Below are 72,089 nucleotides of genomic sequence, written 5' to 3'. Positions count from 1 at the left end.
TGTCGCTTTTATGGAGAGGAGGGCCCGCGGCTGTCGCTTTTATGGAGAGGAGGGCCCGCGGCTGTCGCTTTTATGGGGAGGAGGGCCCGCGGCTGTCGCTTTTATGGGGAGGAGGGCCCGCGGCTGTCGCTTTTATGGGGAGGAGGGCCCGCGGCTGTCGCTCTTGTAGGGGAGGAGGGCCCGCGGCCGTCGCTGTTACCCCGCGGCTGATTTGTGAAACTCAATCTCAAAACAAATGGACAAACACCTGAGCTGACAGACTGCTGGAGTTGTGGAGACCAAGATGGTGATAATGTGGTGAAAGAGACGGACGTAACTCATTTCTATAGAGATCAGTATAAAGGCATAAACTACTGATAACCCATCCTCAATACCGGATCAGCGGGGGGGCGCTGCTTGGGACCCTCTACAAACTGCTGCTACGGATGGCTACAATACACCGAAACCCATCTGTAATGCAGTGGCCTGATTCACTTCAGTTAGGGAGAGCTGCAATACCAAACCAGACCTCTGCGCTGCCGCTGATGCTGCTGAGCACCCTGGCAGTCCATAGTCGCTTCTCAGCAGCTGATTGGTGGGGATCCTGAGCAGCGGACCCCAGCTGAGCTGGCATTGATGGGATTAATGAGTTCTGATGCTTGTGCTTCTTCGGCGGTTCGTTAATGTATATTTATAACTTGGTTTTGTTTTGCAGGGCTTCTACTATTCATCCCGACCGATCATCCAAAAGACAAGCGTTTGGTTATTTTTTGGCCATTCCCATAAGATAATATACGCCGATCATCCATAACATTAAAACTACTTAGAAGGTGACGAGGGTGCCTGTCGGCGTCAGATATCTTAGTGACTAGTCAGTTCTTGGATGTGTCGGAAGGATGGGCAAGGGCAAGGATCTGAGCGACTTTGACAAGGGCCAAATTGTGATGGCTAGACGGCTGGGCCAGAGCATCTCCAAAACGGCGGGTCTTGTCGGGTGTTCCCGGTATGCAGTGGTGAGTACCTACCAGAAGTGGACCAAGGAAGGACAACCGGTGAACCGGCGACAGGGTCATGGGCGCCCAAGGCTCATTGATGTACGTGGGGAGGAAAGGCTAGCTCACCTGGTCGAATCCCATAAAGGAGCTACTGTGGCACAAATTGCTGAAAAAGTCAATGCTGGCTACGGCTGTAAAAAGGTGTCCGAACACACGGTGCACCGCAGCCTGCTGAGGATGGGGATGCGGAAGCGCAGACCGGGCACAGTGTCCATGCCAAAAGCCCCAACGATGGGCACATGAGCCTCAGAACTGGACCATGAACAGTGGCATACCTCCAATGGAGCAAACAGCTGCTATTGGGCCCGGGGCGTTATGCCACCACCTCATGCCCCACCCCATCAATTACATGCAGTGCCCAGGAAGACTTAATGGAGGGATGTCCTCTTTGGCTCATCTGAAATGTCACAAAACTCAGCTGGCCAACAGACAGAGGCTGTGCTCATTGGCAACTAAGTCTATGACATTTGTCGCACAACCCACCGGTGCCCCAGCTCCTCCTCTTCCTCTTGATGCTGCGGCCTGCAGGATACAAGACGCATGATCTGTGCCGCTCTGCTTCAGGCCGAAGAGTTAAGTGCACGGCCTGGGAGGCACTCTAGGCTTAGGAGGTCAATCTATCTTATTTTCTAAAAGGGTATTCTAATACCCAGATATTAAATTGGTGTAGGTCCGCTGCTGGAGACCCCCACTGATCAACTGTCTGAAAAAGCTGCGGCCTCTTCACTGTATACCAGGCACAGCACTGTACACTTCTTAGTGGTGGTGTCTGGTATAGCAGCTCAATCCCATTCAGTTGAGTGGGACTGAGCTGCTCTCAGCCACGTAACGTCAAAGGCCTGAGAGGAGACCACGGTGCTAACCCAAGCCTAGTGGTCTCTTCAAGCAGGGTGTCCGGAGCAGTGGACCCCAACTGTTCAGATATTGATGACCTATCCTTATGATCACTCATCAATATTGGAGTCCCAGAAAACCCCTTTATTTCTTGGGCTCTTTGTGTGCACAGGGGGAGTGGGATTGAGGAGATTGGGGTCCTAGGATCAGAATTTATTTAGGGGTCTTCTCTGAATTAAGGGGGTTGTACTATCCATAGAATAGGTGATAAAAGTCTGATTGGTGCAGATCTCAACTCTGAGATCCTAATTAATTCTGAGGGGATCCCAAGTCCCCCCTCCTCCTCCTGCAGACTCTCAGCAGTGAGGGGCAGATTGAACAGAGCAGCGGTCACACATTCACGGTGCAACTCCATTCACCTTGAATGGGACTGCCGGAGGTAGCTGAGCGCTTGTACTCCATTTCCATCAACCCCACTGAAATGGAGTGACGCCACGCATGTGCAACCACCACTGCATTTAATCTTCATGTCACCCCCCTATGGGGAAGGCGGGGTATAGTGACCCCATAGTGATGAGAAGATCCGGACACAAGACCCCTCTTCTCTGGTTTGGTGGGGTCTCAGGGGTAACACCCTCAATGGTCATACTTTTATCACCTATCCTGTGGATTGCTAATAAAGGTCAATTTTGGGAATACCCCTGTAAAGGGAACCTGTCCCGTCCCTGTTCACAGAGTCATGTACAGTAAATAAAACATACTGGCTGCCCATTACCAGTACGCCTAGTGGCTTTAATTATACTCAAACCGTTCCCGTGGTGTATGTCAGTTAGCACTAAGGAGTCTCCTGGGCGTTCCTGGCACAAGAGGAGCATATTCATAAGTTTGGGCATCAGTGCCACCTACGCATGTGCCATGCTGGAGTGTACCCCCCCACGGCATCATACTGGAGCATACCCCCCTCCCACCCATGGCGTCATCCTGGAGTGTACCCCCATGGCGTCCTACTCCTACCGCTTATCATCTTGTTGGCTTTGGCCTCCAGGCTTATAACTAGGAAGCTCTAGGACCCAAAGTTTGCTAACGCTTACTAATTGCCCCCCGATCGTGAAGCAATGGAGGAAGACGGCCTGGTCTGATGAATCATGTGGCCCCCGGGTGAAGAGATGGCACCAGGATTCATCTAAAGAAGACGACCATCCGGCAAAGGCAGCGTGATGAGCAATGCTCTCTGGTGAAGCCTTGTGTCCCAGCACCATGTGGATGCTACTTGCAGATGGCATCGTAGTGCTGGATGCCACCTTCAGGGGTCTCGTGGGGTCTGGGCCTCCAGGGGTCCGAGGACTTATACAATATCACACAGGTGGTTCTAATGTTACAGCTGATTGGTATCCATGAGATCCGCCATGGTGTTGTGCCGATCGCCATCCACTGTAATTATAACGGAAGGAGATGAGGGGATCCACTGGATGTGATATGCGACGTAATACAACCTGGAGCGATGCCAACGGGAATGAAGACGGACGGTTGGAGTCGGGGTTGGGGTTCCGGTACGTGAGGATTAATATCATTGGGGTCATTTGGCGAATGAAGCCGTAAGTACGGAGATATGTGACTGAAGAACAAAGAGCTCTACTATTGGCCGCTGAAGCATTGGCTGATCGCGGCCGTACATAGCAGTGAGCATACATGTCGAAGTAGCGTTAAAAAATGTTTCGCAAGCGGCAGCGCCATGTGGTTCTGTGGTCGCCATTCCGAACCCCTTGATAGAGCCATGTGACGCTGCCGCCTGTGAGACATTTTGAGCGCTATTTCGAGGGGATTTGCGCCATGTTTGTTCAATGCGATAAGGAGGTAAGGTAACCGTATACCGGACTGGAGGTTAGATAGCGATGGAGTAACAACGTACAAGCGCACAGACTCACCCTTATAGTTAGAGCGTTCACTGCTGCGAATGTTCCCTGGGAGAAGCGGACGGGACATTTTAAGGCATCCCATTGAAATCCTCCTCCTGGCGATAAGCAGTACCCCTTGAAATAGCGAATATAACCATTAGCATCATGTGGCGCTCTACAGGCGATCGGAATGGTGAACGATTTCTGTGGCACACATCCGATCATATGATGCTTCAACAGCCAATAGAAAGGCACTTTGTGGGCGTGTTTAAAATCCATTTTTGTTCTGTGGCAGCCTATCGCATTTCGTGGCGCACAATACTACACGCTGACATAGCGAATTATCATTCATCGTTCATTATTGCTTGTTTAACTATTTTTTGAACGATAATTGTTGCGTGTAAAGGGGCCTTGCGGAATGTTGCATTGCATGTGAAAGTGCCCTCAGTGCCCAATATGCAAGCGGGTGCGGCTCTTCAGCTTAGGCCATATTTACACGGGCGACTTCTTTGTGCGAGTTCCATCCGAATGTTTTCACTTGGGCGAGTACTCCATGCGCCGTGTGCAGCCCGCCGGAATATCCCCCCGCCGTCTCATCCAAGTTACGCCCAAGCATCTCAGACGCAAATTTTTTTAATGCCAGTCTGCATATGGAAAAGGGATGTCCAGGTGGGGTAACCCCAACTGTCATGGCGGGATAGGTCCGCATGGTTTCATACCTATAAAATATTTTGGCGCTTGGTTATAATATCTTTATTTGTATTGCGCCAACGTACTGCTCAGCCGTTCACGGTCTTTTTACACACGAGGGCCAGTTTATAATGGCAGGTAAATCTTCTTTAACCCTTTCCAATCCACTGTCTGACGTCTAAAGACATTCTGATTGAAGGCTGTACATCTCCGATGTCAGAAGCCGTCCGGCAGGGTATCCTTACTGTATATTACTGGCTGCTCTGTTGTCGGGGGCCTCTCCAGCATGTCACGTACTGCAGTACTGGCTCTAGCCAGCAGATGGTGCCATTGTATAATGGCAGAAAGAGAAAGCCCCCTAGGAAACCCTGGATCCAAAATTGGATTGCAAAGGGTTAACGCCGTTTCCTCAGTCGTTGACATTCACTGGACTAACGAGATGAATGAGCAAACAATTATTTTTAGGCCTGTATAAAGTGGAGGAATCATAAGAGAATGAATGATCGTTCACCGTTCCATCGCCGGCCGTGTTCACACTGAACCATTATTGGTCAAATTCACACCGTCCACACCCATTCCGTATAAAAAGGAGCTAAGACTGTGAAGATGTGTTTACCATCCGGCAAGTTATCCCCGATTCACAGGAATACCCTGACTGCTGGGACCCCCATCAAGAAATCGCCCCGGCGTGTGCCGGAATCTTGGCAGTGTTACTCCAGCGGGACCAGAGATTGCTGAGCGCCTGAACTGGACCATCTATGGTGCAAACACTGCTGCCACACTCTTTAGGACACTCCGGGGGAGGGGGGAGTTGTCTCTGGATCAGTGGGGGTCCCAGTGTGGGATAAGTAATGTGAATCCACACAGTGACTCCACCAGCAGAATAGTGAGTGCAGCTCTGGGGTATAATACGGAATGCAGTTCAGGGTCAGTAACAGGTCTATACGGTATATTCACCATGTATGAGAGTGTTTCTCTTCACAGGACTTGATACAGTTTCTCAAACCTGGGCTAAAGCTGTAGTGTTCCACTAGCCTAAGAATGTATTACTACAGTGCATTATAGAGTTGTCTCCTTCCGTCTGTTCACTGCTGCACTTCATTACATTATCAAGCCATTGCATCACTCGTACATGATGAAACACTTATATTATTTACCATGTTTACTATCATTTACCCCCTACATCCAATCTCTGGCCCGAACATGTCAGCTGCACCTCAAGAACATCGCAAGAATCCGCTCTTTTCTCACTGCAGACACGCTAAAAACGCTCACTGTCGCCTCATCCACTCCCGGCTCAATTATTGCAACTCGTTGCTGATCGACCTCCCCCGCACCAGACTCTACCCCCTCCAATCCATCCTGAATGCGGCAGCCAGGCTCATCTTCCTGTCCAGCCGCTACTCGGACGCCTCTGCCCTGTGCCGGTCACTGCACTGGCTGCCCGTTAAATACAGAATTCAATTTAAACTCACTACCTTCATCCACAAAGCCCTCCACAGCGCAGCGCCCCCTATATTGTATCCCTCATCCACAGTGCAGCGCCCCCTATATTGTATCCCTCATCCACAGTGCAGCGCCCCCTATATTGTATCCCTCATCTCAATCCATCACCCAGCCCGGGCTCTCCGCTCGGCTAACGAAACCAGACTGAGCGCCCCTCTAACTCGATCTTCTCATTTCCACCTCCAAGACTTCTCCAGAGCAGCACCAGTCCTCTGGAACGCACTACCAAAGGCTACCCGAGCAATCCAGGACTCGCAGAACTTCAGGCGTGCTCTAAAAACGCACCTCTTCAGGGAGGCATACCGCATTCCCTAAACAAACCCCTCTGTACTCCGCCTGATAACATGCTCCCTGACCTACTGACTGCAATCCCTGCTAGCCATCATAAACCGCTCCTGCAGTCACACCGTTCCTGCCATCACACAGCTTGATGTCTGACCATTGTCTATGTGTATAGAATCCCTCACTCTCCACCTCTCCATACCGTGCACATCTCCACCTCGCCATACCTGCACATCTCCACCCCACCATACAGTGCGCATCTCCACCCCACCATACCGTGCGCATCTCCACCCCACCATACCGTGCGCATCTCCACCCCACCATACCGTGCGCATCTCCACCCCACCATACCGTGCACATCTCCACCCCACCATACCGTGCGCATCTCCACCCCACCATACCGTGCGCATCTCCACCCCACCATACCGTGCGCATCTCCACCCCACCATACCGTGCGCATCTCCACCCCACCATACCGTGCACATCTCCACCCCGCCATACTGTGTCCATCTCCACCCCCCCATACCGTGCACATCTCTATCTCTCCATACCTGCACATCTCCAGCCCACCATACCGTGCACATCTCCACCTCGCCATACCTGCACATCTCCAGCCCCTTTACCTCCTGTATCACCCCATTACTTGTAGTATGTAAGCTGGTTGGAGCAGGACCCTCACCCCTATTGTCTCCATCAGCTGATTACTATGTAACCGCGGTTCTGTAATGTTTGTACTTTTGTCTTTCTGTATTCCCCCTGTCTATGTAAGCGCTGCGGAATATGTTGGTGCTATACAAATAAAGATTATTATTATATTATGGATGTTATCATAAATTGGTTTAACTTTATATTATTTTTAATATTCTGCTTTTTTGTTCTTTTTGCAGTACAAGAAAAAAAGTCCTGAAATGGCTTGTAGTCCTAAAAACAAGGCGGAGGAGATGCCTAGATGACTGCACTCTGCTGAGGGGTTCGGCTGAGGAGATCGTGTCAGCAGGTTTCTCCATAAGCCGTTGGCACAGTAGCCCATGATGTGATCGCTGGACCTTTGGAGACGCCTACGGCACAGATTTAGGACGGTTTTGCTCTGAGAGGCGCTATAATGACCAACGACTGATATCAATCTGCAGAATATTATGGCATTTAGAGTTAGAACTGGGAGGGAGTCTGGTTAATCGTCCACGAGACGGACGTATGACTGCTCCATGCCCAACCTGCTGCCGGCCCACCCCAATGTACTGAGCTTATCGGCAGTACCAAGAACACTGCTTGGTCCCAGCATGCAAAATGGGCTCTCTTCTCCACTAACAACCCGCTATATGGAGCCTGACGCCCGCCCTACCACCTCCCGAAAAGACAAGCCTACGTCGCCTCTTCATATGCAAACCAGCCCGGACCAACAACTGCCATTGACTCCAATCTTCCCAACTCATCATGGGAGCAAACCCACACAAAAATGGGGATATTGTAGTAACTGCCTGCAGATATTGCCTGGACCCCAAGGCAACAGTGCTAACCACTGATCCTCCATGCTCACCGAGCCAGCCAGTGTCGTCACAAGAGTCCTCCATGCCTTCACAATGGACATGACTAACTGAATTATCTGAGATCAGTCCCCGAACTCATCTCATAAGGCTTCAAGTTTTCCTAATGAAAATTGGGCGTGCGCCTTGAACATTGGCGCAGGCGTGTCTGTGTACTTTTGGGTGTGCCTCATAAAAATCAGTGGTGTTCACTCATTACATAACTATTCCCTTTATTTGTGGTGAGGGGTGTGGTGCTGTGTGGGGCAGCGCGGTCTATTAGACGGGAGGTAATCACGCCTGGCATCACGTGAGAGCGTACATCTCTACAGAGTTAGGGTGCGTTCACACGAGCGCATAAACGGGGCGTTTTTGCGCCCAATCGTATAAACGTGACCATCTGAGGCATTGGTTTCCAATGTATTCGTTCGCACGGGCGATTTTACGGCGCGTAAAAACGGCAACCTGAAAAAAAAACGGAACATATGCGACCAAAATACGCGCCAACGCATATTCGATGGCCGAAAAGATAGTTTGCAAAGTAGGAACAAACGATAATACGCTTTCTAGCTCTGGTCATGATCGCCGAAAAACGTTCTTTCCGGTGATTAAACGCTGCGCACGTGCGAACGTAAATACGCCTACGCTCGTGTGACCGCGCCCTCAGTATGTACCATGCTTTGTCCTTTCGGGAGGAGGATAGAGATTAGCCGCTTATTACAAGTGCGGCTCAGATGTGGTGCAGCTTTACGGTACAACATATGTGGACGGGATGTCTAAAACCCAATCCACGCGCAGTGGAAAAAAATCAGCATCTGTGCAAAGCATTGGACTTCACTGTTGCAAAGCAAAAGGTCTGCGGGATGAGGTTCCTACTTGTGGAGAACACCGTAAGGAGTCTTACAAGCCATGCAGTGTTCTCTGGGAAAATAATTATGCAAATGAGTGATAGAATAATCCTCCACAGTGCCACCTATTGGACGGTAGCTACCCTAAGTGGCTGGCCCATATGAGACTCCCTACACTCTCCACAAGGAGAAACATTACACCCCCGGACTCTAGACTCACACCCAGCCAACCAGGACTCTCTGCTCATGAGGAGGAGAACCCCAAAGCAGCCTCCATAGGGTATTTCAGTTTGACTTACATTCCTAGTCATGTTGCAAGACCCCCTGAAAGGTCAGATATTGACTCATAGGGAGCGTAACTTCCAATAGGTGGCGCTGTGCAGGAATTATTTCATCCCTGGTTTACAATATCAAGGGGGTATTTTGCATGTTTTAGCATTGAAGACCACTCCCCCTGCATCTGAATGTATCCTGATTGGCTGCTAGGAATCCTAAACTTACCATGCCACAATAGTCGTTGACACACAGTCGGTAGACGCTGCTTGTAGCCACCTCTTACAGTAACTACCGGTGACTGGTACATGGCAGCAAAGATGGTCCTCACCCGCCTCAGAGGATCGCTGGCACTATGGAAATGTCAGTCCAACCCTGAGGAATAATTTTTTACTTAGACGGCCTGAGCCGCAGTTTCCCGGGTCTTCCCTGTTATGTCACATTTACAGGCGGCCCCAGATTGGTAGGGGGCAGTCATGGTTGAGCAGGCAGCAGACTGTGATCTCTTACTCTCCTGCCTGTCTTAAGTTGTAGTTCAGCGTAACGTGGACTTATGTTCATGTTATTATCACCTTATCAATGACAGAACATTTGCTCTCCGATTGTCACATATGGGTTTTTTTTCGCAGAGAAGGAGTGAGAAGATGAGCGCCGCCTCATATCATAATTCATCTGCTTAACAATGAAGATGCTGCGGTCAACATCCGAATGTTTCTACAGAGTGAAATAAACAATAAAGAATAACATTTCCCTTTCGACAATGCATCCTTATTGAAAAAGACAAAAAGAACAAAAAAACTAAACTGGAAACCAGTGAGGCCCCTTCACTCTTACCGGATCCGATGTGGAATCACCACCGCAATCACAGTACAAACATGTGGAGCGATTTACAACATCTCACATGGGAGAAACATTTTCCATGAAGAATTTATAGTGTTTTTGAAAAACGCGCAGATCCTACATCCACAGCTGCGGAATTCAACCCATTGAGATGCAAGGATTAAATTCTGCAAGTAAAAATGTGTCACGCCAGCGCCATCTAGGGGCAGGTTTGACCACCGTGGAATCCCTGCAGCGGTTCCATCATATGAGAAGGCGGCCTTATGGTCCCTGGAACACAAAAGGGAAAACGACTTATTGATTCTTAAGGCTTAATGCCATTAACCCTTTCCTGGCCGAGGGTCATTGAGGCTCCTATTCACATTCTGCAGTCTCAGTATTCCTAACTCTTGTGTTTGTTTGCTGCCGTATCGATACGAGGGCTTGTTGTCTGCGGGACAAGTTCTATTTTGCACCGGTACCATTTAACATGCTGTATGAGTGGGGGCAAGTTTTCTGACCCCCTTAACTTTTTATTTTTCCGTAGATGGGCTTTGTGGGGCGACCTGTAGTTTTTATTGGTACCATATTTGGGAACATGTGGCTTTTTTCATAGCTTTTTATTCTATTTTTTTCTTGGAGACAGAGACTAAAAAATTGGCGCAATTCTGCCACAATCATGTGGGGATAATAATGTGATAAATAAACTAGATCTTTACGGTCCCGTTTATTTTTTTTAGGGTGCATTCACACGACCGTATATCGGCCGGGTATTCACGCTGGCCGATATACGGGGTCCTTCTCTGCAGTTGGAGGAGGCTGGAAGAGGCGGGAGCAGTGCTCTGAGCTCCCGCCCCCTCTCTGCCTCCTCTCCACCCCTCTGCACTATTTGCAATGAGAGGAGGCGGGATGGGGCGGGGCTAAGTTATGGGAATTAGCTCTGCCCCCATCCCACCTCTCCTCATTGAAAATAGTGCAGGGGGCTGGAGAGCAGGCAGAGAGGGGGCGGGAGCTCAGAGCACTGCTCCCGGCTCTTCCAGCCTCCTCCCCCCTGCAGAGAGAGATGCCGTATATCGGCCGGCGTGAATACCCGGCCGATATACGGTCGTCTGAATGCGCCCTTAGATTGTGTTTTTAAATTTTTTTTCTTGCAACATCGCAGGCGTGAAAACATCACAAATGGGAACGACACCATTGCAAATCACTGGTTTCATAATTCTGCTTTTTTATTCACTTTTGCATCATGCGAAAATCGTGCTATTTTAGTGCCCGTGTGAAGGCACCCTCAGGTATTGCAATATATGGTGCAAGCGATCAGATGATTGCAAGTTTAAGTCCCACGGGGGGGGGGCTAAATAAAAAATTAATGTAAAAAAAGATTTAATTAATGTAAAAAAAAATATTACAAGCTCAATTGCCCATCTTTTGCCATTTTACCCCCCGAGTTACGGGTCTCAGAATACGGTGACGGAAGGCAATTTTTTGTTTTAGAAAAAATGTGATTTACTTATTAAAAATAGAAAAACATTAAAAAATGATATAAACTTAGTATCCTGGTCACTGATCCACAGAACTGTAAAAACTATACCCCTTAAAAAAAAATGGCGTCATGGCAATTTGTGGTACTTGTCGGTTATCTGTCACCGCATTATTAATTAATGTGCACCCCCCCACCCCCCACACACATTTTATTTTTCCAAAACATAAATATTCCTAATATTATTCCGTTTGTATAAACACGGCCGCAGCCTGCAAGATGGCGTCGAATGGGTATATTAGAAAGAGTGGCGCCAGCCCACAAGTACACATTTTGTCTCTGATTTCTCCCCACTTTACCCGCACATGGTGCATTAAATGGTAACATAAAAAATACCGCTTGTTCCGTAAACAACGAGCCCTCACACGGTTTGGTCAATGGAAGAATAAAAAAGTTACGGCTCTTGGAAGGGGGGGGGGGGGACAAAAAACAGAAATTAGAAATCTCTAGTCCTCAAGGGGTTAATAGTTATGATCAGAGTTCTGTTTTTCTGGATTTCTTCAGTGTTGCACAGGTGATGTATCATTGTCAGTCCTTAGACATTGCCACAGGTGTTCTTACTATAGGAGATCCTGAACATGACCTGTTGGGGGCGCTGAGGGCTGGAGGTGGGAAACAGTGACTTAGTTTATGGAGCTCATAGCGGGTTGCAGGTTCCCTCTAAACCGCGTTAATCCTTGCAGGATGCCTTTACAATGTTTGTCCTTGCAGCGACCACTAGGGGGAGCTAAATGCACATGTACTGTGTATTGACAGCTGCCTTTGCTTTCCATTGAAGCTGTACGCTGGGTGCAGACATGGCTGACAGGCTGCTGATTTGCAGTGCAGCAGCGACATTTTACAGCACCATACTGGTGGTGTTTCCAAAACCCAATCTACACGTACCGGGAAGCCGTTATAGGGTATCCCTCAACAACTCGCTGCACAGTTTTTGCCCCGACCTTCTTGCTATTATCTTACCACAACACAATTGGTAATGCAGCTAATAAAGGTGATCTTCCTGCATGTTGGAGTTGCTGGGATGACTGGACCGCGGATCCTTATTACCATCTGGGTCCTGATTTGGTGCATTAGATGGAACACTATCCCTGCAGCGCCACCTACTGGATGGCAGCATTCCTGGAAGTCAGTGTCAGACTTTTTAAACAAGTCTTGTAACAAGGCCTGGGAATTGTAAGCCAAAGCCAACATCCATCCACAGGCTGCTGTTTTGGGGTTTTTGCCCCCCGTCACTGTGCAGTAAGCTTCTGGCCTGGCTACTGAGAGGCATATAGATGTGGGTTGGGAAGGATATTGTTTCTTCTTAACACTACATGGCGTACCGTTATGTCCTGCAGGTTCGGGGTATGAATGGAGGGAGATCACAAGTCGATCTCATAAAATCGTAGACTGGTAGAGTTGGAAGGGACCTCCAGGGTCATCGGGTCCTCCGAGGTCATCGGGTCCAACCCCCTGCTCAGTGCAGGATCACTAAATCATCCCAGGCAGATGTCTGTCTGGCCTCTGAAGACTTCCATTGAAGGAGAACTCCCCACCTCCCATGGCACCTGTTCCATTCATTGATCCCCCTCACTGTCTAATATGTAATCTGTGTCTCCTCCCTTTTAGTTTCATCCCATTGCTTCTAGTCTTTCCTTGTACAGATGAGAATAGGGCTGATCCCTCTGCACTGACAGCCCTTCAGATATTTGTAGACCGCTATTAATTGGGTTTTCCAGGGAAATACTATTGATGGCCTATTATCGGGATAGGCCATGAATAGTAAGCACTGGGCCCAGTGGTGACCCAGAAGGATTGTGAACACCAGGTGAACTACCACAGATCAGCACCTCTACCTATCTTCTACTAGGGTAAGTGACACTGACCTACCTGAGCGGGTAGGTCGGCCCAGCGGTCTTTGGGAACTGGGCCATAGCTTTTTCTAGGAACCCATGTGCCCTAGATAGGACACATGAACATGCCACCACCAACAGGGAATCTTGGACAAAGAAAGAAGGCACACAGAGCCATAATCACACCATACAGCAGCCAATACACAAACACTGGTAGCAGATGTTAACGCTGTAAATGCCAGCTATTAGTTGACTTTTTAATCAAAATATGGAAACTAGCGGGCTACGGCACGGCTCCTGGCTATACTGCTGGTCCCTACACTAACCAGAAGTCCAGCGGCAACCAAACAAAACCACAGGACACAAACCTTTCTTGGAGCAATCACACATAGAACCTGCTGACACCACACAGAGAGCGAGAATGAGAACAGAGAGAGCTGACCACCCCCACACCTGGGAAGACAGCCGACCATACTTATATTTCAAGCCCTTCCCCGAAAATCATGACTGCAAACCCACTGCTTTCAATGGGGCCGCAGCCGTGCCGTTCCTATTGAAACAAATGGGTAAGCATCACGGACTTCTGCCCCAGGTATGTCAGGGGAGCGCACTGCTCTTCCTATTGTTTTCAATGGGGCTAGCACTGCTGCCGCCGGCCCTATTAAGAACAATAGGCGATATCGCCCATTCTCTTTTGCGATGTGAGATTACAGTGAAAACATCGCAAATAAAATGGAACCATTGAAAATCATTGGTTTCATTATCCTACGTTTTCACTCACTCTGGCATCGCAAAACTATCGCATAGCAAGTGGGTGTCCACCCCTAAGACAGAGCATAATCAGAGATACATACAATGACTGACCAGCCATCTCTCACAAGAGTTGCTGGTATTTATCTGCCACGGACCAGGGGGATTGGCTGGTGGACAATACCACAGCTAGCCAGCTCAATCACCCCCTACCTGTGAAGGTGTGCACAAGGAAACCTGTAGAACCACAGGTCCCAGGCGCACCACCTTCACAGCTACCTTCCAATAGTGATTGTTCCCAGTAAGAGAAACCAAGTAATCTTGTAGATATGAGACCTTTTACTGGATAACAAAAATACATGATATTACAGCGAGCTTTCAGAACTTCTTAGAACCCTTCCTCAAAGGTTCTGCTAGCTCGTTATAACATCATGTATTTGTTAGCTATTAAAAGGTCTCATATCTACAAGATTGCTTGGTTTCTCTTACTGGGAACAATCACATTTTGCTCTACTAGTGACACTGAACTAAACCTTTTTTTGCTTTACCTTCCAATAGGTGGCGCTGCAGAGTCATTGTTCCATCTTCCCATTTCGAGAAAAGTATTTTTTTTTTTTTCTTTTAGTTACTCAAAATGACCACTAGGTGGCGTATGAGAGCAACCAGATCACTACAGACAAACAACATGTACATGATCAGCAGCACAAACAGCGTGAGACATGCGACCTGGGAGGATATAATGTGATCACTGATCGTGCAGCGAGATACATATGTATTACGGACTAATCACTCTAATAAACATCTTTCTGCTATCCCTCACCCGATCGCTACTTGTATCTTACAGATAAGAGGTCTCATGTTGGGGGCTGCTGGGGTTGATTATGATTTGATGACTTTTCTCTCCATATGTCTATATACTATTAGATCCCTAGTGAATGTTTTTACATGTTTTGCGATGGGGATCTTTGGATTCCCCCCCCCCCTCCCCCCACACGCGTCACCCGATTAAGATGAATGGTCCCCAACACCAATGTTTTAGGCGGCTTCATACGGACATATTTGTGTGCACAAAATCTGCACGCGCCGTATGTAGAGAATAGAGGCCTTTGATTTCAATGGGTTCGTTCAAATTTCCGTAATTTGGTGCACGCATTTTGGTCGCAACAAAAAATAGACCATGTTCTGTTCTTTTGCGTATTTGCACACCAAAGATCCACATATAAGTTAATGGTGGTGCGCAAATGATCGCACAATAGCTGAGGAGATGCGTGAAACACTGCGTACTCCCGCTGGAAAAAGAACACATCTGCAACTCATTAGACCAATTTCAATCCGTTCATCCTTGAGTCTAGCGGACATAAGAATAAGCCCTGTGGGTAGGAAATGTGCAGTGAAATACGCCGACAGGTGCGCAAAAAAGCCTCGTTCATAGCTCAAAAAAGTTGCACAAGACGTGCGCATTTGTGCAAACACCCGTGCGAAGCCATAAGAGCCTCTCCTACAAGGTGTGTTGGTGGGTAGATCGGTAACAACACCCGTTAAGAAAATTGTAGATCAATGTATCAGCTAATTGTTCCTTTAATGCATTGTAGACTAGAAAGATATAGCATGATGCTAATATAAGTAGTGAAGGGGTTAAACAAAAGCTTTCTATAACTGTGCATGGTACTGGGACAGACAGGAGATAAGACAGTCTCTCAGACCCCCCTTGCATTCCTTTTCATTGAATTCATAACGGTTTCATTGTATGTTATAGTTACAAGGTTAGAAGGTGTAACTTATGTTAATCATTTTAGAAATACCCCATCATGTATTCTTAATAATCTTAGAGGTATGTACTTTTCCTGTGATGTCATTTATGGTATATAAGCCACACACACCTTAGAATAAATTAGAAATCATTTGATACTGCAACAGGCTTGTGTGATTTGTATTTCTCCTGGGTCCCAGACATCTACCGTATTTTTCGCTCTATAAGACGCACTTTTTTGCCCTCCGCAGTGGGTGGAAAAAGTCAGTGCGTCCTATAGAGCGAACATGCTGAGATCTGACCTGACCGGCAGCTGAAACAGATCGTAAATCCTTCTCACTGAGCTGCCGGCCCTTGGTATACAAACAGTAGAGCAGAGCGGCCAACAACAGCTGATTGCTGGGGGTGGGGGAGTAGTGGGGAGCCTTTGTCCTGCTATGGAGCTGACAGTCTGATACACATTGCAGGTCCGATCCGTAGCAGCGCCCGATGCTCATTAATGAGAGGGAACTTCTGCTCCCCCTCATCAGTCAGCTGTAGCGGAATCATGCCATCTCGGTTGCACCCCTTAGGCTGGTATTTTCCTGCGCTCTCTGGTGAGGTTGGGAAGGACATAAAGCAGAGATCAGAGGACCTGTAGCCTGTAGCCGGGGTCATTGCTGCTGGACACCAGGACATCTGAGCACATGGACAACACTTATCTGCTGGCCACATAGCAGAGGTGGGAGAGAGCTGCATGTATGGTGTATATGTTTGTGCCTAGTTATGCACACATTTATACACCATACATAACCATAATGAGAAATGCCATGCAGGATCCTGGAAAGTTGAGTGACAACTAATGGAATCCTCATTACATTGTCATTCAGCTCTTTCAGAATCCTGAATGCCAACTGCAGAGTTATGCAAGCATGTATACAACATGCATTGCTATAACTAGTCAAACATGACATTCAGGGCTCCTGGAAAGCTGAGTGATATGTAATAAGATCACCATTACATTTACACACAGCTTTCCTGGATTCTGAATGGCAGGTTGACAAGTTTTATATACTTCATTCTGAGTTGGTACTACTGCTCTTTATTCCTCGTGTATTACCTGACTAACTGCCTGGTCTGGGGAGCTCCAAATATTTTTTTCCTATTTTCCTCCTCTAAAACCCGGGTGCGTCTTATAAAGCGAAAAATACGGTATATGAAATCCGGGAGTGTCTTCTCTTTGATAAGCACATAAATTCTCCTTACAGCACCCCCCCCCCCACCCCCGCTAGGGTTTATTAATATATAACTTTTATTACACAGATTGTAAATGGAAAAACTGAGCAAATAAACAGAAAATCAACGACATCAATTCCGAAAACTACTATCAGCGAGACAATAAGGCCTCCTGCACACGGCCGCGGCGATAGTGGCCCATGAGACTCATACGATATCGCGGTCCTGCACGCGCGATGTACCGCCAGGTGCGAGGTGTTTGTCTGTACAAAAACCCCTCCCATCACTTCGGTGAAGTTGCGATGCTCTGCGTAGGATCGGTCGGTGTTTACGATTGTTTGGGGGAAACCTCCCGTCGCTCTCGTGTACGTCGCACGCCATGCAATGTGCTTTCCCCTCCCCTTATAAACAATGGGCGATGCGTTCCGAGGGAACGCCCAAAGACAGGACATGACGCGATTTTTTTTCCAGCATCGCATCACTTATGTATATGAAATTGGGGTTCATATTGGTGCAAAATGTGTCCGTCTCACGACACACAAGTCTCCCGGGATTTTCATGGCCGTGTGAAAGAGGCCTACCCTTCAACACCGGTAGCCAGAGACAACCCCGACCAGGGGTTCAGAGAATGAGCGTCAACATATCAGCCACACAGACACTGGGGGCGCTTTGGTTCCCCCCTCTTTCAGGGTATAGAAGCCCGCAATAAGGTGAGACCGCCATAGAAAGCAGGGAGAACATACATGGCATCAGACAATGCCGGCGTACGACTCCATGCATGAACTACCCCAACAATACCGGACTGATAACCAGAGGGAAAACTCCGCCAAGAACCGCAGAGATAAAGAACGTACGGGAAAATAATCCGCAAATATCCGTCTAGCAGAGATAATGGAGAATATCAATCCAAACAGCCAGGAGTATTAGAGGTTAACTAGTAGTCAGCACTTCCATCTGCGGCGGAGCTTCCCCTGTAAATGGCCATAAACTGTGTGCTTAGTTATATATAACAGAGTGTCTGCAGCGAACACTATCACACTTAACCACACAATGCAAGTAATTCTCCCCGCAGTCAGTAACATTCACACGATTTACAGTACGGTGTTGGGGCCCACGCTGCGTCGCGGGATATCGTACGGCTATGTCATTTGTAATTTTAAGAAAATGGAAAAGGATAAGGAACAAATCGCGGTGGTGTGAGGTAGAGAAGGGGTTAATAGGCAGGGTTTTGTTGGTCTTGGGCAGTAAAGAGGTTCCTGTGTGGGCTATGGCAGTGAAGGGTTAATAGGCGGTTATGTGAGGGAGAGGTGATGGGGGCATCAATGCCCCTCTGGCTAAGCAGAGATGATGAGCTTGTGCAGCTGCACGGATTGCCCGTCCGCTATACGTGACCACCCGGGGTGTTGGTTTCCAATGCATTCGTTCATATGGACAAATTTATGGTGTGAAAGATGTTGGACCATAAAAAATGGAACATAAACAACGAAATCCGTGCCGGCGATTATACGGTGGGTAGAAAGAAAATTGTGGTTCTAGCTTTCAACCGATATACGGTGGCGGCTCCCATAGCTGGAAAAAAGGGAGGGGGAGGGAGCTTAGCCCCGCCCAACACTGTGAAACGCTTACTGGTGCCTCTATTTAGGCTTTTGAGGTCATTTCGAGGATTAAAGCTGAGCAAGGGATTACCAGGCATTCATGCGTATTTACGGCGCAAATGAGCGAACATAAAGATGCATACGGTCGTGTGAAGGAGCCCTGATGCTGATCACTGCTTGTCTTGGTGCTAAGACCCCCCTTAGTAATGAGCTGTAATCTGTCGGGAACCAAGCAGTAGAGGCCGGCCTCACTGTCCTCTGCACTATCCGTTGCATGTACGGAGGGCAGCAGTGCGTCCCGGCACACCGCAGGTCTCCGGACCCGAACTTGGAGCATCATACTTGAGTAAATTCGAGTATAAAGGGGGTACTGGTGTATCTTGTCTCCACCACAATAATGGGTGGAGACAGGGTTTGGCAGTCCTCAAATGAAGGCAACGCCCCCAGCGACTGATTAGCTGCCACGGTGCGGCCGGGTCACACTGCTGCACTCCTTCCATGCAACGGATAGTGCAGAGGACAGTGAGGCCAGCCTCTTACTGCTTGGTGCCCTACAGATTACAGCTCAGCACTGTGATCGGCTTCAGGGACGGCCTTAGACTGGTTCCACATGGGGACTGATTTGAAGCAGAAATCCCCCATCAAAACCCCCACTTGGTGCATAATTTGAAGTGGGTTTTATCACATACTCCTGGGCATAATTCACCCCCTCTACAATTTGGCCTACATTATTTATTAAAGGGCCAACACTCGGTATTAATCTTTTTACTATTTATATAATTGAAGAACAGTTTAGGGTTTGTTCTACTCTTAGTTTTCTCCTCTTTCTAAGTCTTGTGTTCCTGTAATGTGTGAGCCGCTCACAGTAAGTAATTAGGATGTTTTTAAACGTTTCCCATTTATTGTTTGTACTCTCATTTTGAGGACATTGTACCGGTCAATAAGGTTTAGGGCATCATTAGGATGATGGAACTTGGCCTTCCTAAAGTTCAGTATTTTTGTAGCTCCCCAACAAACGTCTCTCTTAAAGGACAAATTGAAATGTATTACATTATAGTCACTACTTCCCAGGTGCCCCCAACCTGCACCCCTGTTATTCTGTCAGGCCTGTTGCTTAATATTAAGCCCAAAATGACTATCCCTCTAGTCGGGCCCAGTACAAGTTGGATAAGGTAATTATCTTTAGTAATTGGCAGAAAGTTGCTACCCTTATGAGATCAGCAGGTTTTGGTTCCCCAGTTTGTATCCAGATAGTTAAAGTCCCCCCCAAAAAATGACCTCATTGTGATTTGCTGCTTCATCTATTTGCTTCAATAATACATTTTCAGTAGCTTCTATTATATTTGGTGAAAAGCCCTATGAGGATTTTAGTGATGTTTTTCCTTCCATGTTTTGCCACCATAGAGACGCCACATGTTCATCTCCCTCCCTTATATCTTCCCATTTAGTGGGCTTTATACAGGCAAAACAGCTCCCTCTTTCCAGTTTTTACAATCCCTTTGGAACAGACTATAACCCTGTAAATTCACTGCCCAGTCACTGTTTTCATCATACCAGGTCTCTGGTATTCCCACTATGTTGTCGTTTTCCTCAGACATTATTACTTCTAGTTCGTCTACTTTATTGGTCAAACTTTTAGCATTAGGATGTGCCACACAGAAATAGAAAATAGCTCCTGCTCTCCTATGTGTGTAGTGTATGGAGACATCATAGCATCAGTCTACACCCACCAGCTCAGAGATAGAGAAGAGATCCTGCTCTCCTATGTGTACAGTGTATGGAGACATCATAGCAGCAGTCTACACCCACCAGCTCAGAGATAGAGAAGAGATCCTGCTCTCCTATGTGTACAGTGTATGGAGACATCATAGCAACAGTCTACACCCACCAGCTCAGAGAGAGAAGAGATCCTACTCTCCTATGTGTACAGTATATGGAGACATCATAGTAGCAGACTACACCCACCAGCTCAGAGATAGAGAAGAGATCCTGCTCTCCTATGTGTGCAGTGTATGGAGACATCATAGCATCAGTCTACACCCACCAGCTCAGAGATAGAGAAGAGATCCTGCTCTCCTATGTGTACAGTGTATGGAGACATCATAGCAGCAGTCTACACCCACCAGCTCAGAGAGAGAAGAGATCCTACTCTCCTATGTGTACAGTATATGGAGACATCATAGCAGCAGACTACACCCACCAGCTCAGAGATAGATAAGAGATCCTGCTCCCCTATGTGTGTAGTGTATGGAGACATCATAGCATCAGTCTACACCCACCAGCTCAGAGATAGAGAAGAGATCCTGCTGTCATATGTGTGTAGTGTATGGAAACATCTTTGCTGCAGTCTGCACCCACCAGCTCAGAGATAGAGAAGAGATCCTGCTCTCCTATGTGTATAGTGTATGGGGACATCATAGCAGCAGTGTACACCCACCAGTTCAGAGATAGAGAAGAGATCCTGCTCTCTTATGTGTACAGTGTATGGAGACATCATAGCAGCAGTCTACACCCACCAGCTCAGAGAGAGAAGAGATCCTACTCTCCTATGTGTACAGTATATGGAGACATCATAGTAGCAGACTACACCCACCAGCTCAGAGATAGAGAAGAGATCCTGCTCTCCTATGTGTGCAGTGTATGGAGACATCATAGCATCAGTCTACACCCACCAGCTCAGAGATAGAGAAGAGATCCTGCTCTCCTATGTGTACAGTGTATGGAGACATCATAGCAGCAGTCTACACCCACCAGCTCAGAGAGAGAAGAGATCCTACTCTCCTATGTGTACAGTATATGGAGACATCATAGCAGCAGACTACACCCACCAGCTCAGAGATAGATAAGAGATCCTGCTCCCCTATGTGTGTAGTGTATGGAGACATCATAGCATCAGTCTACACCCACCAGCTCAGAGATAGAGAAGAGATCCTGCTGTCATATGTGTGTAGTGTATGGAAACATCTTTGCTGCAGTCTGCACCCACCAGCTCAGAGATAGAGAAGAGATCCTGCTCTCCTATGTGTATAGTGTATGGGGACATCATAGCAGCAGTGTACACCCACCAGTTCAGAGATAGAGAAGAGATCCTGCTCTCTTATGTGTACAGTGTATGGAGACATCATAGCAGCAGTCTACACCCACCAGCTCAGAGAGAGAAGAGATCCTGCTCTCCTATGTGTATAGTGTATGGAGACATCATAGCAGCAGACTACACCCACCAGCTCAGAGATAGAGAAGAGATCCTGCTCTCCTATGTGTACAGTGTATGGAGACATCATAGCAGCAGTCTACACCCACCAGCTCAGAGATAGAGAAGAGATCCTGCTCTCCTATGTGTACAGTGTATGCAGACATCATAGCATCAGTCTACACCCACCATCTCAGAGATACATAAGAGACCCTGCTCTCCTATGTGTACAGTGTATGGAAACATCTTTGCTGCAGTCTACACCCACCAGCACAGAGATGGAGAAGAGATCCTGCTCTCCTATGTGTACAGTGTATGGAGACATCATAGCAGCAGTATACACCCACCAGCTCGGAGAGAGAAGAGATCCTGCTCTCCTATGTGTACAGTGTATGGAGACATCATAGCTGCAGTCTACACCCACCAGCTCAGAGAGAGAAGAGATCCTGCTCTCCTATGTGTATAGTGTATCATAGCAGCAGACTACACCCACCAGCTCAGAGATAGAGAAGAGATCCTGCTCTCCTATGTGTACAGTGTATGAAGACATCATAGCAGCAGTCTACACCCACCAGCTCAGAGAGAGAAGAGATCCTGCTCTCCTATGTGTATAGTGTATGGAGACATCATAGCAGCAGACTACACCCACCAGCTCAGAGAGAGAAGAGATCCTGCTCTCCTATGTGTGCAGTGTATGGAGACATCATAGCAGCAGTCTACACCCACCAGCTCAGAGATAGAGAAGAGATCCTGCTCTCCTATGTGTACAGTGTATGGAAACATCATAGCAGCAGTCTACACCCACCATCTCAGAGAGAGAAGAGATCCTGCTCTCCTATGTGTGCAGTGTATGGAGACATCATAGCAGCAGTCTACACCCAGCAGCTCAGAGATAGAGAAGAGATCCTGCTCTCCTATGTGTACAGTGTATGGAAACATCTTTGCTGCAGTCTACACCCACCAGCTCAGAGATGGAGAAGAGATCCTGCTCTCCTATGTGTACAGTGTATGGAGACATCATAGCAGCAGTCTACACCCACCAGCTCAGAGAGAGAAGAGATCCTGCTCTCCTATGTGTATAGTGTATGTAGACATCATAGCAGCAGTCTACACCCACCAGCTCAGAGATAGAGAAGAGATCCTGCTGTCATATGTGTGTAGTGTATGGAGACATCATAGCATCAGTCTACACCCACCAGCTCAGAGATGGAGAAGAGATCCTGCTCTCCTATGTGTACAGTGTATGGAGACATCATAGCAGTAGTCTGCACCCACCAGCTCAGAGATAGAGAAGAGATCCTGCTGTCATATGTGTGTAGTGTATGTAGACATCATAGAGGCAGTCTACACCCACCAGCTCAGAGATAGAGAAGAGATCCTGCTGTCATATGTGTACAGTGTATGGAGACATCATAGCAGCAGTCTACACCCACCAGCTCATAGATAGAGAAGAGATCCTGCTCTCCTATGTGTACAGTGTATGGAGATATCATAGCAGCAGTCATCTACACCCACCAGCTCAGAGATAGAGAAGAGATCCTGCTCTCCTATGTATATAGTGTATGTAGACATCATAGCAGCAGTCTACAACCACCAACTCAGGGAAGACTGAGAAATCTAGATACAGCCTGCAAAGGCGAAAAACTGCTGATAAATACAGGATACAGGTCACCTAATGGCCCAAAATAGTTTTATATGCCATAGGCATGGACACAGCAGCTTATTCTTAGTCACCTGAAAGGAAAGTGAATGGGATAAAGCTTCATAACTGGGCACAGCTGCTACGCAATGTACCTGGTAAATAACCGAGGCTGCAGCGCTCACTGGGGCCCCTGCAGTGCAGGGAGACGGTCCTGGAATAATCTTTGGAAAGACTTCAAGTGTACAGAGCATCTTGAAAACTTACATGTGAGGTGTCAGAGTAAAATAATGAAGGGCTGTATTGATGTGAGATGTTTTTTGTCCCCTAGTGAGGGGTTCTCCACTTATAATGATGTTTCAGGGCTTCTGAATACCAATTAACCCCTAACATATACTGAGAGTGCAGCTGCTGAAGCTCCTCTTATAAAAGTATGTGACTGGAAGTTGTAGGAGGGGGAGGGGTTCTGAGTGGGGGAGGGGCTCTGAGTGTTTGACTTCTGACTCTGTTATTCAGACTCTCAGTTCCGCCTAGTAGAGGACAGCGCCTCTTCTCTGTATTTCGGATAGTACACTGTAGAAGATGTCCAGAGAGGTAAGAAACTGTAGAAATAACCCCGCGCTGATCGCTGGGAGACGCTCAGAGTCTTCTGCACTTCAGCTTCCCTCCACTCTCTTCTCTACTTACATGTATCTGAGTCTTAGAACTTTTTGGCTTAATGCCTAACTGCCTCCCCACCCCCATAGCTAGATGAGTCACTGCATCTCCTGTTTGTTCTGCTACAAGCACATTGCCAACTTTCTTTTAACCCCTTAGGATCGGAGACTTTTTTCATTTTCCTTTTTTTCATCTCGTCTTCCAAGACTTCTTGTTTCCATTGGCCGTATGAGGGCTTGTTTTCTTGCAGGATGAGTTGTATTTATTAATGGTGCCATTTATTGTGACCTGCAGAAAGACTTCTATGGGGCAGTGCGACTTAAAGTAAATACATTGTCTTTAATTGCTTGGCGTCGCCGTATCCTGAGACCTGTAACGTTTCTTCTTCTTACAGCGATTTGGCTGTGTGAGGGCTCATTGTTTATGGAGCTGTAGTTTTATTTTTGTATCAGTTTGGGAAACATATGTCTTTTTTATCACTTTTTATCCCATTTTTTGGGGAGGCAGAGTGGCAAAAAAACAAGAACTTTTTTTTTTTTTTTTTTTTACCCGCCTTCAATGTGCGGGATAAATATTGTGATAGTTACATCCATGTCAAATATGTAAGCTTTCTTTTAATTATTTCAACTTTTTTTTTACATCAAGGAAATGAGAAAAGTTTTTCTTAACTTAAGTAACTAAAATACTTTTACATTTTTTTTCTTACACTTTTTTTTCTAGTTCCCACATGGGAATTGAACTTATTTTTTTGCTTGTACTACACTACAATATTTAAGCAATTTTTCTTTAGTGTTTTTTTTTAACCCCTTAGTAACCACCCTTTTTTATTTTTTTTCCCATTTTCGTTGTTTCCTCCTCCCTTTTAAAAAATCGTAACTCCTTTATTTATCCATCGCCGTCGCTGTCTGCGGGTTGTTTTTTGCGGGACGAGTTGTATTTTTCAATGGCGCTATTTACTGTACCATATAATATACTGAAAAACTTGTAAAAAATTTTAAGTGGAGAGAAATGCAAAAAAAACCCAACATTTCGCCATTTTTCAGTGCGTCTTGTTTCTACTGCGCACAAACTGCAACAAAAATGATATAGCCTTATTCTATGGGTCAATACGATTACTGCGATATCAAACTTGTATAGTTTTTTTCCCCCGCTGTACTAGTATATTTTTTAAAAGATATTTAATTTTTTTAAATGATTTTCTGTCTCCATCTTCTGCGCACAATAAGTTTTTAATTTTTCTGTCCACATGGTTGTGTGAGGCTCATTTTGTGCGCGATGTACTGCAGTTTCCGTTGGTACCATTTTGGAATACATAGGACTTTTTGATTAGATGCCTTTTATTAGATTTTTTTCTTGGCAACAGTGTGACTAAAAAAGCGCATTTCTGTTATATTTTTTTTATTTGGACGACATTCACCGTGCGGGGTAAATAATGCATTACTTCGATAGAACGGACTTTTACAAACGCAGCGATACCAAATATCTATTTTTGTTTTTATTTAGACTTTTTTATTGTAAATATGGCAAAAGGTTTTTTTTTTTAAACTTTTATTACTTTTTTAAAAAAATAATAAAACTTTACTGTTTTTATTTTTGCACTTTCTTTTAGTCCCCATGGGGGACCACAACTAGCGATGCTTGGCTTGCTTATGCAGTATGATGTAATGCCATAGCATTACATCATACTGCATTCTGACAGGCAGCCTACCAAGCCACCCCACGGGGATGGCTTGATAGACATTCTGCAATGACAGCCCTGGGGTCTCTTAGACAGCTTTCCCAATCTCACCGTGGGGGGGGGCTGTACAGGACTTCTGAACGATGGGGGATTTAAATGCCGCTCTCAGAATTGACAATGGCATTTAAAGGGTTAACAGTCCCGATCAGCCGGGCGGACCAACGGGGCTGTTGCCCGCAGGTGTCAGCTTTAATAAACAGCTGAGACTTGCGATGTATGGAAGGCGATAGCGGCGCTATCTCCCTCTATACACGTCCTGCAGCGGAAGGACGTAAAAAGACTATAGCGTGGTCACCAAGCTGCCCCCAAACACTCTCCATGTACCCTTTATGACTGCCCTACATAAATTTACCATCAGTGGTCGTGAAAGGGTTAAGTAATTTATTTGTTATACAAAATTATAAAATTTCGCACAACTTTTGGAAACTTCATATAACGGCTCGTGTATCGGGAGGTCAGCGGGGTCATTAGTGTCATTGCAAAATGTCTAAAAATCATGAAGAGGCTATAATCGTAATTACCCATAAATACATTGAAGAATCTGGTGGTGACTTCCTGCTGTCTTTAGGCTGGCCGCACACACGAGACGCGCCTCAGCTGAACCGGAAGGACCATTTAGTATGTATGGGGGAGTCGTGACTCTCCTGACAGCAGATGTTGGAGGGGAGGGGTTTGGGGGTTGAATTTGAACATGTTCTAAAGGGGTTAAGTCACTGCTAGAAGTCTCTGAAGGGGACAGGGGGGTCTGGCAGCAGCTTATTCTCCTCTCAGTACATTAACACAGAATGTAGATCCGCGCCACCACACAGAAATCCGAAATTACAAAAAAGGGGGGGGGGGTATTTTTACTCACCTGGTGCAAAGCGGGATCCCCACGTTTGGGGAAAAAACCCGCTTGCACCAATGATCCCCGTTTGCCTGTAGAACTATAGATGTTCCTTTATGCAGGATCCCCAAACAATCCTCAAACAAGGAGATGCAGCAGTAGGAAAAAACCCCAGTGGGTGTTACACCAAACAATGGGGGAGAATACAATGTAAAACAAGCAAAAAGCTCCTTCTGCGCTCTTTCTTCGGGGTCTTGCGATCCAGAAAGGGGAAACTAACAGGTCTCCACAATATGCAACAAAGTGTATTTAATTGTACAATATGTACACAAATATAAAAGGTTTTGCTATATTTGTGTACATATTGTACAATTAAATACACTTTGTTGCATATTGTGGAGACCTGTTAGTTTCCCCTTTCTGGATCGCAAGACCCCGAAGAAAGAGCGCAGAAGGAGCTTTTTGCTTGTTTTACATCAGTACATTAACACTGAGTCAAGCCCGTTTTGGGGGAAATTAAAACATTTTTGTCTTATTAAGAATTTGCCCAATACATCAGAGTTCTCACTTTGTAAAGTATCAGGTTTTAAAATGGATATAATGTTACAAACTGCAGTCTGAGAAGAGCTACGCTGCCCCCTGGTGGATGGCAGGGAGGTTACTGGGATTCTGCACCCAATATGAACTACTTTGGTGGCTGCAACCAGCGAGCCGGTTGTTTGTGAATGGGGCTGAGTTGCAATAATATATACCGTTTCCACAGGGCAACCAAAAGTCTGTTGTATTATAGAAGTGGAATAAAACACATTAATGACAGGACTCCTGCAGCTCCTGTAGACTAAAGCATTCATGGAACAAAGATCATGCGGCGGCTCGGTGTTGTATACATCAAGATGACAGGCGGCGGCTCGGTGTTGTATACATCGGGATGACAGGCGGCGGCTCGGTGTTGTACACATGGGGATGACAGGCGGCGGCTCGGTGTTGTACACATGGGGATGACAGGCGGCGGCTCGGTGTTGTACACATGGGGATGACAGGCGGCGGCTCGGTGTTGTACACATGGGGATGACAGGCGGCGGCTCGGTGTTGTACACATGGGGATGACAGGCGGCGGCTCGGTGTTGTACACCTCGGGATGACAGGCGGCGGCTCGGTGTTGTACACCTCGGGATGACAGGCGGCGGCTCGGTGTTGTACACCTCGGGATGACAGGCGGCGGCTCGGTGTTGTACACCTCGGGATGACAGGCGGCGGCTCGGTGTTGTACACCTCGGGATGACAGGCGGCGGCTCGGTGTTGTACACCTCGGGATGACAGGCGGCGGCTCGGTGTTGTACACCTCGGGATGACAGGCGGCGGCTCGGTGTTGTACACATCGGGATGACAGGTGGCGGCTCGGTTCGGCAGCCGTTTTCGGATAGCACCTCACAGAAGTCTTCTGGCCCTTGTACACGGGATAATCATTGCTTGGTTTTCTGCGCTCCTGCGGGATCTGATCGATGATTGTCGTGTCTGAAGCCTCCGGCAGACCGCTCCAGATTTGTATTGTGAATTGAAGTGGGAATTTTCTGAGCGGAAATTGATTGCGCTTTTTCTGCGGCTGCAGACGGCCGGCGTGGAGCCAGTATGGACATATCATGGCGGTATGGCTGCGTCATCGTCACTGGGACAGTGCGGCGTCCTCTGTACTGCGCCGGCCCGCACATCGGCAGCCGATGGCGGGGAGGTAAGCTGGGGTCACCGGCCGGGCAGCAGGGGGTCCCGTATGTGGGGTCTGCAGGCGGCCTAAAAGAGCCCAAACTGAAGGACTTCCCAACTCTCATTCCGTCGCTGCGCGTTCACACGGGGGTCACCAGTCAGACACTGCGGGAGCGCAGAGACCTGACAGAGGGTTACAGACGCCGCGTCCAGTGTAATCCGCAGCCGTCACTTGTGAACGAGGGCCTACACTGCCGGCGGCGCTGCACCCACAGGAGGAGGGGGACCCGGACATCTGCTCCGGACTACAGCGGGGGCCGCCGGTTACCGGCTGGTCACTGCACACGGCATGCATCAGCCGCGGAGATCTGTCTCTTCGCCCCGCCCCGGACCGCCCTCCGCCCCGCCCCGGACCGCCCTGCCCAGAACAGCACTACAGCTGAGTCTCACACCGCCCCGTGCTACCGTTGCCGCGCCAGGAGTGCTTTACGAGCCGCGGTGGAGGATGACGGCTCTTCTGCACACAGGTATAGTACACACCTGCTACCTGTGCGGCTCCGCGGTCGCATCTCCCCCCGGCTCCTCTAGTACCCTGTTGTGCCACATGAAGGGCTTATTACCGCTATGATTGTACCTCCGCCATTCTAAGCGCACGGACGCTGATGCCCCCCCCCCCCCCAGCAGTAATAATAGTGACATCCTCCGAGCCCCCCCCCCCCTCCTAGCAGTAATAATGCCCCCTCACCCCCAGCGGTCCCACAGCAGTAGTAATGCCCCCCCCCCAAGCAGTAATAATGCCCCCTCCCCCCCAGCAGTAATAATAGTGACACCCCCAGCAGTAATATTAGTGACACCTCCCAGAGCGGCCCCCCCCCCAGTAGTAATATTAGTGACAACCCCCAGGGCGGCCCCCCAGAGCGGCCCCCCCAGCAGTAATAACAGTGATGACCTCTAGCAGTAATAATAGTGACATCCTCCGAGCCCCCCCCCCCCCCCAGCAGTAATAATGCCCCCTCACCCCCAGCGGTCCCACAGCAGTAATAATGCCCCCCCCCCAAGCAGTAATAATGCCCCCTCCCCCCCAGCAGTTCCCCAGCAGTATTAATAGTGACACCCCCAGCAGTAATAATAGTGACACCCCCTCCAGAGCAGCCCCCCCAGCAGTAATATTAGTGACACCTCCCAGGGCGGCCCCCCAGAGCGCCCCCCCCCCCCAGCAGTAATAACAGTGATGACCTCTAGCAGTAATAATAGTGACATCCTCCGAGCCCCCCCCCCCCCCCCCCCAGCAGTAATAATGCCCCCTCACCCCCAGCGGTCCCACAGCAGTAATAATGCCCCCTCCCCAAGCAGTAATAATGCCCCCTCACCCCCAGCGGTCCCACAGCAGTAATAATAGTGCCCCCCCAGCAGTAAAAATAGTGACATACCCCAGCAGTAATAATAGTGACACCCCGCCCCCCAGCGGCCCCCCAGCAGTGATAATAGTGACACCCCCTCCAGAGCAGCCCCCCCCCCAGCAGTAATGATAGTGCCCCCCCCCCCCCCCCAGCAGTAAAAATAGTGACATACCCCAGGAGTAATAATAGTGACACCTCGCCCCCCAGCGGCCCCCCCAGCAATAATATTAGTGACCCCCCCCCCCCCCCAGAGCGGCCCCCCCAGCAGTAATAATAGTGACGCAGCCCCCCAGCAGTAATAGTGACACCCTTCCAGCGGTCCCCAGCAGTAATAATGTGTCGTTCCCCCCCCTCCCAGCGGTCCCATGGCAGTAATAATGCCCCCTCCCCCCAGCAGTAATAATAGTGACATCCTCCGAGCCCCCCCCCCCCCCCCTCCTAGCAGTAATAATGCCCCCTCACCCCCAGCGGTCCCACAGCAGTAGTAATGCCCCCCCCCAAGCAGTAATAATGCCCCCTCCCCCCCAGCAGTAATAATAGTGACACCCCCAGCAGTAATAATAGTGACACCCCCAGCAGTAATATTAGTGACACCTCCCAGAGCGGCCCCCCCCCCCAGTAGTAATATTAGTGACAACCCCCAGGGCGGCCCCCCAGAGCGGCCCCCCCAGCAGTAATAACAGTGATGACCTCTAGCAGTAATAATAGTGACATCCTCCGAGCCCCCCCCCCCCCCCAGCAGTAATAATGCCCCCTCACCCCCAGCGGTCCCACAGCAGTAATAATGCCCCCCCCCCCAAGCAGTAATAATGCCCCCTCCCCCCCAGCAGTTCCCCAGCAGTATTAATAGTGACACCCCCAGCAGTAATAGTGACACCCCCTCCAGAGCAGCCCCCCCAGCAGTAATATTAGTGACACCTCCCAGGGCGGCCCCCCAGAGCGCCCCCCCCCCAGCAGTAATAACAGTGATGACCTCTAGCAGTAATAATAGTGACATCCTCCGAGCCCCCCCCCCCCCCAGCAGTAATAATGCCCCCTCACCCCCAGCGGTCCCACAGCAGTAATAATGCCCCCTCCCCAAGCAGTAATAATGCCCCCTCACCCCCAGCGGTCCCACAGCAGTAATAATAGTGCCCCCCCAGCAGTAAAAATAGTGACATACCCCAGCAGTAATAATAGTGACACCCCGCCCCCCAGCGGCCCCCCAGCAGTGATAATAGTGACACCCCCTCCAGAGCAGCCCCCCCCCAGCAGTAATGATAGTGCCCCCCCCCCCAGCAGTAAAAATAGTGACATACCCCAGGAGTAATAATAGTGACACCTCGCCCCCCAGCGGCCCCCCCAGCAATAATATTAGTGACACCCCCCCCCCCAGAGCGGCCCCCCCAGCAGTAATAATAGTGACGCAGCCCCCCAGCAGTAATAGTGACACCCTTCCAGCGGTCCCCAGCAGTAATAATGTGTCGTTCCCCCCCCCTCCCAGCGGTCCCATGGCAGTAATAATGCCCCCTCCCCCCAGCAGTAACAGTGCCACCCCCCCCTCCCCCCGTCCCCCCCTCCCCCCGTCCCCCCCTCGTGGAAGCGCCACTGCTCTTCTCTTCTACCTGATCGCTGGTGCACACTGATGTCAGTGTGCTGCCGGATGCCTCCTCCCCCTGCTCTCGCGGAACCAAGCAGAAGACGATGGGAGAGGAGGATCCCAGCTGCACACTGACGTTACAGTGTGCGCCGGGATCAACACAGATGGCAGCGCTGATGGCAGCGTACTGATGAGTGAATGCCGATAGGGGAGCCGCGGCCCCTGTAGGCATTCACTAATGTGGTGAGCGGCCGATGGCGACGTGTGCCAGCAGAGAGGGCTCTGTGTGCCGCCTCTGGCATGCGTGCCATAGGCTCGCCACCACTGCTCTAGATCGTGTAAACTGGTAGGCTGTTAGTTTGCATCTCAGATGGTCCCATACATGTTCTACTGGTGACATATCTGCAGCCACAGAAGTGTGACAATGTTGTGGGGGGCTCCTGGGACCCCCTTGTGTGCGGCCGAGCATTATCCATGATAACCATGAGAGGAACACATGTGGCTGCAGGATGTCCTGAACATATCGCTGAGCTGTCATTGTCCCATTTTATTCCCAAAGTTATTGCTGGAAACGGCCGATTCCATCAGAGGATTTGCGTGCGATGACTAGTGGTGGCCAACAAGAGTGGCGCTCATCAGCCGGGTCTTCACAATCTTTTACACGGGACAGCAGCGTAAGCGCCCAACAGCCGTCCCACAGACTGCAGACCAACCAATCAGCACTGACCAGTGAGCGGTCTTTGCCCTGTCAGCGGCCGCATGTACGTGGGATGAATATCGCCAAAATGAATCTTTTCCCGGACAGGTACCCAGGGGTCGCCGGGCGGGCACAGGGTTGGATTCTGCATGTGGCATCTGACCCGTCCATGTGCAGGTGGCATAACTTTGGAATACTATTGTGAGAAAGCACAGCTACCCCGGGGAAACGCGGGGACTTGAATTGATTATGTTTTCATCCCCTGCAGGCAGTGCAGCTACTTCTAGGGGTGAGATGGTGGTGACAGGTCCCCTTTAACTCCTGTCAGCTCCCCGTGCGCCCTCCAGGGGTCAGACTTGCTTTTGCATCATGTCCGTTTAAGAATTTGGAGGGCAAGTCATCAACTTGATCTTTGTTGCGTTCCTGAACACGTCTTGCCATGCGGCCGGGCACATTATCCTGCTGATAGAGGGCGCTGCCATGAAGGGGGTACCTGTCTGAATGATGATAGGCAGGTGGTACGTGTCACATCCACATGATGCCAGGGCACAAATACCCAGCAGAGCATTGCCCATCACACAGCCCCCGCCGGCTTGTCTTCTTCCCATAGTGCATCCTGGTCCCATCTCTTCCCAGGTAAGTGACGCACCCGGCCGTCCACATGATGGAAAACGTGATTCATCAGACCAGAATCCTTCTTCCATTGCTCCGTGGTTCTGCTGCTCATGTGCCCATGGTCAGTAGTTAGTCCTACAGTCCCTCCTCTGTGGGGTCGGACCAGCCTTCACTCCGCACACATCAAGGGGTCTCAGCTGTTCTGGGGGCACAGGGGGTCTTCTGGCTGATCACCATGTATGTCTGATGTCTGTGATTCTTCTGCCGTTTGTTAATATACATTTTTTTTCCCTTATTTTTCAGGGTTTCTTCTATCCATTTTTTGCATTTTAATCAAAAGCCAAGAAATCAAAGATGCGGCTGTTTCTGCGACTATATTGTTTTGTTTTAAGCCGTGTGAAGCCAAGAGTCGGTACAAGATCCATCATGATAGCGGTGTGACCATCCACATCCCCTGTGACTCTAATCCTCAAGTACCAGCCAAGTATGAGGGAAGGTTAAGCATCGATAAGACCACCGGATGTGTCACCCTACGGAACACAACCAAGAGCGATGGCGGCCTTTATACACTGGAACACAAGAACGGCCATGGGGATAAAGAATCACACCGTCAGATCACATATAGAATTCACGGTGAGCCTGGTGTGTTTAATACAAACTGCCATTAATGTCACCCTCGGCTGACTAAGTCTACACAGCACAGCACAGCTAACACATGAGCTGCAGGAAATGCGAAATGTGAGTGAAAGTGAGCGATAATTCTCCAGTGTGAAAGCAAAATAATCGCTAGCTTGTGGCTATTTACTTAGTTAGAATCTACGCCAGTTTTTCAGAAAGGCAGCAGCATCATGGGGGACATTATACAGCAGTGTAGAGGTGATGGCTGTTTCCTTTCTCCTTGATGCTTTTCTATCCAGCTTGTAGCTGACGGGTATCGCCCATACTCTGCACTGGGAGACAAGGTTCTGCTTCCTATCTTTCTGTAGCACATAGATAATTAATAGAGATGAGCGAGCATACTCGCTAAGGCGAACTACTCGAGCAAGTAGTGCCTTATGCGAGTACCTGCCCACTCGTCTCTAAAGATTCGCCTGCCGGCGTGGGTGACAGGTGAGTTGCGGCGGTGTGCAGGGGGGAACAGGGGGAGGGAGAGATCTCCCCTCCGTTCCTCCCTGCCCCCTGCCAGCACCTGACTGTTTAGAGATGAGTGGGTAGGTACTCGAATAAGGCACTACTCGATCGAGTAGTTTGCCTTATCGAGTATGCTCGCTCATCTCTAATAATTAACAGCCTCACGCAGGACATTATACAGCAGTACTGAGCGATGTGATTTCAATAGCTGTCAGTCACAGTAAATCACTGACTATTAGCTGCAGCAGCCTCATGTGCCCAACCTTACATGTGCTGTTCTTGTCCGTGAAACCGAACCAGAACTAAAACTTTCCCCTGTCTTGTAGATAAAGTCTGGATCAGTGAACTGTCTCGTAACGACACTGATGGCCGTATATCCCTCACCGTCAGCTGTGCTGGAGAACCGGAAGCAATCATCTGGATGCAGGATGGTGGACACCTACCTGATGGGGACTGGCTGAGTGCAGATAACAGGACTCTGACTATTCCGTACAATGTCACTGGCACGGTCACAGTTATCGCCTCTAATCTAGTCAGTGCGGACAGTAAGAATATTACTCCAATACAAGGTGAGGCCCCGGATCACACCACTAAACACCGCCACAAAATCCTATGAATCGGGCATAAATCAAACCTAATGGGGGGGGGGGGGGGGGGGGGGGGGGGCCGGTCCTCAAGAGGTTAACCATATAATGATACTACCATCAGTAATGATGCTGTGTAAGGTGTAAAGGGGTCTTCTGGCAGGAGTGTTTATCTACTGACTAGATAGGTGACATGCTAGATTGGTGGTGGGCAGACTGCTGGGACCCCCACCAGAATGGGGGGCTCTGGGTCCTCGTTCAGCAGAACTGCGGCTGGAAAGATGTTTGAATAGAGCGGTGGTCAGGCACTATGGAACTGCCGGCAACACAACACTGAGGTCGGACCCCACCAATCGAGGGTTTGTCACCTATCCGGTGGGCTGGCAGCGATTGCTTCTGGCCAGAATACCCCTTAATATAGTCTTTGGGTTGAATTGTTGAAGGACTTCCTGAAATGTCTGTTCCTTCCTCCTCTTTAGGTCTTGGTGACAGATATGTGGGTCACATAATGTACCCGAACATGACTGGAGTGAAATGGGGTGAAGGTGGAGACGAGGGCAGTAATCAGACGCTCCTTCTACCGAGGAGTGCCACAGACCTATATGTCATGATCCCATCAGGTAACGTGTAATGTGTGATATTCCTGGTCAGGGCAAAATACAACCACGCGGGCGCCAGTCTTTGTGGGGCTTCGTGTGCGCGGGCGCCAGTCTTTGTGGGCTTCGTGTGTGCGGGCGCCAGTCTTTGTGGGGCTTCGTGTGTGCGGGCGCCAGTCTTTGTGGGGCTTCGTGTGCGCGGGCGCCAGTCTTTGTGGGGCTTCGTGTGCGCGGGCGCCAGTCTTTGTGGGGCTTCGTGTGCGCGGGCGCCAGTCTTTGTGGGGCTTCGTGTGCGCGGGCGCCAGTCTTTGTGGGGCTTCGTGTGCGCCAGTCTTTGTGGGGCTTCGTGTGCGCGGGCGCCAGTCTTTGTGGGGCTTCGTGTGCGCGGGCGCCAGTCTTTGTGGGGCTTCGTGTGCGCGGGCGCCAGTCCTTGTGGGGCTTCGTGTGCGCGGGCGCCAGTCCTTGTGGGGCTTCGTGTGCGCGGGCGCCAGTCCTTGTGGGGCTTCGTGTGCGCGGGCGCCAGTCCTTGTGGGGCTTCGTGTGCGCGGGCGCCAGTCCTTGTGGGGCTTCGTGTGCGCGGGCGCCAGTCCTTGTGGGGCTTCGTGTGCGCCGGCGCCAGTCCTTGTGGGGCTTCGTGTGCGCCGGCGCCAGTCCTTGTGGGGCTTCGTGTGCGCCGGCGCCAGTCCTTGTGGGGCTTCGTGTGCGCCGGCGCCAGTCCTTGTGGGGCTTCGTGTGCGCCGGCGCCAGTCCTTGTGGGGCTTCGTGTGCGCCGGCGCCAGTCCTTGTGGGGCTTCGTGTGCGCCGGCGCCAGTCCTTGTGGGGCTTCGTGTGCGCCGGCGCCAGTCCTTGTGGGGCTTCGTGTGCGCCGGCGCCAGTCCTTGTGGGGCTTCGTGTGCGCCGGCGCCAGTCCTTGCGGGGCTTCGTGTGCGCCGGCGCCAGTCCTTGCGGGGCTTCGTGTGCGCCGGCGCCAGTCCTTGCGGGGCTTCGTGTGCGCCGGCGCCAGTCCTTGCGGGGCTTCGTGTGCGCCGGCGCCAGTCTTTGCGGGGCTTCGTGTGCGCCGGCGCCAGTCTTTGCGGGGCTTCGTGTGCGCCGGCGCCAGTCTTTGCGGGGCTTCGTGTGCGCCGGCGCCAGTCTTTGCGGGGCTTCGTGTGCGCCGGCGCCAGTCTTTGCGGGGGCTTCGTGTGCGCCGGCGCCAGTCTTTGCGGGGCTTCGTGTGCGCCGGCGCCAGTCTTTGCGGGGCTTCGTGTGCGCCGGCGCCAGTCTTTGCGGGGCTTCGTGTGCGCCGGCGCCAGTCTTTGCGGGGCTTCGTGTGCGCCGGCGCCAGTCTTTGCGGGGCTTCGTGTGCGCCGGCGCCAGTCTTTGCGGGGCTTCGTGTGCGCCGGCGCCAGTCTTTGCGGGGCTTCGTGTGCGCCGGCGCCAGTCTTTGCGGGGCTTCGTGTGCGCCGGCGCCAGTCTTTGCGGGGCTTCGTGTGCGCCGGCGCCAGTCTTTGCGGGGCTTCGTGTGCGCCGGCGCCAGTCTTTGCGGGGCTTCGTGTGCGCCGGCGCCAGTCTTTGCGGGGCTTCGTGTGCGCCGGCGCCAGTCTTTGCGGGGCTTCCTGCTGGACTATTGAGAGCTTGTTGGTGCACAGCCTTGTATAACCTCCCTGACCAGAGGATGGCGGTATGACTCCGCAGTGATACATTTGGGAAGGGGTCTTACAGACTAACGATGTGGTGGGATTATCTGCAGACGGGGTCCCTATAATGTAAATCTAATGTGTGAGGGACTGAAGGAGCGTTCACACCAGCGCTCCCTCGTAGGACGGATCCATTCAGTCAGGGATTACATCTTCCTGCCTTATCATGGAGCAGAAGAATGGAAATTGTGAGCAGAAACCAAGCGCTGGTGTGAACACGGCTGTTGGCCCGAAGGCTCTTTGGCTGTCAGACATCTTTTCCCGACTCTGGACAGCTCTGGTGCCGGCTGATCGCCGGGGGGACAACAAGATCGGGCATTGAAATACACCCAATCCTGGTCTCCCCTGAAGTGATCTGTTGGGGTGAAGGCGGGAGCCCCCATAACATGTAACAGCCTTCTGGTCCTGCTGCAATGGGCCGGTCTGGATGACTTCTCATTAATGGGGTTATTGATGGCCCCTCCTGATCTGCCATTGCCTACACCAGTTTGTACGGAGTGGCGCCTGCGTCAGTAAGGAAGCCCCTGCAGCTCTCACTGACTGAATGTCTTGTGCTCTATTGCTTTCCCATAGACGGTCACCGTGTTTTGGCAGTCTTCACTTTGAGCACCATAAGGTGGTGATGGCCACACTGATATGTCTGCTGTGATCTCTGCAGGACTTGTGGAGAAACTGTCCTTTTATTAGTGTTTCCCCAAAAATAAGACGCTGTCTTGTATTTACTTTTTGCCCCAAAAGAGACAGTGTCTTATTTTTGAGGTGTGTCTTAATACCCACCTAGTAGACGGTGTTCGGGGCCCTCTTGCTGGTCTCCAGCGCTACTGCAGGCTTCCGTGTCCTCCTGAACGCCGAGAGAGCATTTCTTCCTGTTAGCGGGCTTGAATACCCCGCCTCCAGCAAGGGATTGCTCTGATTGGTTCATCAAGCGCTGGTTCTGATTGACTGACGCGGCACTCAATGAATCAATCAGAGCAATCACTTGCTGGAGGCGGGGTATTTAAACCCCACTAACAGGAAGAAATGCTCTCTCAGCGTTCACGAGGACACGGAAGCCTGCAGTAGCGCTGGAGACCAGCAAGAGGGTCCCGAACACCGTCTACTAGCTGGGTATTGGTTTAGTTTTTGTTTGTTTTCCATGTAGTGTAGCTAGGGCTTATTTTTTGGCAAGGGCTTATATTTCAAGCCCACCCCCACCCTGAAAATCAGGGAAGGGCTTATTATCAGGGTAGGTCTTATTTTTTGGGAAACACAGTAGTAGCAGCCAGACACACACCTACTCATGGATATTCATGAGCTGCGTCCTAGCCATGCCCACTTTGCCCTCCAGCCAATGATTGGAAGCTTTCTACTCGGCTGTCAGTGGCCGGAGGGTGGGGTGGGTGCGGCTATCCTGCAGGTCGTGACTATCCAGGACTACTTTTAGTAGTCCTCTATGCATGTGCTGCTGCTGATATAAAGGCCAGTTTCTCCACAACTCCTGCACAGATCCACAGACCTATCCCTGTAATCAGTGTGACCGGCACCGCCTTGTACTGCTGGAAGAGGTGCAGAAACAGCGACAGTCTCTTTAAACCGCTTCACTAACGCCATTCTTCCTTCTGCTTTCTCCTGCTGCGGATGTTTCTTCAGCGCTTCTATAAGGTATTACCCTGCGCCGTCTGTGTCTTGTGTGTTTTATACATACATACATACATACATACATACATACATAGGCTTGAAGGAATGCTGCCTTCCAGTAGGTGGCACTGTGGAGGTATTATTCCATCTCCCTTATTTGCATATTACCCAGAGCAGCACGAATAGCGTTCTGAGTCTCCTCACTCACCGTCTAGGTGTCTCCCTAAAGAGTAAAGATAATGTTTCTGACCCACCTCCATCCCAGGCCTCACTAGCAAAGCCTGACTCCTACTGTACACTGATGAAGGGCAAACACCCTGAAACAGCTGTCTGTGCATGGAGTCTGGCTTTGCTTTTAATTCCCAGTCATTGTTACAAGGCTTGTATAAAGAGTCTGACTTTAGAAGGCAGCATTCCTTCAAGCCAATAGGTGGCGCTGTGGAGGTATTATTCTTGTTATATACATGTTTGGGCTAAATACATGCACAACTTTTTTATGGCTTTTTGTTGCCGTTTTTCACTTTTTTTCCTTCTCTGAAGTATTTCATTGGGCTTCTCTATAGGACTTATCAAGGCGTGTATGTAAGAAAGGCCACCGCAATCACGTGAAATGTCATGGCACTTTTACAGGACCGTAATGTGGCGCTATGGTACAATCACAAATCCTGTGCCAAATACAAATGTCCTGACCGTAGCTTAACCCCTTAGTGACCACTAATACGCCTTTATACTGACCCCACTATGATGGGCTTTAAACTTGTGTATATATATTTATTGGTGGCTTGGCTAAATACTGACAGCCCGGCTCCTGCTCTAACTGACAGGAAGGGAGAAAGCTCAATCTGGCAGTTTAACCCCTTACAGGACACGATCAGTAGCCACTGCAGCATGTATGCAGATGACAGGGGGAGACGTCCATGCACACCTCACAGTACGATCACAAGGTACCAGTGCCTTCCCATTGCAGATGGAAGCCAGGCCTCCATGACTGCCGTGTGACTTGGCCTGTTAAAAATGTATTAATGGTGAGCGCCGCAACGCCAGAACCCAAAAACAATGGCGGAATTTCTAACCCCGCCCCCATCCCCCCCAAAAAAGTTGCACGACAGATCTATAACCCAAAATGGGGCCATTAAAAAGTTCAGCCCCTCCCACAAGAGGATGCTACTTTGTGTCGGTGGCATTTCTTGGTGGTGTCACATGCTGGAGTGTTCTGTGTTGTCCTGTATGGCTGTAGTACATGCATGAGGCGTGTGCCGTGTTCTAGTCATTGCCGTGTCATCCCGTGTATCCCCTGTGGCGGCTCGCGCTGCCCATTATATACTTACAGGCTTCTTGTTTTTCCAGAAAAGCCTGCAGTTCCCGCCTCCAGAGATCGCAGACTCCTCCTCCTCGCACCGCTGGCTGTCGCACTTCTGGTGAGTTTTCTTCTCTTCTGGCTTTATGTTCTCGTCTTCTCATGATTTGGGTTAATTTAACGTGTTAAAGGGGATGTCCGCTGTCTGCTCCAACTTCAGGACTGCCATACAGACAGACAACCCCTTTAACCCTTTCCAATCCATTTATTTTTTCTCACCCATTCTCCCCAGCTCCAAATAAATTGGAGCTGGGAGAACGGGTGAGAAAAAATACATTTTCCCTGCACCCTCCTGATCTGACAGAGTTCAGGAGGGTGCAGGGAGGGACCTGCTTACCTGACCGGCGTCTTGTGCATTCTCCTTCTGCCTCCCGGCTCGGCGATCATGTGACCGCTGGGGTCAGGTGACACCTGGCGGTCACATGATCGCCGGGTCGGGAGACAGAAGGAGAATGCACAAGACGCCGGTCAGGTAAGCAGGTCCTTGCACGGTGCAGGCTCCCGGCTCGGCGTTCATGTGACCGCCGGGGGTCAGGTAACACCGGCGGTCACATGATCGCCGGCCGGAATCTATGCATTGCATAGCGCTAATTGAGCGCTATGTAATGTATAAAGAAGTGGGCAGAAAGGGTTAAAAACCCTTTCTGCCTTCTCCTCGGGGGTCCTCGATGACGACCAGTAAAGGAGTGCATCTGCACCCGATGTGCCTGACGATCGGGTGCAGATCCACTCCTGCACTGCAGTGTCGGGCCTGCCCCGACATCGGAGCTGTGGAGGAAAATGATGATGTCGGGGCAGGCCCGACATTGGACTGGAAAGGGTTAAGGCCGCATGTATATGGCGATGGGCGCAACTCACGTCTCCGCAGCCCGCGGACCCCTCATCTGATGTGCAGGGGGCGCTCATTGCCAGATACTTGCACTTTTCCTATCCTGCAGCATGGCTGATGGGAATTACCCGTGTAAATGGCGGGTTCTGTTTTCACGGATGTCGCAACGCACAAACTCCCAGGATAACCTCGCCCGTGTGACTACAGCCTGAGGCGTCTGCGGCGGACCTATTTACATGGGCGGTTGCCCTGCGGGATAGTAAAGCCGCAGCCTGTCCTCTTGTCTATGAGAATGCAGTGAACCGCCGCCTCGCACAAACGTGTCATACGATTCCCGCCCGTTCAGCAGCGCAGTGCGGGTCTTCTCACAAATCGCCCTCCGAGTGAAAATCACATTCTTACAAGTGCGATATCGGTTTGAGTTTCTCGGACTCGCCCGTAAATACATCCTGAGTCCCGGCTCACGGACTCGCCGTCTCGGCCTACATACCCGATGGTGTGTAGGGATCAGCCCACCGCAGAGAAGGCCAGCGGTGACTGGTGATAGTCGGACCTCATCTTGGCCAGGGTTCTGTCCGCTCCTTCCTCCTGACCCTCGTTCCATCCATCCTCCGACTACCACCAGATCTCCATCCTTGTTTGCATCGGGGAGCCCAGAGCCGTACTGGACCCGCAGCCAATTCTTACCTGCCACCCCCTCGCCAACCCCATCCCTGTGTACCACGATGCTACACGGGCGGGTGCGATATTGGCCCGATTATCAGGCGTTGTCACACCTTTATGGCCAACTCCTCCCTGCTCCGGTGCGTCTTCCAGGCACGTTGGAGGGTCATCAGGTGTTTCCCATTGTCTTCAATGACCCTGGCCCAATGGAGGATGAGCAGGAGATTTCCCGCACTTGCCTACCTGCCCCCTCTGTAGCCCACCAGCCCTCCCCGTATCACCACTACCTATTAACCCTCTCACTCCCTGCCTCTAGTTCTACTTCCTGCAGTCTTCACCCCCCAGGCTTACGGCTCTTAAGTCCTTTTCTCTGGGACCGACTTGTATTCTTCATCCCACACGATGAGCGCTGTAACGAAAACCCACAATGCTTGGAATGGGCTTTATTTTGGTCGCCCTGTCCCCCAGAGAGAAATGTAATAAAGTGGTGGGTACCCCAAACCGCTAGAAACTACACAACCCCACCGTGGGAATATCAGCCATGATGGTGTAAAGTAATACAACAAGAACTAACCTGACCAGCAGAATAAGGAAGGCTTCACCAGTCTGCCATATAACCTCCTCCCAAACATCTCAGGGCCAACGCCCACGGCTGCGGCAGAAGTCTATGGAACCTAATAGCTGAATGTTCACGGTGCAGAATTCCGCAGCGTGAAAGAAAACGCGGCATGCTCTATTTGCCGCAGGAATACACGCGGCCGGCCGTCACGCTACACTTCCCCTGTAGCACAGCAGAAGTATTGCATGAATAGGCGTGCCCACCCAACGCTGGCCACGTCATCGACCACTGCCGGTGCGTCATGTGCGCCAGCCCGGCAGAGAACTCGCGCTGTGGATCCGGGAGGTGAGTATGAGGACTTTAGGGGGGCGCCGTTGTGGACTTTGCTGCGATATTCCGCTGGTGGAGTCCATCACGGCCGTGGGCACGAGGCCTTACAACTGTTTTTTTTTTCACCTCACCCCTTAGAAAACCGTAAAAGATTCCCTATACATTATGTGGCACATTAAATTGTACACATTACATTTTTTTCTAAAGCTGAGAAGAAAAAGGTCTGTGATTAAAGGGGTTTTCTGGTTACGAACTTCAACATAGGCCATTAATAGTTTGATAGGAGTCCACCGCTCAGGACCCCTACCAATCTGCTATCTGCTGGGACGCTGCATCCGTACAAGGAGCTGATTTCTGCAGGAATCAGACAGCTCCGTTCCTACTGCAGTGGCCATGTTGGGTATTACAGTCCAAGATCCCCCTCCTTACAGTGGGGACTAGACACCCCCACCCCCCCTCCCAATCTAGTACTGATGGCCCATCCTGAGCACAGACCACCAGAGCTCAGAACTGGAAACCCCTTCTAAACAGGATTGTTTCTATTCATGCAGGGAAGCAGAGTCATTAAGGCTGGGTTCACACTGGACGGATTTCCAGCGGAATTCTCGTGGATTTGCTGCACCGAAAATTGGCAAAAATTCTGCTGGAAAACGCAGTTATGCAGCCTGCATTTCCGCTGTGGCCATTTCTCCCCATAGAGAGGAGAGGGGCCGCTGTGGGGAAAAAAAAGAATTGACATGCTGCGTCTTTAATTTCCGCACCCCATGGCCATTTCTGCACAGTTTGGCCGCAGCGTGTGGGCAGGATTTTTGCGAAATCTCGTCCACTTTACTAGCCAATCCCGGGATTAGGAGCCGCCGGTGGATTTTCCCGCCCCGTGTGAACCCAGCCTTAAAGGATGAAGAACACACATTTATACATGAGAGGTTCTTCTAACTCTGGAGTCGGCGTACGAGCTGATCTGGAGGTACAATCTAACTGCTCCATTGCGACATTTATATTAGCTATTTCTTTACTTACATCTTTGTTTTTTTTTTCCTTTCACTCTGTTTTAGGGGATTCTGATCTTCATCTTGATGAGAAGGGCGGCTGCTCCGGGGAACCATAAGCCATAAGCCAGACTTGTCTCATTGCCATCTATGGATACTACTGGACGCGCCCGCGGTGTCCTCTGGTACCTTGTTTACAAGCTGCCGCACCAATGGGACTGATTTTGACTGTTTTTTTAAATACAGAATTTGCCATTACAATTTCAGCTGCGGACATTATGCAGCAATGCCGCCACATGTAAACATACTGTAAGTCAGCCTCAGGTATGCTGCCGCGTGCAGAGTGGTCCCAGTAGTAATAGTCAGCCCCCCAGTAGCTTCAATAGTATTAGTGATCCCCCCACAGTGGCCTCAGTAGCAATAGGGAGAACACACATAAATGTGCTAAAAAACTCGGCTTCTACTCGAGTATATTGTATATGTGTAATAATAATAATATTACACACACACAGATAGTCCCCGACTTGCGAACATTCGATTTATGAACTTCGCAAGATATGAACTATCTGTTTTGCACAGTATGATGTAATGCTATTGCACAGTATGATGTCATGCTATGACATGACATCATGCTGCGCAGGGACCGGAGAGGCTTCTATCAAGCCTGTCCGGTCAGATCGCGGGACGCTGTGCGGTTGCTAGGCAGCCGGGAGCCTTCTGAAAGGCCCTGGGGCTGTCTATGCAGAGCGCCTAGCAAGCCGTGCGTGTATTAGGCGCTCTGCATAGGCAGCCCTGGGGCCTTTCAGACCGCCCCCAACTGCCTAGCAACCGCACAGCGTCCCGCGATCTTTTCACGGAACACTGTATGGGCCCCCTGAACGCCGGGTGACGGCTGTTCCTTGCAGCGGTAAGAATAGCGTGCACCCAACGTTGTATGAAGCGGGATCCACCCACGATCCCCTCCATGCAAACATTTGTTCGGACATACGAACAAATGTACTTGCGAACAGGCTCCTGGAACAGAACCTGTTTACAAGTAGTGGAGTATGTGTGTATGTATGATGTATGCTATATATATATATATATATATATGTATATGTATGTATATGTGTGTGTATATTATTGTGTGTGTGTGTGTGTGTGTATGATATATATATGTGTGTGTATATTATTGTGTGTATGTATGATATATATATGTGTGTGTATATTATTGTGTGTGTGTGTGTGTGTGTGTGTGTGTGTGTGTGTGTGTGTGTGTGTGTGTATGTATGATATATATCCGCAGCGGATCTGATTTTCCCCGTGGACATGAGGCCTTAAGAGCTTTGAGACTATTTGGTAGATATCAATAAGCCTTATGATAAATCAGCTTTGTCACCTACGTAACACTAATCTTTGTACCAGGCAACATTTGGATATGCCCTCTTCTTCCTGTATAAGAGTTGGTAATGTTGATAATAAAGTAGAATTCATTGATTCTCATGGAGAAGTGTCTTGACATAACATGGAGTGATTTCATGCTATTGATAGATAATGCTAGCAAAATCTCCTCATCACGGGCTTCCATATCTACCAATTTGGCAACGAGGCCATCAGATCTGTACCGCCGTGGTCCGATAACATGTATATTGCACAATAATACTGTTTTGACGGAAATTTATGTAAAAAAACGAAGTAATTGTTCACAGGCCGTAATGTATATTGTATTGCTTCGTGATTTTGCTAATAAAACGAAGTTAAAAAAAAAAGTTCTTCAGTAACTTGGTTGGTCCCCAGTTCTGTATTGGTGTGATGTAACAGACGTGTGATCTTGTATCCTGGGTCTCCTTGTTGGGTTTATTATGTCCAGATCACATTATTGCCAGATTGGGCAGATAAGCCGGGAAAACCTCTGATGTGTGAAAGAAGACAGATTGTCATGCATGTGTGTAACCGTGTGACATCTGCATGTGCGGCTGGAGCTGGGTTTTTTGGTTTTTTTAGTCGTCTGAGGAGTTGGACCAAAATAGAATATGCTGTGCTTTTTAATTTTTTTATAACCATGTTTACTGCAGATCTATTGTTCCATCTCCCTTATTTGCATATTACCCAGAGGAGCATGCAAGGCCTTATAAGCCTCCTCACTCACCACCAGGGTGCTCTCCCTAAGGAGGCAATATGTTGTTCCTGACCCTATTGCCTGTGATGGTTGGGTGTGCAGTCAGCTGTAGATACAACTACCCTCCTCCATAAGGCGCTGCAGACCTGGTAGATGGCTGGAGGCTCCTCTCCCCATCTGCCGGTAATGTATACTAGATCCCTGCTGTGCTTTACTGTACATTTGGCCCCTATATAAAAGAAATTCACACAACGGCACATGTTGGGGCCATATGTTCCACACAGACGCCAGGGAAATCTTCCAGAAGGTGCTGAACTGTTTTACAGACTTTGTCTTACAATACTGAGTCTTCAGGCTCTGGCTGCAGTTTTAAGCAACCATCACACCAGCAGGGGGCAGTGTGCAGCTCCACAACAAAGGGAGGATTGGGGCGCTCACTCTGAGGTCCCTAGACATGAAAATGGCCGTCATCAGTGCCTCAACTCCTCACTGAAGACAACCCAGTTCCACGCCTTAGCAGTCCAGTTTCATCATACATGACACCGTGGCAAACCGACGCGACTGGGTGTCACAGGCTGTACATGTAATGGGCACTGTGAGACCAAATGTCCTTCAGCCAAGTGCCTGGAAATGGTTCTGACAGACACTGGGGCGTAACAAGGGCGCCCCCTGTCTCTGGATGGCAAACAATGAAACAGAGCTGCTGCAGCTTGTTGAACGATCAGATGCTCCTCTCTACTGATAGTCTGTAGGGGGCGTCCTGAGCCTGGTCACCTTGTGTGCCCCCATCCACTGGTCCCAACACCTCCTAACAGTCTGGTCAGACGCTCCTCTCTCCAGGTGGTTTGTAGAAGGCGTCCTGAGCCCGGTCACCTTGTGTGCCCTCACACATCCACTGGTTCCATCACCCCCTAACAGTCTGGTCAGATGCTCCTCTCTACTGGTGGTCTGTAAGGGGCATCCTGAGCCCGGTCACTTTGTGTGCCCCCATCCACTGGTCCCAACACCTTCTAATAGTCTGGTCAGACGCTCCTCTCTACTGGTGGTCTGTAGGAGGTGTCCTGAGCCCGGTCACCTTGTGTGCCCCCATCCACTGGTCCCAATACCTCCTAACAGTCTGGTCAGACGCTCCTCTCTACTGGTGGTCTGTAAGGGGCATCCTGAGCCCAGTCACCTTGTGTGCCCCCATCCACTGGTCCCAACACCTCCTAACAGTCTGGTCAGACGCTCCTCTCTACTGGTGGTCTGTCGGGGGTCCTGAGCCCGGTTACCCTGTGTGTCCTCATGCATCCACTGGTCCCAACACCTCCTAACAGTCTGGTCAGATGTTCCTCTCTACTGGTGGTCTGTAGGGGGCGTCCTGAGCCCGGTCACCTTGTGTGCCCCCATCCACTGGTCCCAACACCTAACAGTCTGGTCAGATGCTCTTTTCTACTGGTGGTCTGTCGGGGGTCCTGAGCGCAGTCACCTTGTGTGCCCCCATCCACTGGTCCCAATACTTCCTAACAGTCTGGTCAGACGCTGCTCTCTATTGGTGGTCTGTCGGGGAGTCCTGAGCCCAGTCACCTTGTGTGCCCCACATCCACTGGTCCAAACACCTCCTAACTGTCTGGCCAGAATGGCCGGTGGGGAACAATTCATCGATTCGACCATCCAGCTTCTTATATCCCAATAATGTGCGTCTTAAAGGCGTCTAGTGGTCAACAAGCTCTACACCAGTGGAAGAAGAGGTCACTACACACAAGGAGCCTCCTATAGGCCAAGACAGGAACCACTTTTAGGGCCTCTGGTGACAAGACCATTCATCTGATCACCACAACTCTCATCATTTACAGATCTGCCTGAGATGTGACAGCATGCCAAGTTTTGCAACAAAGCGGCAACTTCTTCTAGGGGTTGGATGTTTTTTGACCTGAGTGTATATAGGGCATGCGGTTTTCTTTTGGGAGAATGCTGACATCTACTGGGCAGGGAACGCTGAGCTTGCATATTCTTCGATGTATTCGTTCTTTAAGGGATCCTGATAGCAGTTCCCAGCATGCAAACCCGTCCGTACAAAACGACCAAGATGTTTCCTAGTTTCCAAATCAGCTGATTATATAACTAAGGCCTCATGTCCACTAGAAAAATACAATCGGTGGATTTGCTTTAAATGGTATTTTTTTGCATGCAGATATCCGCACACATTGCTATAAGGCCTCATGTCCACGGGCAAAAGAAGAATTAAAACCCGCACGCGGATCCGCACCCCATAGGGATGCATTGACCACCCGCGGGTAGATAAATACCCGCGGATGGTCAATAAAAGTGATTTTTTTTAAAATGGAGCATGAAAAAATCTGGACCATGCTCCATTTTCGTTCAGGTCTCCCTGCGGGGACGGCTCCCGCGGGCTTCTATTGAAGCCTATGGAAGCCGTCCGGATCCGTAAGAGACAAAAATCGGAATTTACTCACCCGCTCTGGACCTTCCCTTCGCCGCGGCTCCATCTTCTATCCGTCGCGGCCGGATCTTTTTTCTTCGGGCCGGCGCATGCGTGGGGCACGTCACCGACGTCATCCTGCGCATCCGCCGGGCCGAAGAAAGAAGATCCGGCCGCGACGCAGAGAAGATGACGCCGCGGCGAAAAGAAGATCCGGAGCGGGCGAGAGGTGAGTTTATTCTTATTTTTATGCCTCATGTCCGCGGGGCAGGAGGGACCCGCTACAGATTCTCCATGGAGAATCCGTAGCGGGCCTGATTTTCCCTGTGGACATGAGGCCTAATGTGATAGCAATGTTGCCGATCCGCGTGGAATCCGCGGCAGAATGGAGCATACCGCGTTTTTTCTCCCGCGTGTAAAAAACGCAATTGTTTTAAAATGCCATCCGCGGGTGCAAAAATCAATTTAATGGACCGCGGATGGCCAATGATCCCCTATGGGCAAAATCCGCTGCGGATTCCGCAATTCCATTTAGCTACTGGACATGAGGCCTAAAGAAGGCAACACACCTAGGGAAAAATGGCTAGCTTCCAAAATGTTCCTGCAACGTATGGTAATGAGGCCCCAGCAGTCCGATGGGCAAGCTGGACCGTCTCTTCTACTGCTGGGGTCTTTTCTAAGCCCGGTGAGGGTGAAGTTGATGGTGTCTGTGATGTCATCCACAAGACAAATGAATTTTCGCAAAATTGCCAACCCATGTGCAAATCAGAGACAAATCCCTTCAGGACAACTAAAATCTAGCGCATGTGTCGGCCCATGGTATCCTGGGATGTGCAAGATTTAGGTCCAGTAGGAATTTAATGTAAGAAATATATCTAACATTAGTATACGGGGGAGGGGGCTATGGAGGCGTGAGGGCGTGGCCATGGAGGAGTGAGGGCGCACGCTTCTTCTCCGGACTCAACAGTGCGGAAATAAGATATTTTTCCATCATCACAAGGCAATTTTTGAAATCCCTTATTGGTAATCGGAGGAAGAAGACCGCTATACATCCGTCCTCCCCGGGAGGAGCACCAGTGGCACGGAGCATGCTTCCTTGCCTGCCAGCAGAGGTCGGAGGAGCAGCAGGTCACGTCAAACATGGCGGCCCCCTTAGTACACCCAGGAGAACCTTACACAAGGGGGAGACTTGGAGGATTCCCCCCTATAGCGCTAGCAGGGTCAGTGGGACCGGCTCTACGTATATCACTGGGGGACCTAGGCCACCCTAGGCCCACTTCAGGTTCAGTGTTCCTTAGCAAGTGGAACCCACAATTGAACTCGTGTTTCCTGAAGGGCGAGCAGAGGTTGGGATGTGGGTCATTAGGGGCACTAAACAATCTCATTCATCCATTTGGTTATAGACCTTATGTTAGAAAACCTGCATGCTGCCTAGGATACCGCGTTCGCAAGTGTGTGGATGCAGGTTACATTTTTGAATTTTTTTTTTAATGTTTTTTCCTATTTTTTCATATTTATGTTTACCTTCAGAGGCCTAAGTTCACTCTCTGTAACTCTTCCTGTATCTCACTACTCAACCCCCTCCCCCACTTCCTTTTATTTCCCTCTTTATAGCACCAATACAATGTAATTCACTTAACATAAGGGGACTGAATACACCCCAATACTGGTCCCAGGTCCTGTATCATATGCATAAGCAGGGTTCAGGTGCTGTTGCTCCAGGAAACACACTTTAACCCCTTAGTGACCAAGCCTCTTTACACCTTGATGTCAGATTTCCAAAATTCAGCCTGGTCGTGTCACTTTAACATAGATTAACTCCGTAAAGGTTCTGCAGATCCCAGTGATTCTGACATTGTTTTTAGCCACATGTTGTACTTCATTTAGGTGGTAAAAATAGACTGATTGGTGTATAATTATTAAAAGCGCCAAATTTGGAAACACTTTGAAATTTTTTTTCTCATTTTCAACTGCAATATGTCAATATGTGCAAACATACTTTACAAATTTTTGATGAGATATATATTTTCGTCCGTTTTCTTTATTCTGGATGCACAAATGAAAAACTTTAGTTGTTTTTTTTAACTATTTAGGAGACGTACAAATTTAACTTTATTAACACTTTGTTTTCCTGCACCGGGCCAAGATTACAAAGGCTAATAGGTGTCAGAATGATAGAGACCCCCACAAATGACCCCATTTTATAAACTACACCCCTTAATGTTTCCACTGAAGGGGTCAGGGGGATTTTGACCCCACGGTTTGTTTTTCAGGAATTCATGCATTTTAGAGGAGAAAAAATAAAATGTCATATTTTTGCAAATATGTCATTTTAAAGACCGTTTCTTTTTTTCTAGAGTGTACATGAAAATGAGGATTTGCACCCCAAAATGGATCCCCCTGTTCGTCCTGTGTTCAAAAACATACCCATTGTGGCCCTAATCTTATTTCCGTATGCACAACAGGGCCCAAACCGACAGGAGCAGCCGGTGGCTTTCAGAACAGACATTTAGCATGAAGGTGTTTTAGGCCCCATTGCCCACTTGTAGAGGCCTGGAGCGTCCCAAACCATAAAGAGCCCCCACAAATGACCCCATTCTTAACTCTAGACCTCTTAACACATTCATCTAGGGGTGTACTGCGTATTTTGACCCCACAGATTTGAATGAATCTGAGCCAAGCAGAAGGAAAAAAATTCAGAGTTTCATTTTTTTGGCAATTGTGTCATATTAAAAAGTTATTTTGTACAGCACAGATAGGAATGAAGACTTTAACCCCAGAATGGATCCCCCCGTTTGTTCTGTGTACAGAGATATACCCATTGTAGCCCCAATCTACTTACAGGACACATGGCTCAGCCAGTAATGGAGGGAACACCCATTGGATTGCAGGGCACAACTGAATACATTCCCGGCCCCACTGCTCACTTGTGTGGAAAAAAAATTGACTCCCTAAATAGAATCGCCCCTCCACCCCCCACCCCCTCCGCACCCTTTTTGGTGTTCCCTAAATCTTAGCTAAAAGTAATAATGAAAACATTGTGGTATGTCTGAAGACAGGGGGAATTACGGAGGCTGGTTGGGATGGGTACATGGGGCAATAATATCGGGTATCCCTCCTGCTCCCATGCTTTTTTGGGGGGGTATTTCCTGACCCCAGCGGCGGGGATGGGTTGTATAAAGTGTCGCTCTGTGAGGCTTTGTAATCTTGCTGCGGTGCGGCGGTCTCACACAGAAGACGCCCAACAAGCTGCTCCTGGACTGCAGGAAGGCGAGCGTTCCGGGGCTTCTTGTAAATTACGTATTACAGGTAGCGGTGTGAATAACGCCGGGCTCACACGGCCGGATGTGGAATCTGCTTGTGGAGGCCCGCAGCAGATCCCAGCTGTGAGCCCGGCTGTGACCCTGCGTACGGCCGCGTAATGTACTGCGCATAACTGCCTACTTACACGGGCGATCATGCACAGTACACCGTTTTTGTTTGTATTTTCCCCGCCATCACTCAGCAATGACACGGGTACCTGCAGCGTCCCATAGGGAGGGTTAAATGTTGGCTTGTCATGGTGGCACTTACCAGACTCCTTTACCCGAGGGACACACGTAGCCAAGGCCAGAGTATATCTGCAGGCCACCAACGACACCCCTAGGATAGGGCATGCCAATAAACAGCATGATGGGGGAAGTTGTCACAGGTGACGCCACCATTCCTACACACCGGTATGCTACACGGTGGAAAATAATTCACAGACACAGTCTCTCAGTACCTCGGGTCCCCAGGAACAGTTAGGGCCCAGTATAAACTTTACTTGAATAAACTTGTGGCAAAACAATTATTACAAGGCAGTTTTAGGTATGGTTCTTCACAGTGCAAGTAGCACAGAGATCAGGGAGGATACACAGGATGACACCGGTCCCACAGTCTGCGTTATCTGTATGTCACGGCTCCTGGAAAGGAAGCACTCCGGAGGAGGAAGGGGGTAGGGTCACTCCACAGACATTCTGGCAGCAATTATTAACTTTCTGTGTTTGCACCCCACACGGCAGGCGCGTGGGTGTAGCTTAGTAGCGTACTTCTACACGGTGATCCTGGCTCTGGACAGCCGCATAGGAAAATTTGTAGACTGGGATTACTGCCTCTGCACTGGGTTCGTCTTACAGGATTACTTACGAGGGCTCTCTCTTAAGCTTGGGACTTACTCCACTCACATCCAGATCTCAGTCACTATGGGAAATCTCTCCTCCTCTTCCATCTTCACCTCAAGGAAGCTGAAGGTGCTTCCATTTAGCTCTGTGTTAGGTGGCAGGCAAGATGGACTCTCTGAACCCCAGAAGATGGAACTAGCTGCAGCTGTGCAACACACGCACTGGATATGACATGACAGGTTTGCACAGTGCATCTACATAAGACAAACATGTATGACATTTATGGAGGGGTCCAGGATGGTGTGCTGGGTCACTACATACCCGCAGCCCGTACATAATGTAGTTGCCTATAGGCTGCGGGTATATCCACGACCATGGAGCACAATGGGCTCTATTTTGTGGATATCCGCGGTAATATAGAACCTGCTGCGTTCTGTTTTCTGCGAGTGGATTACGTAATTCTAACCCGCTAATGTGAGCGGAATTGTGTAATCCAATGCATTTGATTCATGGCCACCAATCACTGCTCCAGGCTCTCGGCTACGTTTGATAGCTGGGAGCAAGGAGATTTTAAATTTCCTGAGCTTCCCAGCTTCTGCGCTTGCGTTCGCCATTTTGCGGACTTGCGCATGTGCCGAAGCTGGGGAATGGTCCACGGATAAAGATCCTTTTGGAGGACATTGCTGGAGGCCTTAGATAAGTAATTTCACCTCCCCTCACAGATCGGATCCGTGACAGGAGGTGAAACTTTAACTTTTTCTTTTATATGATCGCCCCATATCTGTTAGATAATGACGATCATGTGACCAGGGATCGCATAATGCGGCCCAACGGGAAATCTCCAGGTTCTCGGCTACGTTCGGTAGCCAGGAGCAAGGAGATTTTAAATTACCCCGGCAATCCATGGCTTTTGCACATGCATCTGCCATTTTGGTGATGGGTGCGTATGCAGAAGACAGGGTAAGGTCTGCGGATAAATCCCGGGGCCCTAGGCACGTAATTTCATCTGCCCTCACGGATATGATCCATGAGGGGAGATGAAATTAAGAGTTTTTACACTTTTTTTTTTTTACTTTACATGATTGTAAACACCGTTATCCATTGGTTAACAGCGATCATGTGACCGGGGACCACGTACTGCGGTCATGCTACTCATGCTAGCCGAGAGCAGTGAGATTTTAAATCGCCCGGGCTCCCTGGCCTTCTGCGCATACACCCAACATTTGCAGTCTGGCGCACATGCGCAGAAGACGGCATCAGGTTCTGCAAGGACCAGAACGCCGCGGGACTTTGCAGAGGACTGAGGCGAATACATTTAGCTCCTCTCACTGATCTGATCCATGAGGGGAGCTGAAACTTTAACTTTATTTCATTTTTACACATTTATGCGATCGCCGTTATTCATTGGATAACAGAGCTTGTGACCGAGGGGGGGGGGGGAGGGGGCGCACTCCTCCGGAAGTGGATAGCAGAAAGCTGTTACCCACACAGACTCCGGGCTTTATTTCACAGTGAGGTCGTCAATTGACAGCTGTGTGGAATAAGGCCCACTTAAGCCTCCTGCAGGCGGCCGAGTTGGATCCCGTTGCGAGAATTCTCACAGCGGGATGCGAGCCGTGCCCCTGCAGTGACCACTGCAGCTCACCTTCTCCGGCGTCTCCCCGCTCTGCTATGTGTCAGCTGAAGTGTAACTGTTGTGACCGAGAGGGTACTACAGGGTAGTCAAATGGTTAGCAAAGTCCTGAATGCCTGTCTATGAGCTCTTCTAGATTCATAGTAGGTATCATTCAGAGGGAAGACATTGTAAGTTTAGTCTGCCTGGCAACTGTTCTTTCTGATTGGCTGCTTGTCATTAAAATCTCTGATTGGTGACATTAGAGGAGAAGAGTCAACCCCAGGAAAGTGAGAAGGCAGTAGGTGAGCGAAGAGCAGGAAGTGGAGGAGTAGTCGGTGAGTAGGTGTTTGGAGGTGAAGGAGAGAGGAAGCCAGGGGAGTAACTATAGAGGATGCAGGGGATGCGGTTGCACCCGGGCCCAGGAGCCTTAGGGGGCCCATAAGGCCTCTCTTCTATATATAGGGAGCCCAGTACTATGAGTAAAGCATTATAGTTGGGGGCCCTGTTACAGGTTTTGCATTGGGGCCCAGGAGCTTCAAGTTACGCCTCTGGAGGAAGCAGTGTGCGGAGCTGCTGCAGCTTGGAAAACTGTTACAGTAACATCACCGAAGGGACAAAAGGTTTCAATAAAGACTTATGAAAGACCCTGTGAACCCTCCATGCAGCTGGTAAGTCCAGTGCATAGGTGAGAGGATTCACTACACATGTGACTATAAAGGGCCCCCCGTAACAGAGCACCAGCTTCAAGGACGGGACCTTTAATTTGACATTTTTAGAAGACAGGTGTATCTTCTGCCCCACGCTGTAAGGTCCAGACAGTAATAGACTCCTCCCGCTACGCAACTGCATACGAGCCCCCGTTGCTTCCAGGTTCTTCTGTACTTCTTTCTATACCCCCTGCAGCGCATCTGTGGTGACATCAGCTGCAGGACAGGCAGATGGAGTAGGGATCGCTGTAAGGAAGCGAGGATGCTGACTGTATACACAAAAGAATGGAGATACCCCAGTGGAAGAACAAGTGCAGTTGTTCAGCGCAAACTCTGCCCACTGATGAGCCTTTTCGCCAGCAAACAACCGTAAATATCGCACTAAATCCTGGTTCTTCCGCTCAGTCTGACCATTAGTCTGCCGGTGGAATTCTGACGAGAAGGAAAGCCACGTTCCTTAGTTTCTGCAGAAGGCTCACCAAAACTGCGCAACAAACCGAACCCCGCGATCAGATACAATGTCTTCAGGCACCCCATATAGGCGAATAATTTTTTTTTACAAAAGTCCTAGAAAATTCTATTGCCGAAGGTAGCTTCTTTAACGCCACAAAATGTGCCATCTTCGAGAACCAATCAACAACCACTAGGATAGTGGTGAACTTCTGAGATTCCGTTAGGTCAGTGATAAAGTCTACCGATACCTGCGACCACGGGCGCAAAAGTACCGGTAACGGTCTCAGAGGCCCCTCCGGAGGACGCCGCTGACTTTTATTGTGTGCACAGACAGAGCATCCCTTAACAAAGTCACGGATTTCCTGACACATGCCTGGCCACCAGAAGTGTCTGGAACAAAGATCCAGAGTCCCCTGTACCCCCAGATCGCCTGCGAAAACCGAAGAGTGAGATTCTTCAATGACTCTGAGACGTAAGGTCTCTGGCACAAACCATCTGCCCTCCAGTACCCCCGAAGGAGCGTCCTGCTGACAGTTCTGAAGTTGGGGGACTAGGTTGGTTTCTACAGCTGCCACCACCACCCAGGTGCCAAGATATTCTCAGGAGTAACTGTATCACTTTCCGGCGACCTGAAACTTTGTGACATCGTGTCCGCCTTCACATTCATGAAATTAAAACAACATCCACCTGGCTTGACGAGCGTTGAGTCGTTTAGCATTGGCGAGAAAAAACAAGTTTTTGTGATCGGTATACACGGTAATGGGGTGTCTAGCTCCCTCGAGATGGTGCCGCCACTCTTCAAGGGCCCATTTGATCGCCAGTAACTCACAGTTACCCACGTCATAGTTACGCTCTGCCGAGCTAAACTTCCGTGAAAAGAACGCACATGGGCAATACCCGGATCTCCCACTGACTTCCTGAGACAACACAGCTCCTGTTCCCACCTCAGACGCATCTACCTCAACGAAAAATGGCCGCCGCGCGTCCAGCTGTACTAACACCGGAGCAGTAGTAAATGCTCAGGTGACCATCTTACCAAGTCGGCCTCTTTCTTGGTAAGATCGGTCAAGGGTTAAAGGGGTTGTCCCGCGGCCAAAACGAAAAAATTTTCACACCCCAGTCCCCCATGTTAAGCAAGCATCACAAACTACCCATGTAAATCGGTTTTTTAGAGCGTTTCTACTCACCATGAAGCTGTTTCATGAAATTTTAAAAATCTTCTTCCAAGATGGCCGCCATCATTTCCCAAGGTGCACCGCTGGTCTTCTCCCATGGTGCACTGCGGGTCTTCTCCCATGGTGCACAGTGGATGCTCTTCTCCTGTCTGAGCTCCACTGCCGATTACAGCCACCTCATTGGCTGATCGGCACCATGTGACGGGGGTGGAGCTACGTGATGACGCTGAGAAGGGGGAGGAGCTAGGACGCAGATCGTGAGCCCGGACCCTACAGAAGAGGATTCCTCTCTGCGCAAGCGCGACTGTTGCGGCGACCAGAGGATAAGCTTGATCGTCGCCATAGAGACGGGGACGCCAGCACCGGAGGGGGTAGGTGAATAACTTCTGTATGGCCAATATTTAATGCACGATGTATATTACAAAGTGCATTAATATGGCCATACAGAAGTGTATAACCCCACTTGCTGCCGCGGGACAACCCCTTTAAGCAATAACTGAGTAATTCTTAATGGACTTTCGGTAAAAATTAGCGAAACCCAAAAACCGCTGGAGAGCCTTAAAGGGGTTGTCCCGAGGCAGCAAGTGGGTCTATACACTTCTGCATGGCCATAATAATGCACTTTGTAATGTACATTGTGCATTAATTATGAGCCATACAGAAGTTATAAAAAGTTTTATACTTACCTGCTCCGTTGCTAGCGTCCTCGTCTCCATGGTGCCGACTAATTTTTGGCCTCCGATGGCCAAATTAGCCGCGCTTGCGCAGTCCGGGTCTTCAGCAGTCTTCTATAGAGCCGCTCGTGCCAGAGAGCGGCTCCGTGTAGCTCCGCCCCGTCACGTGCCGATTCCAGCCAATCAGGAGGCTGGAATCGGCAGTGGACCGCACAGAAGAGCTGCGGTCCACGAAGGTAGAAGATCCCGGCGGCCATCTTCAGCAGGTGAGTATGAAGACGCCGGACCGCCGGGATTCAGGTAAGCGCTGTGCGGGTGGTTTTTTTAACCCCTGCATCGGGGTTGTCTCGCGCCGAACGGGGGGGGGGGGGTTAAAAAAAAAAAAAACCCGTTTCGGCGCGGGACATCTCCTTTAAGGTTATCTGGTCTAACCCATTGAGAGATTGCAGCTACTTTATCAGACTCCATCCGAATCTCCGTGGGTGAAATCACATAACATACTTGTTTAGTATCAAATATACATTTCTCCAACTTGACAAACAGTTGGTACTCACGCAAACGAGTCAGGACCAACCTAAAGTGCCGCACATGTGAATCTCAGTCTGGGGAATACACCAGAATGTCATCAAGATATATGACCAGAAATACCCCCAAGAAGTCATGAAAGACCGCGTTCATAAAACCCTGAAACACAGCGGGGGCGTTAGAGAGGCCGAAAGGTATAACCAGACATTCAAAATGTCCTAACGGGGTGTTGAACGCCGTCTTCCATTAGTCTCCTTCTCAAATGCGAATTAAATTGTAAGCCGCTGCTTAAGTCCAGTTTGGAAAACCAGTGGGCCCCTACTACCTGACCCAACAAGTCCAGAATCAGGGGCAAGGAGCACTGGTTCTTCACTGTAATTTTATTCAGAGCCCAATAATCCACACAAGGCCTCAATGTCCCGTCCTTCTTCTCTACAAAGAAGAGACCTGCTCCGGCAGGGGACCTGGATGGCTGGATATGTCGTTTGGCCATATACTCTGAGATGTAGGACTTAAGAGCTTCGTGCTCACGCCCAGACAAATTGAAAATGGCTCCCTTATGGATGGGACTATCGGGAATCAGATCAATACCACAGTCCCACTCCCTATGGGGGGGCAAAGTCTCAGACAGTTTCTTGGAGAATACATCCTGAAAATCAGACAAATACTCCGGGACCAGCACGGTATCTGCTGAGCACATGGCTATAGTAGTTAAGTGACTATGACAGGACGACCCCCAATGTGTCAATTCCCGGGTGGACCAATCAAATTGGGGGTTGTGCAGTGCCAACCAGGGCATACCAAGGACCACATCAACAGACATCCTTTCTGTAACCAGGAAGGACAGATTCTCAGAATGGAGAACACCCACAGTGAACTGTAACATGGGAGTATTTGGAATCAACCCCTCATTCCAGGTCAGCCTTAAAAGATATAGTCAGCGATGCTTCTTTCTCAAGGTTTGGGAAAGGTGTACATGGACCCCGAAACGCTTTGCCTTGTATTTCATTGTTCTTGCAATTATTTGTACGTGATGATAAAGAAGTGAAGGAAGAAGCATCACCGACTATATATTTTAAGTCTGACCTGGAATGGGGGGAAATGGTTGATTCCAAATCCCCCAGTGAAGTAGGTGCTAAGTATTTCCTGACTCTAATATCCACTTGTGTACAGGTGCACTTGTAGTACAAGCGAGCTAAAACCTTTTTCTACTTTCCTATGTGGGACAGGGCAATAACAGAAAACAAAGAGGAAAAGGAAAACTAACCCAGTACTTAGCTTTAGATGCCGCAGGTCAATAGGAGATCCAGAACCAGCACTGACTGCAGTCAGAGGGAGACTGAAGAATTAACAGCAATTCAGCTGAGCATCAGGCCAGGCTAGATAGCCCAAATACTCACAGGTGAGACCAAACATGTCTAACCTATACCACTCCCACCAGAGCCAGGAGATGGAGAATCACCTATAAAACCAGTACCAGACTGTCAGAGAGGGAGCGACTCGTGAACCGCCACAACAGGAACATTTAAAATGTCTAATCATGATGCAAACCAGTTGGGTAGATTAAGAATAGACTAAGAGAGGGGAGAAGAAAATGAACGAGCAGTGAGAGAGGCGTAATGGAGGTTGGGATACAAATTTCACAGAAGGTTAGTTGGTTGGTTTACGTTTATGAATATTTCATGGCAGCATGGGACAATAACGGGAGTGACATGATCTAAACTACGTCCAACTACAAGTCTCTATACTCTAATGCAGTGCACTAGTTCTAGTTGGCTTGATACAATGATGGAGAATCTCCTAATCTCCTCCAGCAGATTCACATTTTGGAAACCGCACATAAGCAGCCCCTCTGTGCAACTACTCTAGCAGACCTGGTTCAGGCCAGAGAATAACGTAGATTGCACACAGACCAAAAATATTGACATTTTACAGATCAAGCAGGCGCTTTTATTATGAATACTCTCAGTAAGCGGGTAGACCTCTTTCCCATCAAATACACCCCAGGGCCTCATGCCCACGGCCGTGTGGGATCCCACCAGCAGAATACCGCAGTGGGATCCGACACAGCGCCCCCCGGAAACACCATACTTACCTCTCCGGGTTCCGCCACAAGAGTCCTGCCCGGCGAGCCGGTGCGCATGCGTAGTGAAGTGCATGACGTGCAGGCGCTGGACGGTGCCGCGTAATCCCGTGATACTTCCATTAACTGCAATGGATGCCGACCACACGTGGGCAAAAAACCCCACAATCCCCAACAACTATAGGCCCAAATCGTACATAAATGTTGATATTAAACTTTTCGCTAAAACCTTAGCCAACAGACTCTCCTCTTAACACCCCTCCACTATTAGCCAAAGTCTCTACACTTGTCGCACAGCTAAGGGAAGAGTAAACGGTATACTGTCCCCTTCTATATCCATAAGACATGGCACCAGGCAGGGTTGCCCCTCTCTCCATTACTATATGCGTTGGTGATGGAACGTCTTGCAGGAACAATTCTAATATTCGGGGCCTACAGGTGGGGGAAAGCACTTTAAGACAGCACTTAATGCCGATGATCTTCTACTCTACATTACCCAGCCCCGTATCACGCTTAACCCCTTACTGATGGCTCCATTGCCTTCTTATGTCGTAGCTAAGTGGGCTTTAATCCTCACGGACATAAAAACATGCTCCCTCTGAGGATTGAAGCCCTGGGGGCTGAGGATGTGACAGCTTCATGCTGACGGCTCACAGAGGTAGCCGACAACCTGGAGCTGTCATGGGGGGCCAGGATGTCTGACCCCAAGTCACGCAATTGGCGCTATCCATCGGATCGCATGAAGGTAAATAAAAAGTGAAAAAAAAGTTTTGGGGGTATAAATCCTCATTTTCATGTGCACTATAGGAAAATAACCTGTCTTTAAAATGACGTATTTGCAAAAATGTGAAATTTTATTTTTTCTCCTCTAAATTGCATTAACTCCTGAAATAAAATTATGGGGTCAAAATACTCCTGACCCCCTCAGTGAGTACATTAAGGGGTGTAGTTTATAAAATGGGGTCATTTGTGGGGGGATCTATCATTCAAACACCTATGAGCCTTTGCAATCTTGGCTTGGTGCTGGAAAACAAAGTGTTGCTCAAAATGTTGATAAGTAATGTTAAATTTGTGCATAGCCTAAATGGTTAAAAAAACTAAAGTTTTTCCAATGTGCTTCCAGAATAAAGTAAACAGATGGAAATATATATGTCATCAAAAATGTGTGCCGTATGTTTGCATATATCTGAGATATTACAGTTGAAAATGTGAAAGGATTTTAAAAAATTCAAAATGTTCCCAATATTGGCACTTTTAATAAATACACACAAGTTCTATCGGACTATTTCTACCACCTAAATGAAGTACAATATGTGGTGTCAGAATCACTGGGATCTGCAAAACCTTTACAGAGTTATGCTATGTTAAAATAAACATCTCAGATTTCCAAACTTTGGCTCCATCACTAAGGGGTTAAACAGGAGTTTGAGAGGTCTAGCCATTTATCTAATTTATAATAAATTACTCAAAGACAGAAGCCCTAAACATTTCACTCCCATCGGCGGAACACGAACACATCTCGGAACATTCCCCCTTCAGGTGGTAACAGGACCGTATTTGGGAGTGCTCATCTCAGCAGATCATTCTAACTACTAAGCCCTCCTAGAACGTACATTAAGAGACCTGTCCACCTACGCCTCCCGGGATCTCTCATGGCTCGGGCGGATAAACACTTAAAATGGATGTTCTACCAGGATTTGTCACAGATGGGAGAGGGGGAACCCCGACCGATCCCGTCTCTACCATTGATTTACCACAGATGGACTGAGCACTCTCGCCGCTATGACTGCTTGTGACAGCAGAGCCTCGATCAATCACTCTAGAAGGATTGCAAGCGTGCAGTGGTTAGAATATAGGTGGATCTGTACCCAGCTTTCCTAGGCTTCTGCACGCATGCAGACTGAAAGCTCAGAACACCCCCTGCTCTGTTCTAACAGCCCAGTGCCCTGCAATACCCCCACACACACACACACACTATGACCACCAGCTGTTCAGGGAAGCTGGGACCCAGACTATGAATTATCAACACAAGCTTCAGAGTTGTGGAGTTCCTGGAAACAAAATGGGACAGTCCATATGCCGCAGCATACCTCCGTGGTCTGGCAGCCAGAGTCTGTGGAGATGATCGAAAGACTTCCTGAAGAAGAATGCATATCAGGGATGTGAGGGAAGAAGGGGAGATTAAAACACAGAATTGGGGAACGTGGCCTAGCAAGCAGCGGGAAAGGAGGCACTTTGGAGAGCTGCTCCTTAAGGAGATCTATCGGGTGGATTGCTGCATCCCTGACTGCTCCCCAAGACAGGAAAACTGCACCGCAGGCACCACCGGACTGAGGGGAGCAATTTGAGACCTTCTGCAGGGTCCCAGGTGCGGGAGAAGTGGCGCGGCCTCCCTGGATGCTGGAATCCCCAGGCTAGACTTCCTGCTGCGGCCGTCCAGAAGTGGGGGAGGAAGTCCGGGAGCGGTCAGATCCCGCAGCCGCCTGCGCTGGACGAAGGACGTGCAGGGGACACCACCGCTGACAGGAATGCGGTGGGCACAGAGGCAGCAGCGTAAAGGAGGTGAGAAGGTCCTGGGAGCGGAGAGGCAGTGGAGCACGGCAGGACTGCCCACTGTGGCTCTTGATCTCAGCAGCAGCTCAACCTCTCCCCAGTATAAGGGGACAAGCAGGGGTGCCTGAAGACCCCCCAGAGGAACTGAGTCTCTCCTGAGGGAGCCTGAGGAGTCTGTGGGGTGGAGAGTCTGGGAGACGGTGCAGTAGTCTCCCCCTGCTCCTGGTAGCTAAGTGGGGCCGCAGCAGAGAAGAGGAGCTGCTGGATGTGTTATATCTCCCATTTATCACTACCATGGTGCCCATAAGAGTGGAGCTGCTGGAAGCTTACTAGACTGGGGAATGGGTGTGCAAAGAGAACTATTCTGCTGCCACCTGCTGGCCATTCATGGTAGGACAAACACTAAGGTCCACAGCTAATATATAAAAACTACTTCAAGACGTCTAGAAGTGTGCGGTGTGATTCAATTAATACAAGTCTACACTGTTCTCCCCTGGAGTTTTGCTGCTACCTACTGCTAAACCAAGGAATGGCAATAGTCCAGATCTTCTATTAACAACATAGGCCCCCCTTCGGCACTTGTGCGGAGCAGGACACGTTGGAGAATGCGTCCCTAACCTCTGCTCCACCTGGACGTAAGCACTCTGTTATGATATAATACCATATTCAACACGACTCAGCACCCTTTGGCTTGTTTCTAATACCTACAAGAATTATGACCAAGACCAAAGGCAAATTACCAAAGACCCCATCTTGAGGCACTCTACTGGATATGTTCATATCCCAATCTCAAGCGGACCCTCTCTCTCTGATGGCTTCCCAGAGCCCACCGGAACCTGAAGCTCGAGACGAGATCTTTAATACGGGACGGGGGGAATCACAGCGGTATTGAAATCTATATATTCAGCAATTAGCCCTTCACAGATATAGATGTAAAACTTAATGAATTTTATTAAATATATATTAAAATTAGTGGGCTGACATAGAACACTCACACACAAAGGACTAACAAGTACAAGAAATAAAAGAATTTATATAAAGAACCGACCCTGATAGGTTGGTCGTGAGAGATAGCTATTCACCTGAGGAGCACAGGGCAGCTGTTACGTGTGCTGCTGAGACATGTTGTACTATTGTAATTCCAGCAGCACAGCACTCTCAGGGTTAATGATTGAGCTGGCTGGGTGTGGTACTGTCTGCTAGCCAATCCCCTGGATCTGTGCTCACATATAAACCCAGCTCCTGGTCAGTCTGTATGGCCCCTCAGGTGAGCAGTCATGAATGCTTGTCTGGTGAGGTTTGCAGTGTGATCTGGTTTATGTCCGTTTGTACGTTTATATTCTGTCAGTTTTGTGTTAGCTTGCTGTGTGTCCTGCTATCTGTGTCTTGTCCTGTTGCAGCGTGCGGTGTGAACGCTGTCCGGTTCTGCTGGACTCCTGGTTAGTGTAGGGACTAGCAGTATAACCAGGAGCCGTGAAGTGGCCTGCTAGCTTACAACATCTTGTACAACATGTCAACCAATACCTGGTATTTATATTCAGCTTCCTATCTGTTACTAGTGGTGGCATGTTGTATGCAGTGTATTCTGGGTCTGTCATGTGGCATGTTAATGCATCCTGTTCTGGTGCGTGGCTCCTAGGATCAGCTAGGGCCCAGATCCGAAGACCGCTGGGCTGCCCTTATTGGGGCAATGTCCCCGCTCAGGTAGGGCCACTCTCATTCCTCCTTGTAGCACAGGGTCAGTTGCCTGAAACGGGTGTGAGTCCCGTGTGACCCTGGTGATACATGTGTGCGTCCCCTTTGGTCACGATTGTGTGGGCCCCGTGCTTTGCCTGCCCACATGATCGTAACAGCAACTAGATAGATAGAATATTCTCACTTTAAGATGTTTATAAGACATTTTAGTAAGAGTACGAATTTTTAGGGTACCGCTATAGAATGAAACGATCTTGGATGACTTTTGAATTTTCAAGTCTGATCTTGTCAGATGTTATCAAGATGTTCATACAGTCTTTATTATATAATCATAGGTACTAGATGTACAAGTGTTGGTGCGGTACAGTGGGTCGTGTAAAAAATGCTCGACGCGTTTCTCTGTCCTGGTAAGGGACAGTTCTTCAGGAGCGGAGGTGATAATCACCACAAATGGATATAATACAGTCGTACTTATAGACGCCAGTCACCAGGGTTCGTGACTCCAGAAGTAGTAGATAGTCACTAAGTCGTTTCGTGGTGGGGCCCAATAGCGGGTGATGCCACCTTAGTTTAGCTCCTCCTCATCTCTGATCACACTTAGATCATTTATTTCCCAGAAGTGGTATTGTAGCTGTTATTGACCCTTAACTACAAGTCCTTACAGGGGACTCAGTAGACATTTAAGCAATAGCGCATTCGACTCCAAGAATTGTGTGGGTCGATGCGATTGTGCCCCAAGTAGATAGTTAAGAGGGCCGAGTACCAAAGGTCAGCTATAGTAATGAAATATTATACTATTGCTGATTCGCTTGCAGGCCCACGGGATAATCAAGACTTCAATAGTGCCTAGCTGGAATCTGCCAGTCCAGGCGCATTAAAGCCGGAGAAAATAGTACAGTCCACTATTCCCAGTGGTCCGGAGATGACGATCTCAGGATGGATTAAAGCCCAGGTACCAGACAATATGGCCAAATCCAGTATTCCCCCCCAATCCGGGAATAGTAGCCTCTGGATAGATTAGTATTATGCCAATCTTTTCAAGGGAGGGGATAGTGCCCTGTATTTTAAATGCTCCTGAAAGAGAATGGAAAATGGGGAGTATGTACCCCTTCAGTAGCTGTCCATAGCTGAGATCATTGAGGTTAGAGAGGAGGAGAGATAATGCCTGCGGCTCTGAAGGTGAGCAGCCGGCAATGAAATCCTGGAGCTCCTGACAAGGGTTATAAAGGGTATTTTAGTTCCTCCCATTAGGGGAGTGTATAACTTACTGGCCAATTGGAGGTAGAGAGGGGAGGTGCCAGGTTCAATGGGAGGCACTGAAAATCCCAAGTTGCGGAGTTAATTGTAAAAGACACACTATGAGAGTGGAATAATCACCATAGACAGTCAGGCTCAGTTCAGTTACATATGGGAGCCAAGCCGATTGTGGTTAGCGGCTCCTGATCGGTAGAAGCGGGTATATGTCACTCGCTTCCGCGTTCCTTACCAGAGCGCATGTTCTGTTGCATGATGACGTCAGCACCCAGCGTACCACCTTATTGGACGGCTCGTTGGATACGGCCGCTTCCGCGTTTCACGCTGGGACGCATGAGTCATTGCGTGATAGGGTCATCACGTGGCGTGCCTCTTGATTGGGCAGCGGTCCGAGGAGAGTAGTGGGCCGTACCTAGGGAGGATATGATTCAATCTGTAGTTGTATCCTGCCGTATGTGACAGGTCACATGACATGCTGGTATGGTCACGCCCCGTATGGTCTGTACATCAGTTTGGCTGAAAGGGGGGAGGCTGCATATGCAAATCAGTTAGTTTTACTCCCGCCCTAACAGGTTACTAGGAGATAAACCATCCTAATACCTCCTTTATTTTAAAATATTATGGTGATTAAAGTATATCATTCCCGTCCAGGACATGGTTTCCAGTAGTCCATATAAATTAAAGTTTTTAATAAACCATTTATTTACCTATGTTGTTTATATATTTTCCACTCGCCACAGGTGCATAATTAGGGACCTCCATATATTTGATGATGTAGGGATATTAGGCACATTAAGATAGAATAGTTAACCCTTTGACAGTATAGTTTCCAGAATTGGGCTCCAAGTATATAAAGGCTATGTCAACAAAGCCTGATGTAGGCATATTACAATGGATGCTCGCTCGAGCAATTGCCCTGAGCGAGTATGCTCGCTCATCTCTACAGGAGACCCATTTCTCCCATAATTCTGCTCCTAGATATTTCAATCGACACTATACCAGACACTTCATGGTGACGGCCCCCCAAAGAACATAGAGGCGCTTTGATATTGCTGCACAATTCGTTCCCCTTCCAAGTTGAACAGATAGAAAAAGATCAAGAAGGGAGATTCTGTATCATTCTGGGTAAATTGCAAGATCAACCTTTGGCTCTAATTAATATGTATGCTCCTTCGGAGAACCCCTGGCCCACTATGCAGGTGGTTACCAGAGAGTTCATGCAATATTCTCCATATAAGATGTTGTGGGCAGGGATTTTAGTTTTCCCTTTAGTCTAACCCTGGATAGATTTAACAACAACCCAGACAGATTTTCTGTGTTACAACGGAGGGAGTGGGAAAATAGGCCATCCCTATGGATGTTAGCGGATAGCTGGGGAGAGATACGTGGGAACGAGAGGGGTTATACCGTCTTCTCACCAGTAAGCCAGGCATACTTGAGGCATGATTATATATTGACATCTACATCCTTTTACCCCCCCTAACGACCACCAGACACTATCCTTGTGCTTGGTCAGATCATGATCTTGTACTTTCAATTGCGCTAGGGCCCCTAGAAATATAGTTAGATGGTAACTAAATGAGGCTCTCATCCGGGACCCCATCATTTCGAGTCAGGTGTCCCATCAGATCTCTGAGTTCCTTGATCTTAACACCAGCACTGAGACGCAACCTCAATGGTTATGGTTGTCCCATAAAGCATATATCTGAGGACAACTTATATGATGGTCCTCCCAAAGGAAAAAGGAAAAGTCACAAGCTTTTCTAGCTCTGGAAAGAAGGCTGTTGTTGCAGGAAAATTATAATCAACACCTTCCCTCCCGAGCAACAGCCAAGGAGATCAGAGATGTTAAGATAACAATGGGTGACACTGGAACAAACTGACTGGTCGATTCTGCCTCGGATTACAGACCACTATAGGGCTCACACTCTTTTCCTGAATTATCTTATGAAAGGGACGCTAGGGCTTTGGGACTCGAGAATACGTCAACGGATTCTGTCTAGAGAGGATGGCCCCATCACATCCCTATTCTTCAACCCAGCATTCCTGCCTAATAATGCTCATGAACACTTTATGGGATGGGAGAAGTGGGAAGACCCATGGGTCTACCATATTCTTGGTGGCCCCTCGGTTCCGCCCTTTCAAGAACTTAGGCACATATTTAATGATCTTAACCTTTCCTGCTAGAACACTACCAATTACGTGCCTTTTTGACTTCCGGAGGGAACAGCTCCGCCTTCAAATATGAACACCTTTTCAGAAAGTGTTCTCTATACAGTGTCCCTGATGTATGGCTTATTGACCCAAGAGTACTGCACCACGGCTCACAGTATTAAATGGGCCTCGGAACAGGACCTGGGAGTTGAGATCTCACAGAATGATTGGTAGAAGGCGTGTGTTTTTACACGCAAAAAATTAACCTTCACTGCTCAGGTAAAAAATGATAAGATTCTGATGAGGTGGTATGGATGCCCATCTCGTCTACACGCTATGTTTCCCTCAGCATTAGACATGTGGAACTGATAGAAGCACTATGATACATGTCTGCTGGAGTTGTAACATGATTAAACCCTTATGGACAAAATATAGTTGCCCTTCTTTCCATTCTTCTGGGCTCACATGGCTTACAGAAAAAAGGCTTGCTTCGATTCTGTCTGTCAGCTGCTAAGGTGGTCATCCGATGCCACTGGTGAACCACCCAAATCCCTTCCATGTCATATGCCATATGGAGGAACTTTGTGTGAAACATTCAGGGGAAACTGACAAAACTTGTTCTTCTAATAACTTTGGCATGGGTTTATGAGCAAATGTGGGCATACCTCTTGGGTCATGGAGAACTTGGTCTGACAACACTCCCATATGTCTCTCTGTTCCCTTTCCTCTCCTTTTCCTACCTTTGTTACGCTATACTACCCTTGATACGCCAGCCCAGGTGCCCTAGATCTCACCCACAACCCCTGTCCATGCCTGCTTGCCTCCACTCCTGGCTAACCCCAGGCAGGCAACTGGGCGGCGGTCCCTACTCTCACTAGGGACCGAAAAAGGGACGCTGGCGTACCTGGATGGAAAGGGTAGAATACCGACAGAAAAGACAGATGTAAATAACCAACATGAACAAAACTAAGCAGAACTAAGGCAGATGGAAAAACCTGGCGGACAACAGAAAAGCATAGCAAACAAGATGACAGAGGCAGGAGACCAACAGAGGCAGACTAGCTAGCACACTGAGGGAAACCAATAACTGTCAGCGATTGCCAGTCTCTGCCCGACCTTAAACAAAAGCCTCCGCCCAGGGGCGGAGAGAGGGAGACAGCCAACACAACATACTAAAAGGGAGCTCGTGCACGGCAGCTGCACTCACAGGTGCGCGCACACGGTGCCATGTGCAACCAGCAACACGCCGGCCGGGCACCCGCGCCCATGGCAGCTGGACAACAAGCCGGGAGGAACAGCAACCGCCGCATGGTAACAACCCCCTTAACTGATATTTTTTCTAAATTAATTTTGATTCATTTTTTTACCCTTTTTTCCTTTTCTTATGGTTTCTTATTTTCTCAACTTTCTTCCTACAAGTGAAGGACTCTCTCCTCTTATTACTGTTTTATTGCTTAGTTTAGGTAGTCTAAACTACCTTATGTGGTTCACATTTCATACTCCTCTTACTTTGCTGCGGTTTTAGATTCTGTGTTGCTGGAAAGGGGCGATACAAGAGTGTTGGTTAGCAGCTAGATAGGCAAATGCTAAATATTTACTCTTATTTCTTTCTGCAAGACCTTGTTGGTAACTTATGTTTTACTTGCAAAACTACAATAAAACAGATTAAATATAAAACATTGGTAAACGGATTAATCTGAGGCGTCTTCTGACCTCCTGACCCGCCAACTTGCCTAAACTGCTGGGTGTTGTAGGAAGCCGGTGGAGAACATCTTGCCATGTTCTCTGTATCTAGATCCTACAAATGAGGTTTTCATACTCCCCTTCTCCAGCCTGCAGTGTGCGTCTCTGTAGAGCCTTGTATCACCTTTCTGAACCTCCAGTATCGCTGTGTGAACGGGGCCGGCAGCCACCCGATCACGTTGTTTATGTGAGCAGGAGATGGGACTTGGTCACTACTTACCTGGGATGCTGCACATGAAATGCTTCTGTCTATAGTTCATCCATGTAAGTATGAGTTTTGTGTGTAATGCTATCATATATATGTTTTGTGACATCTATATATGTGTAATGGCTGTGATTGGTTCATCGAACACTGCAGTGATTGGCTGTGCCACGGCACTTAAGAACCAATCAGAGCCTGCGCTTCCTGGAGGCGGGATTTTTGAACCCCTGCACCAGGAAGTGCTGGCTGCCAGAAGCATATTTACATCTTCATCAGCACTTCGGCCCTATTCACCAATCAGGTTGCTGGAATTGTGAATCAGAACTAAATCAGGTTGCTGGAATTGCTGAATAGGGCGGAAGTGCTGATGAGGATGTAAATATGCCTGCTGGAGCTTCAGGAGGAGTGCTGCTTAGCGGACAGCGCCTGGTAGGTGATGCGTTCCTTTTTTTTTCCTTTAATATAACCAGGGCTTATTTTCAGGGTAGAGCTTATATTTTGAACCTCCTGAGAATCTCAGCAAAAGAGCGCTGCAAAGTTGTAGTGACACAAAATTGCAATATCGCTGTGAGAAAACACAGAACATAGCTGCGATATTGCTGCAATTTTCTTGTAGCGATATCGGTGTCACCCATGTGAAAGAGGCCTAAGTGACAATGCAATGCCCCAGAGGGGGGCGACTGAGGAGCAGGACATGGCCTAGAAGATGGCGGGGTAGAGTTTGGACCTAGTTACAGTGGCACTACCGTCTTTTAGGCCGTGTCCCGCTCCTTGGTCGCCCTCCTCTGGGGCATTGCAGGGCGGTTAAACTTGGCGTCACGAACAGGATGAATCTCATGTGATAGTACTAAGAAGACTGAAAATACTGAAGATTTAGTCTAAGAGACGCTTTTCTGCCATTTTTCCTGACGCAGATTTTTGCCCACGCAGTGCTTAAGCGAAGTTACTTTCACTTTCAAGGCCCTCTGTTGTTCCTCTCAAGACGTCCAAGACAAGATCCCTCCAACTCTTATAAATAGATCGCAGGTCCTCTGAGCCAATGGACATTTATCATATTGGCATCAGATTAAGCTGTGTATCTGGAATGCTGCAGCAGAGTGTGATGCGCCACAGGTTGGAATAGAACTGTGTGGTTCTTCTAGACCGTGTAGAGTTGCCTGCAATTCATGGTGAGCAACCATTTCAAGTTGTGGACTGTGATACTGGGGTAGGTCAATATGGCGCTCAGGCCCCTTGTTCTTCACGGAGTGTCGAGCCCACGAAAAGTTCTCGCCAAAGCTAGAAAAAACATAGGAGGGCGGGTCGCACCCACAGTGGAGCAACAGTCTACAGCAAGAGACCACACAGAGGAGGAGTCTTCTGTTGCTTCCGGCGAGTCACCAGAGATGCTTCAGCAGACAGACAAGAGTCTTCCATCAGTCAGGATGGTCCTAAAACCTGCAACCTGGTCCTCTGCTGACTGACAACCTGAGCTGTCGCCGAGATTTCAGGCTTCTTCCAGTTTTGCTTCCTGGTCAGCAGAATTTACCTCTCCATAACCAGATAACTGGAGACAACCTTTTCCTTCTTACTGTTCACCACTGGAGATCTGTCCTAGGAGGATACAAGACTACCGGACTGCTACCAGTCGGATTACAAGCCAATACCCTCCTTGGATCTTGGTGCATCACCTAAACAGAGAGGTTAGAGACTTGCTGCCACCGCATCTGTTGCCCTTCGTGAAGGTGTTCGGTGATCAAAATTTATTGTTCACCTTTGTGGGTGAGACTATTTGTCGACCAACGAGTTTGCCTACAAGGAATCCTCCACTGCCCTACGTGGTTCAGCAAAGTCCCTCTCCGGCCTACCTGCAGAGACTCAGAGAATTTGGGCAGAGGCTTTAGGGATCACTGTTACTACTCGACTCACTATGGAGGTCAATATTAGAAACTGGAGTCACTATTACTTATTGGAATACTATAGGGATCACTATTACGACCGGGTCCACTATGGGGGTCACTATTACTACTGGTGCTGCTATTACTACTAAGGCAGTTAGGGGGGGTCGCTATTACTACTGGGACTACTACAGGGATCACTATTACGACCTAGGCCACTATGGGGGTCACTATTACTACTGGGACTACTATAGGGATCACTATTACCACCGGAGCCACTATGGGGGTCACAATTACTACTAGGAATACCATAGGGATCACTTTTACTACTGGGGCCACTATGGGGGTAGCTATTACTACTGGGGCCGCTATTACTACTAGGGCCGCTAGGGGGGTCGCTATTACTACTGGGACTACTATAGGGATCACTATTGCGACTGGGGCCACAATGGGGGTAGCTATTACTACTGGGGCTGCTATTACTACTAGGGCCGCTAGGGGGCGTCGCTATTACTACTGGGACTACTATAGGGATCACTATTACGACCGGGGCCACTATGGGGGTCACTATTAGTACTGGAGCCAATTGACCTTGGGAGGTCATTATTAGGGCTCGTTCACATGACTGTACGTGCATTTTGATTGTGCAGATCCGTTGATGTGAACGGGCCCTCACTATACAGGCCTTATATGGCGGATTCTACATCACTATTTGTGAGCCAAAACCAGAAACGGGTTCAAAATACGGAAGAAACTTAAATCTTCCCATTCCACTTTCTCCCCCCTCCTGGTTTTGGCTCACTGGTGTAAAATACGCATGTGAATAGGGCCCTAGGACTAATGTCCACGGGCGTGCGTGATACGCAGTGGATGGCGGAAGTGGCAGTCACTGGACTTTCATCCCTCCATGCACACCGCCACGCGGACGCTGCGCTTACACAGAAATGAATCGCAGCGCTCTGCTTCTGTGTATAATGAGCCCTGCTATGGGCCCCGGATCGAAGCGCTGCCCCGGCGCACGTAACGTGAGACGGCGCCGTTTGTGAAAACGGCGGGGAATTTGAGAAAAAAAAAATCACACTGCGCCCGTCTGTGACATCAGATTCCCGGGTGAGCGCAGTGCAGACTCGGCCATCACTTTGCTGACAGAGCAAAAGGGCTCCGTATGTGTAAAATGGCGCGGGACACCAGTGCTGTTTTACACATACGATCATGAACATAAGTCCTTAGGGCGGTTTCAGACGACCGTTTGCACAACTACGCTCACCGTAGCATAGCTGCGCATGAACGTCTTTTTTCCCCTCTTCTCGCGCTTTTCGAACTCTGCGCCATAGCTCAGGAGTTTGGTAAGAATAGGTGGAAAGATAAGCGGCGCCCGATCTCTCCTGCACGCAGGTAATACTGGGGCAACTCTGATCTAGCCTCGCCCCAAACAATCAACGGGCGACAATCCTGATAGTGAAAAACGAACCACTGAAATCAATGATTATTACGGATGTGTAACGGGAGGGGAACACGGTCCTGTGCTTAAACCCGCACCGTAACAACCGCCTTCTGACCCCGCTGTCCTGTGTGCTCCTGTGACCCCGCTGTGTTGTGTGTTCCTGTGACCCCGCTGTGTTATGTGTTCCTGTGACCCCGCTGTCCTGTGTGCTCCTGTGACCCCGCTGTCCTGTGTGCTCCTGTGACCCCGCTGTGTTATGTGCTCCTGTGACCCCGCTGTGTTATGTGTTCCTGTGACCCCGCTGTCCTGTGTGCTCCTGTGACCCCGCTGTGTTATGTGTTCCTGTGACCCCGCTGTGTTATGTGTTCCTGTGACCCCGCTGTCCTGTGTGTTCCTGTGACCCCGCTGTCCTGTGTGCTCCTGTGACCCCACTGTATTATGTGCTCCTGTGACCCCGCTGTCCTGTGTGCTCCTGTGACCCCGCTGTCCTGTGTGCTCCTGTGACCCCGCTGTGTTA

The 72,089-nt window shown here is 49.2% G+C and overlaps 1 protein-coding gene and 1 long non-coding RNA gene across 2 annotated transcripts in view; both read left to right on the top strand.

Annotated features, from left to right (window-relative positions):
* Positions 1-7,966, top strand: part of LOC136633484 (uncharacterized) — a 10,319-nt gene extending 2,353 nt beyond the window's left edge. The window contains exons 2-3 of the long non-coding RNA XR_010793277.1: positions 695-992; positions 7,129-7,966. This is a non-coding gene — a long non-coding RNA (uncharacterized lncRNA). The remainder of the gene's footprint in view (positions 1-694; positions 993-7,128) is intronic.
* A 9,578-nt stretch (positions 7,967-17,544) lies between these two features.
* LOC136571966 (uncharacterized) lies at positions 17,545-44,503 on the top strand. The gene is made up of 6 exons (XM_066572584.1): positions 17,545-17,638; positions 32,729-33,058; positions 33,883-34,125; positions 34,620-34,760; positions 39,377-39,447; positions 42,823-44,503. The coding sequence occupies exons 1-6, from the start codon at positions 17,545-17,547 to the stop codon at positions 42,880-42,882; spliced, it is 939 nt and encodes a 312-aa protein (XP_066428681.1). The 3' UTR covers positions 42,883-44,503.
* Positions 44,504-72,089: the final 27,586 nt, after the last annotated feature.

This window comes from Eleutherodactylus coqui, chromosome 6, assembly GCF_035609145.1.
Source record: "Eleutherodactylus coqui strain aEleCoq1 chromosome 6, aEleCoq1.hap1, whole genome shotgun sequence".
NCBI classification, from domain to species: domain Eukaryota; kingdom Metazoa; phylum Chordata; class Amphibia; order Anura; family Eleutherodactylidae; genus Eleutherodactylus; species Eleutherodactylus coqui.
Note: the sequence above shows the minus strand (reverse complement) of the source record. Positions and strands in the feature narration are given on the sequence as shown.

Bases quoted from the DNA above. Each gene is read 5' to 3' on its own strand.
- LOC136571966 (XM_066572584.1), top strand. From the start codon at position 17,545: ATGCCGGCGTACGACTCCATGCATGAACTACCCCAACAATACCGGACT. The intron at 17,639-32,728 runs GTACGGGAAAAT...CTTATTTTTCAG, and splicing joins GAACCGCAGAGATAAAGAAC to GGTTTCTTCTATCCATTTTT. The intron at 34,126-34,619 runs GTGAGGCCCCGG...CCTCCTCTTTAG, and splicing joins GAATATTACTCCAATACAAG to GTCTTGGTGACAGATATGTG.